The sequence below is a fragment of the Mangifera indica genome, chromosome 1, assembly GCF_011075055.1.
Source record: "Mangifera indica cultivar Alphonso chromosome 1, CATAS_Mindica_2.1, whole genome shotgun sequence".
NCBI classification, from domain to species: Eukaryota; Viridiplantae; Streptophyta; class Magnoliopsida; order Sapindales; family Anacardiaceae; genus Mangifera; species Mangifera indica.
Window position 1 is genome coordinate 5,393,801 of NC_058137.1, and position 70,919 is coordinate 5,464,719.

The following is a 70,919-nucleotide window of genomic DNA, read 5'->3' on the forward strand; positions in this document are numbered from 1 at the left end:
ATGAAATTCTAATTTATGTCTCATATAGAATAGTTAATAAGTTGTTGTTGTTAGCTACATATCGTTGAGATAGTATTCTACAAATTAGTAAGGATTTACCTAATTAAATTTTTTGGTAAATGTCTTAAGCATGTAAGATAATTTTTACAAAATGTTGTAATCCTCGTAGAAAGTGAATTAATCATTATAACCCAAAGATGAAAGCACATTTGTAATGTGCTCTTTATTTTAAATTTTACTCAATATTTCCGAATATTAATAAATGATTCCACTACAAAATAGTATAATTTTATATTATTCTCCTTTTTAGCACAACCAAGGCTACCTACAATCGTATAAATTATATAGGTACAACTTATTATAAACTCATTAAATTTTGCAAGATTGTTCACTATTGTTGGTGGAAAAATATATAATCTCAATCCCCACTAGGAAATAAAATGATGATTGAATGTATTGTTAGGAAATATCACATTTACACTTTGCATCACATATCCCATGCAATCATTTTTTTGTCGTAGTTTTGAACTAATTCTCAATCTTAAGAGAGTATTTGTCTGAGAGTAATCAAATATTGTTCTAATAATTTATTTTTTATTACTAATATTTTGTTAGTAATAAAATATTTTGATAATTTTTTACTATCAATAATGATGTGATAAATAATATAGAAAGTAATCTTATTACCATATTGGATATTAAAATATTAACGAAATAATTTTATAACTATATTTTTATTTATTAACTTTTTAGAAAAAAATAATCTCATTTTCAATTAATATAACAAGTAATATAAAAAATATTTTAAAATATTTATACCCAAACGTATTTGAGTAAAACAATATACTAGTATTATTTTATTACATCAAACTAAATACAATAATTATTTATATTTACCAATTCTTATTAAATTTTATCAAACATAGTAATAATTTACACTCAATAATTTTCTTGGTAATTTATCTTCAAGATAATCTTTTAATTTTAGTAATAAAACATTACTTAAACCAAACGTATCCTAAGTGGTACAGGAAATACTTTTTTTTTTCTATAATTTTTTGTGTCCTTTTACTCTATGGGATTAATATTCTTAATTTATATATATATATAAAAGAAAACGGTTCATGATTTATTAGGAACAAATAATTAGAAAGTGGAATCGGATCAAGAAGTTGTTGATGAGAGGATAATAAATTAGGAAGAGGATGAAGTGAATATGAACGTGAGTGCGGTTGGAAAGCAAGAAAGAAAATAAGAGATTGGACAAATGACATACTTTAAGTCTACTTGTTTGGTGTGGTCACATGCCCCAAATTTTTACTTTTCATCTTCCTTATTTATTTATTAATAACACAAGCACCTGCAACTGCAACACCTCTTATCCTGATAGTATAGCTCCAAAGCAGGCAACCGCCGGCTCTTCCTCTTGTGTAAAAACAAAATCCCAGTTCTTTTTTTTTTCCTCAATTCTTGACTTAAACTATTAACTGTCAGGATTCTTAAACGGCTAATTTCTCAGGTTGACCACCTAATTCAAACTCAAAGCCACCGCCATGTGAGTGGAATTTATTTTATTTAACCTGGAAATTTTCTTTTATTATTATAATCAAAGTTGCAACATTTTTCTTTCCTAGCCACATCCCTTTCAAAATCAATTTGTTTTGTAATGAATGGGAGCTCAATATCATAATACCCAGCAACAGTTTGAAGAATGCAATTGTCTTGTATAAGAAATCAGGAGGGTCCATGGAAACAGGGAAATGAAGCCAGATCCATACAAGTGCTTCTACATTTGGTGGGCAATATTGCTTGGTTGTCTTCGTCAATCTTCTGAACTTTCTATTTCATGTTCCCTCTCATGGCTTCGACGAGTCAAGCTTTTGTTTCTCTAACCACCGAATAGTCACCTCATCAATCTAATTCAATCAGATTTATGGTGTCGATTTTTTTATAAGTTCATTTTCACACTTAATTCGACCACCAGCATGCACTGACAGTGATACTATTCGACTTCAATTTGGGGACCCTATATAACATTAGAAATGCCAAAAAGCAAAAAGAAAAAAAATTCAAAAATTCTTTAATCTTATCTATATACTTCAACACATCACAAACTAAGCTTGAAAAGCAACCCATGTTCATTTTCTGGTTAGAAATTCATTATTCCTTTTTTTTTTTTTTTAGGGAAAGCAACCCATCATGTATTTACAATTGTATATTTATGTGAAAGAATATGACCTATAAAGCTGGCTGTAGTTGCGATGGTTTCATGGGTCTTAATGGAATTTGGTTGCATTAACTTATTGTCCATAGTGGAAATAAAAAAAATCTTGTACGCAATATATTTCCTCTTGCCCACGCATAAAATTATGGTGCCAAACAAGTAGGCTACATTGAAACTACAGGTAGTATACCATATTTTTTATTTTATTCAGGGAGAAATGAAAATAAGGAAAAAAAAAAGAAAAAAAGTATTTTTGTTCTAAAATATAATTATTATTTGTACTATACCATTTAACTGTTAAAACTAATAATTAATTTTAAGGGTAGGATGAAAAAATAACTTTTTAAATATAAAGGTGGGAATATGCTGTTTTATCATATATTGGGTGGGAAATAGTCATTTAACCTAGTTTTATATTGTTTTTTGAGTTTTAGGTTTGCTAAGCACATGCATAAATATATACAAGAATCTATTTATAATATGATTTTTTTTAACCAATTAATAAAGATAAATTTGCAGAACAAAAAGGAATATAATTTGAATTGGGTCAATGGCGATTATGATGATAATATAATATTTGAGTGATTAATTATAAGAGAGGAATGCAAATGCATGCTTAGAAGAATAAAATCATTTTGTAGGGCAAGGATATAACCTAGTATATATTATTATTTGAATATATTAATCAAAGAGAGATACACCAGCCCATGTGCTCCATCAATGTTTTAGCTAAGTCTTTACTGGATAAAGGTAATTGATCCAAGTGGGTATTCAAAGAAATGAATCGGATTCATTGCCTCATTGTTTACAAATTTTTTTTTTTAAAAAAGTTATTTTAAATGCTAAATAAAATACAGACGTAAAGATGGACTTTCATTTTTAATAAAGCAAAACCCTATTCAAATTGAATCATCTCTTTGAATAGATTTTAAATGTCTAATTTTAATATCAATCCAAATCCCTCCACTCAGGGATTTCACTTAAGTTATTATTGGAAACTTGTAAAGAGGGATCTCTATTGTAATTGATTGATGAGACTTTTTCTGTATAGGTTGATAATAGAAAATTGTAGTTTCTAAGTTAGAAAGTGATGAAAATACGTAGACAGCAAGCAATAGATGATTCTTTCACCCAATTACACAAATTGTGAAGAAAGCTTTTGGGTTGATATAAAAAGAGGATCAAAGTGAAAGAAAATTTAAAGTTGATGAATAGGGTGAAGGTGTGGTCATATGTGAGTTCATGGGGTGGTCTTTCTCTTTCTGTCGCTCTCAAATCCAAGCAACAGATATTCTGTGTAAAAGAAAAGTCAGATATGAGTGTAGATAATAGGTAGAGAGAGATGAATATGTATTTTATATGAAGAAAGAAATGAGAAGCGTGCGTGTGGTAAGGAAAGAATGGAATAAAGTAATTAGGGTTTAGAATTAGATGTATAGGTTTTGATTGCCTTTTTATTTCATTTTTCTGATGCATCAAACAGAAAAAGAAGATAAGTAGTTTGTACACGGGATGCAAAATTTAAAAAGACCCGGGTACAGAAAGTTGTTTCTAAAGCAATTGGATTCCACACAAAGTTGTTTCTTCAGGCAAAGAAAAAGAAAACCTGATGAGAATCTAGATGTGATATTTAATTGGTATCACCGCCCAAAACAGAAATATGAAGAAACATTTTGGAGTTTTATTTTTTTTTCAAGTTTTTTGCTTTTTTATAATAAGGGGCTTCGTTTGTATTTCTTAGATGAATAAATTTAAGGATTAATGATTGAGTTTAGATAATCGAAAACTCCACCCGTATTTGTTAGACAAATAAAGCTAGGCACAATGATTATATTTGGATAACTAAAGACTCTACCCTCCATTCGTATTTATTGGATAAATAAAGCCAGACACAATGATTAGATTTGGATAACCGAAGACTCCATTCATATTTGTTGGACAAGTAAAGTCAGAGCACAGTGATAATATATCAAATAAACCAAGATTTCACAAATATAATAAAAGTTCAACGATGGATTTTTATTTTTAAAAGGCCAAAGGATTATTTCCGACCCAAAGTATGTTGTTATCTCAAGTTTTCATCTGTTAATTTTGAAAAACTCGTTTACTCATCCATAGACTGTTAAAATTAACTGTTTAAAGGGTAAAATTGTTATTTTATCAATAATATTAAAAATAAATTAAAATTTTATCTTTTTTCTCCTCCTAACTCCTAAAAATTAACAATTCCCTCTAAGTCAAGTTTGAAGAAATAACATTCCCTCCTCTAGAGTTTAGTTTTCAATCTCCTGTGTCAAATCTAGCGCCATCACCGATGATGAAGCTTTCTAGAGGTATTACCATACTCCGACGGTATCTCTTCCCTCCTATGGAACGTTAGTCGACCAAGATCTGGGTTGAAAAATTGAAGAGTTTCATCGGAAGACAAAGCTCTTCGTCTTCCCAAACGAAGATGAGGCTCTCGTCTTCGTCTGGGAAGATGAAGAGCTTCATCTCTCGATGCAGATCTTCAACTTTTCAGTCTAGATTTCGATCGATCGACATTCCGAAAGAAGGAAGAGAGACCGTCAAAGCATGGTGATACATCAAGAAAGCTTCATCGTCGGCGATGGAATTGAATTTGATGCTAGGGATTAAAAACTAAACCCTAAAGGGGAATACTATTTTTTTTAAACTTGACCTAAGGAGAAATGGTTAGTTTTTAGGGGTTAGAGGAGAAAAACATATAAAATTTTAAGGGATTAGAGTTTCGTTAATTTTAACAATTCATAAGTGATAAATGAGATTTTTAAAATTAATAGAGAAAAACATAAAAAAAACAGTATATTTTGGGTGAGAAATAATCCTTTAGCCTCTTAAAGATTATAATAACTTATCCGTTTTACAAGCATTTGGACTTTTTTTTTTCTTTTTTTTTTCAAGTCTTTTTCTACAAACACTCTTATTGGGCGCGCTTTTCATCTCATCAATGATTTAAGCCGGGAATATTCTCACATCTTAGGTAGCTTTATTCCAAAACTGGCACAGTAACTTGATCATTTAACAGTTTTCATTTGGTCATTTTCCCCCTGACTGCTGTCAAATCGTGTTACCTATTTCAGTTGGGGACAAAATTAATCCTATCGACGCTGCAAATTGACATAAAGTATCCACAAATTCAATGTACAATCGATTTTTGTCAGACCCTCTCTACTCAGACTGGCCACTTCCTCTTTTTTGTGTGCTTTGAGAAACTCCTGGAAATTGCCTCATGCGAGTTAGGAGTGCCTGTGGAAACCATTATCTTCAATTTTACGCCTCTGCAGCTGGATAAGGAAAATAACAAGACGAAATTCTGTGATTAAAAAAGCTAGCCTAGAGAGTAGAGTAAATTGAAATCCCGCCCAATGTGTCATATCAGAATCAGACAAATTTGAGGGGAGCGTAGAGGAGGCGCAGTGGCAGACCTTTCATTCAAGGGGACTTTTCTTTGTCCCCCGCACCAGACGGACTCAAAACAAATTCCATTCTCTAACGCAACGCCTCTTCAGACAAATCAATTCGTGTTTCCTCCAACGTCCTCTTTATTTCAAATCAAACTTTCTACTTCTAACTCTTGCTCTCCATCACAACTCTACACCACACAAACTCTTCAAATTTGCACACATTTCAATTCCTACTAATTTACTATACCTTGTTAGTTTGGGTTCTAATTCCTGTTCAAGTTGATGAAACTAAACTCGAATTAAAATTTTAACCGAACAACTTGACTCAAATACAAAGATTCACTAACGATTCACCTCTTCAATATTATAATTTATTGCTACGTGTTATTGTTTATCATTCAAATGTTTCAATTTATTAACTCAAGTGGGATGTTTTGGATTCAAGTCAAGACTATTTGTGGAATTTAAGCACTACAACACTATTGAAGTTTCTTATTTTAGGCAAAAAGAATTGAAAATCCTCAAAAATCAATCAATCTGAGAAGTAGATTTGAAATTCTTATGTGATCACTATGGGCTTTTCTAAAGAAGCCAGCAAAAACATCTCAAGTTCAAGTAACTAAATGTTGCACTTTCAAAAATTTTAACAAAGACAAACAGAGACCGATGGACAAATATTAGAGAGAAAAAGAACAAAAAACTTGAGCCTGATTCCTGATCTGAACATTTCAAGCATTGGATTACATTGACTCCATAAGAATTTCAAATAAATCCCAAAAAAAGCAATTTCAATATATTACATTCAGCTACGTAAAGCAATCAACCCAATTACCAGTGACAAAGCTAAATGATGCTTTTTCCTACTGCTTGAACTTCTACCTTCTGGAAAAGAACACATAATGCCAAGACAAATGTACATTTTCACCAATGAATGCCACCTTCCATTGATTTATTTATAAAGAACAACTAAGAAAAACAAGTGCACATACAAATTGGCATACCTACACATGACTCAAGATCATTCTATAGACCAGAATCACCTTACCGATAAGTCTTAAAGAACATAAAAACAGAAAAAAGGGAGGTATAAAATTGACCCAAACATTGAAGGCATAAACTCACATTTCATGTCAATAACTTTAGGCAAACTATAGCCAGCTGTGCGATAAAAATGATGGGATGCCATCACTGCACCAAGGTTTCTCAAATTCATTTAAAACTTCGCAGCTTTCAACTTATTTCAACACTATAGACTGGGTAAGACTGGACTTAGCACAGGGTAGAGTTTAGAACTGGCAAAGAATGTGTGGTTAACCAGGCCTTGGTAGTAGGCCCATAGGCAGAAGGCAAAGATATCTATACAAATAAATAAATATATCTGTGTCAATCACCATATTTTTATAGCAAGCTTGCTGAAGGTTACTACGTAATTTTCTCAGCTACAAAAGGAGAAAAAGGCAAAAGCAGAGAGAAAAACAGCCCATATCATGGAGGGCCCAGTCAATTTTGGTTCCACAATCCTGAAGGCCTAATAGGTACAATTGTAACGGGCTGTCCAGGCCAGCCCAAACCCTTCACATCTCCATCCATACCTAGTCCAAGAACTAGTGATGACAATCTAACTCTTATATAGTCTCTGCCCCATACTGTATATAGGAAAAGGTAACGAAGAGGGGAGAGAAAGGGGAAGCGGAAGGGGAAGGGGAAGGGGAAGGAAAAAGGAAGGGGTTTAGAGAGAATTGTTACTCCTAGGTAAGGGACGAGAATTCCTTATAATCCTTATAATAGGGACAAGAAAAAGATAAAGATTGTTTCACCCTACAAGGATGGGGACGAAGATAGCCATCCCCGTCCCTCCTCTCTCTATTGTCATTAGGAACACTCACAGATGTCTAATAAGGTTATTTATGTCATTTCATATTAATTTTGGTTCATTGTTGCGTTTAGTAAATAAGAAAAATTGGTCACGTGTTTAAGTATATAATTTTAAATTGTTGAATAATTATGTATAAAGAGTGCACACCCGTTCTTATCATGTTAGGTGGAGTAAGAGGATAACATCTCATGTAGGATTATTTCACAAGAATGAGCAATCATTCACATTAGGTAATTGCCCGTTAGAGTAGTTACAATTTGAAAATTATAAAGTGGCATGTAAGGTACAATTTGGCTATTACTTTACACACAACATTGTAGAAGGAATTTAGGCATCAAACCCGCTAGCAAGATACTAAGTAGGAAACTTGTTCTTACGATTTTTTGTTTGAGTTGACGAAGTTCTACAATTGAATTTGCTATATTTGTGAGTTTTTATACTGACCATGATGTCTTTACATGTTTTGATGACTAAATGTGGAGACATATGTAGTTAGATTTCATGATGAATTTGTGATGGATGTATTGAACTCTATGATAACATAGGATCTGAGATCTGAAAAGAGATATCGCATGGTTTAACTGACTGTAATATGGTTTCCACATGTTTGGTGGTCTGTTGAACGAATTTATTGTGTGTACGTTATCAAGTGAAAAATATTTCAGCATGGCAAGCATCGTGGTTGACATTTGTTGTTTGAATGCTAGTTTTAAGATTATATGGCATTAACATGATGTTATCGACTATAAACAATTAATTAGTTTAGTTTTGAGTTGGTGAAGTATTCAGTAAAAAAAAGTTGTACTATTTTGTTCTAGATTAGGGGTGTACATAATTTGATTCAAACCGTAAAAATGGATCAAACCGTTTGAAAATTATGATTTGGTTTGATTTGGATTATAAAACGGTTTGGTTTGGGTTGAAAGATTTTTAAAAAACGGTTCACGATTTGAACGGTTTTTAAACCAAACCAAACCGTAAACCGTATATATATATATATATAAATAAGCAGCCAACAATAATATATAAATGTGTACAGTAGTCAACATTCAGTAGTCAACAGAAATATAACACGGTAATCTATAAATAAGTAGCCAACAGCAATATATAAATGTGTACAGTAGTAACAGTCAGTAGCCAACAGGAATATATATATATATGACACGGTAAGCAGCCAACAGCAAAATATATATATATTTGCACAACAATCGACACAGTAATTAGCAATTCATATATGCATACATACAAAGAACAGCCAACACTCATAAATACTATAAATTAAACATGCTATGTTTATGATAGTATTATTATAATTTTACTAAATCTCACATATGGAAGACATCGATGATGATTTTTCACTAATTATGTCTTTTAATCATGGTTATTATTCTTTTTTTTTTAAATTTGAAAAATTAAAAGTGAATATTTTTTATTCGGTTTAAACAGTAAACCAAACCGCATCAAACTGTATATTTCAGTTTGGTTTGGTTTGTAATTTAAAATGGTTTGGTTTGGTTTGAAATTTTTTTAAACCATTTTTTTCAATTTAGGTTGAAAAATATTGTAAATCGTACCAAACCGGACCATGCACACCCTTATTCTAGATGCATAAGAATGATCATTCAAAAAACAAGAACAATTGTTATATACCAAAAAATGATTATGTATAAGATTTACAAGAGGAAATATTGTTAGCGTCATGTAGTTAACTTGCGACCCATTTTCCAAACCACCAACTACGGCAAGATGACTTCCTATAAAAATATATGGGATCTTCTACGGCAAGCTCCAATCATTTTATGTTCTCTGTTGTTTATGTTGTAAGTGCTTCATTTCCCGGATTTCTGAAACTTGAAGTTGACAAAGATTTATTTAAAAGAAATACATGATGAAATAAATTAAAAAGAAAATTAACTTTAATTTAATAATTACTAATTATTATTAGGTCGTAGTGGTTGAAATCAATTCATATCTTATCTCTTAAATGCCAAAAAAAAAGCTTCATGATGAAACATTTTATGAAGAAGGGACCATCTTGCTTCATAGTACAATTGATAGTGTCTTACTAAGGTTACTAGAAAAGATGAGTATTAACGTATGTCTTGGTCACAAACATTAACGTCTACAGGATCTCAGCTCAATGTTGCTTGAAAAGATGAGTATTAATATGTGTCTAGAAAAGACGATCCGTTACGTAATGGATCTTTGATGATGATGTTTTCAATCGTCTCCTTTGTGGCTGCATCATCATCCTAAAGGTGGGAGTGAATGTCGACAGATGAAAAATTAGTCGGAGAATTATCACCGGAGAAAGAAAGGGAAAGAATAAAATATTAAAAAGAAAATTATCAACTTTTAAACTTTAGGTAAAAGAAAAATTGTTATATTTTTAAGTATGAGAAAAAAATATGATAAATTTTTAATTTTTTAAATATTTTTATCTTTAATCTTAATAACAAATTTTAACAGATTAATAGATATTTAGATTTTTTTAAATTAACAAAATGAAACTTTGTCATTTCAAAAAACCCTTGGGTGAGAATAAATCCTTTGGCCTTATTATTATTATTGCTAAATAAGCATTTTTCTCTCCTTCTTCAACATTGAGTTTCCTATTTTTCTCGTACATTTTGGACCAAAAATCCTGAGTTTGCCGTGTCTTACAAGTATATTTCGTGAATTTGTCTTTGGAGGCTTCCAATTCCAGGTCCAACGAAAGAAGAATTGGCTGCTCATTTGAATTTTTCGAACCATTTGACTCCGGTCAATGTGATTTTCTGTTTTCCGGTGTCCTGCACAATCTTTTATTTTATACTGCAAAATAAGAAAAATAAATAAATGACGTGTCAATGTCTATCCCTACTAATAAAATTCATTGAAGCCGTCAAAGAAATATTATTTTTCTCAATAGATGTTAATGGTGAATTACTATATACCACCTAAGGTTTATTGAAAGAACTCCCACCCCTTAAATTTAAAAAGTTTAATTTTTAGTAAAAGTTGTTAGCTTTAATTGTGAAGTTAATGAAAAAAGAAAAATACCGTTTTGCAGTTAGATTTTTTTATTTCTCTCTATTCATTTTTCTTATTTTCATTTCTCTCTTCTTTTTCTCCTTCTCGTTTTCTCGACCGGATCATCCTCCGTAACCTCATCGTAATTCTTCTTTATTCTTCTTCAATTCTATTTGATTGATGTCGCTATTGTTTAAAGGGAAAGATTCAAAGAATGGGAAAGATAGAATGCAATTCGATTGAAGAAGGCAATGTAAGGGAAAATTATAATTATTTGTCAAATACTTTGGCCAGGGAGTGAATGAAGAGCAATGTTTATATTGCTTCGTATCTAACTAAAATAGAGATTTGCTAGGGACATGTGGAAAGGTTGAAAAAAAAAGGGATTGGTGCATGAACTGTATTCGTTGTCTATCCACCACTATCATCCATTGTCGCCACCTAAAATGCACCATTGCATAATGCAACCTTTGTTCATTGTCATTTGGCCAACCATTGCCCACCCGCAACCATTACCACCAATAGTCAGCCACTCTTTTATAGCCACCCAATCAAATATTCCACTATTGTTACTATACTTTTTTCTAATTCAAGTCATATTACACACATTTGTATTTGTTGTAGTTTGGGTTATTGTAAAAGTTAGGGGTTATGATCTATTACGTTTGTATTTATTATAGCTTTGTTATGGAATTTTGAAATTATTTAAGATAGAAGAAGGAGTTTTAAGTTATATTGATTTAAGCTCGTCATCTCCAACACTAACTATCATTACTCCAAATTTATCAGCTCTCTTAGTTATTTTCTAGTGGCCAAAGAATGAAAATGGAGAAGAAAGAAAAAAAAATACAAGAGCATAAACATTATTAATCCTATTATGTATTATATAAAAATATAAAAATACCATTTAATTAAAATTAATATCTAATTTTAATAAATATCATAAGAAAATAAAATTTTTAAACTTAGCGTGTGAGGGAGGTGATTTCAAGAAACCTTGCGTGGGCCATGAAGATTTGGCCCATATCAATTTGCTGTCGACCAAGTGGCCAATGTTCTTAGATTTGTTTCTTTAAATACGCAAAAGTGTGCGCCGGCAGTCACGCAATAACCGTGTCTTAAAAATAATAAAATATTTCGCTTGACGGAAAGTCGCCGCCACCTCTATCATAAGCTCCGTTAATTTCAAACCTAAACTTTGATAACACGATTTGATTATTTTAATTATATGATAAGCAGGTGGCTCCGGTGGTAATTCGCCTTATGCTAATCTCCTTATTATTATTATAATTATAATTATTATAAACAGCATGTTACGTTGCTTGCAGCCAAAGTTAACGGCTATATTTTCATACGCAATTACTCGAATTACACGTCACTTGCTTTATCTTTAGATATAAATTAAATTTATGTTTCTTCTGCGTTTAATTAATTAAAATTAAGGCCAAAAGAATTATTCTCACCCAGCTTTTGGGTATTCTCAAATTTTTTTCTATAATATTTTAAAATTTTAAATATATATTAATCTATTAAATTTTATAATTATTATAAGAAATAAAAATATTACTTATTAATTTTATTTAAAAAATATTCTCTTTTTTTAATTAAGTTTTAAAAACTAACTATTTTTCTCGTAATTTAGTTTTGAAAACTAAACATATAAATAATTAAATGATGCATAGAGCTACGTGACATTGTATAAATCTGTACTACATTATTTGACCATTTTAACTAAATTTTGAGTAATTTTTATGCTGAAAAACCATTAAAGGGAGAGATAGTAAGGAGGTTGGTTGATGGGCAAAGCAGAAATGTTCACTAGAGCAAGAGAAAAAAATCTTGGGAAGAAAAAGTAATTTTTTAAACTTTGAGTAAGAGAAATTATTAATTTTTTAAATTAAAAATATATTAAATTTTTAATTTTTAAAATATTTTTAATTAAATAATGTTTTCACCTTTAATTTGAATAAAATAATAAAATTTTAAAATTTTATAAATAAAAATTTAGAAATAGATAAAACGTAGGGAGAACAAATCTTTTGGCCTAAAATTAATTATATGTCTATTCAGTATTGGTCCTACTGATAAATAATCCCCCACCATTACGATGTAACAATTTGTCTTGATTGTTTGACAAAGTTGAATGGTATGGAAAGGAAAGCTCAATAAATCAAAGTTTATTACAGTTCATTGAACTAGACTTTGCATGGAAATAAAGAAATTAGAGACGTCTCTTCAAGATGATTTACCAGGAAATCTCCTTATAATACTAATAATTTTGACTAACTGACAAACCCAATAATGTAGAATGTTGTATTATTTGTTTAAGCAATTAGAACTTTCATTTCATGTAATGTTCCTCCAATTAACTGGGTCTATTATTTTCTCCATATGTTGATGTCATTAGCACCATACAATATAATATAATATTAAAAATGAGACCCAACACAAATTGAAGACCTATAAGGAAATTAATTAATTAATTAATTAATTAATTAATTATTATTAAAGGGGGTGATTAATGACTTGTGATATGATTAATAATCTCATCAATTATATGAATAAACCACTACCTTACTTGTGTATTAAGGCTTTTAAAAACTCCAAAACATGATGAAATTTTGGTGTCCACCGTGCTATCATAGCGTTGGGTTCATGCCTCATTTGATTGCTACAAATATGAATACATGCAGGAATTTTAAAAAAGGTCTGCTGTATTTTAATTTTTTCTTATTCAAGTAATATAATAAATAAATTTGAAGAGTTAATAAAACTGGTAGAATATTAAAACTTTTAAAACGAAGATTTAAATTCAAATTTTTGTTATATTAATGTAATTGTATCCCGAATTTACCTGTCTAATAAATAATGACCGGTCTCCAATTACAACCAAAAAAAAAGATAAAGGGGTCGTTTGGTTTCAGTTTTTGAAGATTATCTTAGTAATCTATCTTTTATTCTTTTGTTTGATTTATCAGTAATAAAAAATTGCAGTAATCTTTTATTACCAATACTTACGTGGCAAGTAATATAAGTGGTAATCTGATTATCACATTCACATTAGGTATTTAAATATTACCAAGGTACTCTTGATTTTATTATAATTATATTATTATTTATTAATTTTTTGAAACAACAATAAATTTATTTTTAATTAATATGATAAATAATATAAAAATATTTAAAAATAATTATATTCAAGCGCATTTAAGTAAAATAATTTACTAGTAATCTTTTATTACCTTTAACCAAATACAATAATTATTTATACTTATAAAATTTTATCAAACATAGTAATAATTTATATCCAATAATTTTCTAAATAATTTATCTTTAAGGTAATCTTTCTATTTTGATAATAAAACATCATCCAAACTAAACACCCCCAAAAGGTCACCTTCACATTTCAATTCATTTATAAATTTAATTGGAGAATAAGTAAAACTAAAAGTTAAAAATTGTATTCTGGTCCTCTACCTCCATTTTCCTGTCTATTTTAGTGATCTTTATATGCTTCGTTTGAGAAATATGCACTATTCGGTTTAATACAATTTTAAAGTTTTTTTAAACTAAATTTAAAAAAGTAATATGACAAATTTTTAAACTAAACCAAACTAAAAAAAATATAGTTAGTTTATATTTAAATAAAATTAATTAAACTATAATTGTTTACAACCTAATATAAACATACGAAATATATATAATATATATATAAAAAATAAAAAAATAAATTAGACACCTAATTACTTTTAAAAAATTCTATCAAATATTGTTATATATATATATTTTTAAAAAATTTAATTTAATTTGAAAATTTCCCATATTATAATTTAAATTAAAACTCATTTTTTAAAATTTTATTAACCTAAACTAAATTATTTTATAAATTAAATTAAATCAACCCTGATTTTTAAATAATTCAAACTAATTTTATGAATTTGAATGGTAATCCTTGCTTTATTTTCTCAGTAATTAAGCACACAATAAAATTATTAATTTTATTCGCAACATTATTAAAATAAAAAAGCCAGATCATCATGACGCTGACCATTAAATGGCAAAAGCCAACTCTGCCCCACCACCACCTCACCACCTTATAAACCTCATTTCCTCTTTTAACCCCTCAATAACCCATAGAAAAAAAATCCTCCCAAAAAAACACCATAGCTTCCCCCACCCCTCCGGGTGAGGTCCTTGAAGGACCTCAGCGGATGTTCCACCGCTACGTGCCACCGCCGCCACCACCACCTATGGCAGAACGACCATCTTCCCTGGCTGCAGAGCCACCACGACATGGGACGTTGTTGCACAAACAACGCTCGTGGTCACCGGATATTTATCGGGATGAGGCCTGGCTTAGGCGTAAAGATAATATAAAAAATAAAAGAAGCAAGAGCGTGACGGACGAGGACCTTGATGAACTCAAAGCTTGTATTGAATTAGGGTTCGGATTTGACTCTCCTGAAGTGGATCAACGCTTATCCGATACGTTTCCCGCCCTGGAACTTTATTACGCCGTTAACAAGCATTACAATGATACGGTTTCAAAGTCAACGCCGTCTTTATCAACGGCGTCCGATTCTGAATCATCGCCCTCTTCAGTGGGCAGCCCTCATACATTATTCAGCTCTGGTAAATTTCTTTTCGTCTCTCTTAGTCATTTATTTATGAAGGTGAAAGTAAAAAATTCTTGCTTTTGTTGTTTGTTTATGAAGGTGATAATGATCCGAAGGCGGTGAAGACAAGATTGAGGCAGTGGGCGCAGGTGGTGGCTTGCTCGGTGCGGCAATGTTCGTGATGCGATGACGGTGTCCAATGTTCATCTATGCCTACATGTTGATGTTCATCGCAAGGACAGGGTTAAATGTGAACCAAACCAAAGTTATCAAAGTAACCAAACATCATGGTCAACAACTTGTTTGATTTGATTTGATTCGATTCTTTCTTCCACCTACCGATTGCATCTGTCTGTTTGGTTATAAATTATAATTAAAAAAACCCCACCTTGCATTTGTAAGCAGAAGCTTTTTTGCTGGATTGACTTTTTCTTTTTATTGCTTTATTTGCTTTGAAAAACCAAAGAAATAACTCGACAAATCGGGTAGATAAACTGCTGTTTGAACCATCATGTAAAAAATGTTTGTGTTGATTGTTTAGTTAAATTAAGGAAACAGAACGTAAAGCTCGCTCTTTTTTTTTTCCCCCCTCTCTTAATAGAGTTTCCTGAATAAGAGAATACATGAGCTGTTATTGAATTTTTTGTCGTAAAATTTGAGTATAAATGATAATATATTATTATATAATTAAGTGTTATTATTAAAAGACATGTAATTGTATGTATTTAAATTTATATTTATTGATTAAGTATATAGTTTTATCAGGAGAATTAAGGTTTAAGATTTAGAATATTTGGGGTTATTTGCAAGGTCAAAAGTAAATAGTGTATATGATGGAATTAAGATTAAGCTTTTGCAAAGTTCGTCTCCACTGTCCATCCTTGGTTCCTTCCTGGGATCATGCATCTATTTTCTTCACTCCATTTTCACAATCACTCAATCACTTATAATTCACAAACTAATATGCCTATGTCATCCCTGACAACTTCACCATTGTGGTCGTGTCTCGGTGTATCCATTTGGATAAGTAACAGCCTCGTTAATTTAAAAGGAAAAGGCAAATGGATTTGGGATGAAACTCTTTTTGATAAACAGTAAAGACGGCAACAAGGAGAGGCGGAGAGAGAATCTCAATCTCTATCCTCGTCTTTGTCCCTATCTCTGTAAGGGATATCAATTCTTATTTCTAGTCTGTCCCCGTTACAAAGATAAAAATGATTTTTCGTTTCTTTTCTGCACAAAGAAAAATCTCATTTCCATCCCCTTTTCGTCCTTGTTGGAAAAAATTTTCTTCTTATACCTACAAGTAAAAAATTTTCTCCTTATACCTTCTAAACACAATATAAATATATTAAATAAAATTAAAATCAATTCACTATTTCAAATGTCATAAATACAATATATTAACCACTTTAATATGTACAATAAAAACTTAAATAAATTTGAAAAAATAAATAATTTAAAACTATAAAGATATGTTAATATTTTAAGTAAATATATTAATATAAACAGATAAAGACAGAGATGGGGATGGGGACGGGGAGGGGACACATGTGTCGCCTTTCCCAATCCGTCCCCGATTACAGAGATTTTTTTCATCCTTGTCCCTTTCTTTATTTATATCAAAGAATCCCTTCACAGTTAGGGTCAGAGGAGATCAAAACCCTTAAAATCTGGTCAAAATTGCCATCTTTAATAGTCAGGTATTGGCTTGAATTCAATTGAAATTGTATATATGTATAATATTTCTCTTCCTGATCCTAAGGTCAAATAGGTTTCAAATGTTAATTTGCCCATTATTTTCTGCTGCAATTACGTTTAAGGACATCATGATCCTTTCAACCACCGCAAGTACACGCATGGTGAGTTAAATTAAAATACAAGATAAATATGGTAGAATTAAAACGATCACCAAATCAGATCTTTATGCAAGTAGCAAGTCTGCTTGCACTACACCATCAACAGCTAAGAAAGTTTCAACAATATTTGTGGAGATAATAAACAATAAAACTATGTATATACTTTTAGTAAATAATTTGAGCATATAGATGATGTATTATCATATGATTGAATGATTTTAAATTAAAGACAGAAAACACTCAGTCACATAATGACATATTATTTGTATACTCAAATTATGTATAAAAAATATATATATATAACATTACTTAATAATAAAACACCAACCATTTGAAAATATACGTACAAACTTTACTATCAATCTGAAACTGATTATTAAAGCATAAATCTAAACTAAATCTCAAAGCCATCAATCAAGAAACCAAACCAAATCCACATCATACAACAAAATAATCACACTAAAAATAGAATAAGAAGTTTGTGATTGTGAAAGAAATAGAACTCATGTAGTATAAGAATGACCAAGGATAGGATTTTCTTTACCGGGGCTCAAAAGATAGCATGCCGAAAAAACTGAAGTGAAGGTTTTGATTTGGGATATTAATAATTAATATTAGAAATGATAATAGGGTTTTGATTTGGGAAAGAAAAACGTTATGTGGGTTGGGTGACTCGTTATTTTAATTTTAAAACAAGAGTATTTTTTATAATCTTTTTATACGTAAAATGAATGTGATATTCAGATTACTTATTATATTATATCTTAAATTACATTAATAAAAAAAATTATTATATTAAGAATCAAACAAAATAATATAAACAATAAAAAGATAGTTTATCGGATAATATTTTATTGTCCAAAGAAAATACTCTATAAGATTACATGATCAAGATTTGCATCTCTATGTTCATATAGAGCATATGGAATCTGATGATTTGAAAAGCGGTTCCTGTGAATCGGCATGCATGCATTTGACACCTACAATGTGTTAAATGAAATTGGACTTTTCATTGAAACGCGACAAGCTCAATTTATTACCTTACAAAAAGCATTGATCATATGAGATGAGAATGCGAACTGGCTCCAGCAGTACCACTAAGCATTGTCTCCACCATTGAATGTTTTCCTGACCAAACAAACCACTACAAATGGACCCAATTCCCACTATGATTTATCCCTTTTCCAACCATAATGACTGAAATGCGAGCCTATGGTCCAGTCTGGTTGTTCAGCGAAATGAAATCCCCTGTAGTCACTGGGCTGTGTGGCCTTCAAGCCAGCCCCTAGAACCTGCCAAAGATAGCAACTTGGGCTTGAATTATTATTTTCAATACAGTTGTGCGATTACAAAGCCCCATATAGGATAAATGTATTGAATTTAACAATTATGAAGAAAGTGAATTGAAAAATTAAAGTTCCTATAGTAATTATTTCCTAAATCCTAACAGCAACCCAACATTCCTTAATCTGAAAAGTTAACAAAATTGGTACAATATTAAAACTTTTAAAAACAAAGTTTTGGATTGAGCCACTATTACGTCTGTAAAATTTTGATTTATTTGATACAATAATTGTAGATTTAGTTACTGTATATCATATTTACCTATATCAGGTTTATCCGTCTAACTAATATGACAATGTCTTCAATTATAAAAGAAAAAAAAAACTAACATCCCCTTTGTGAAAACATTATTGTTAGAAGAAGATAAAGGAAAATAGGGGCTCCTTCATATCACAGGGGGATATATCATATGGGATTTAATTGTTTGTTAGGAGATTCATTGTCAATGTTTTCTTCAAGAATAAAACATTGAAAATGCATAAAGTATTTGTTAGTTTTCTATATTCAAACAAATTGATTTCTTTTTTCTATAATTGAATAGATCTGACTATAAATTCCAAGCTACAAATTGACCAATTCAATCAGCCCCTTTTCATATTATCAACCATTTCTTATAGGATTGCATATTGAATTAATTATAAGTTGTTGTAAGAAAATACATTAGAAAAACAAGCAAAATTAGTGGATGGCCTTCCATCTTATATTCCTCATTTCCTCTCTTATTTATTTATTATTGAAAAGGGAAAACAATGAGAAAGCAAAGCAAAGCAGATTGGACGGTAGTCTAAATAAAACACTGTAATGTAAGAATGCTGTTCAATGTTCATGTGTCTTGATTATTACATACCTTTCATCACTTCTGTTCTCTAGAAAACGTGTCCAACTACAGTTTGAATTTTTCCTCCACAAGAGACACAAAGATTCATTCAACGAGGAGATATCAAAACCATCCAAACGAAAAATCAGTGTAAAAACTCTTACGTCTCCTTCCTTCCTTTCTTGACGCTATATGTGATTAGTTGAGACTGAAACTAAAACAATTAATCTTGTGAATTCTACAATGTAATGGTCAGCTTATGTTTGAAATTCTTCCACTGCCAATTTTGAACTCATCCCTCTTCCAAATTGGAAAAAGATAAGTAAGGACAAGTGAGATCGGCTATAAAAAAAAGTCATGAGATTCCTTGAGTCATTAAATTTTCGACCATGCTTAATTTATGATAATGCATTTTCGTCATTTGGATGAATCCAAAATTTCAAGCTGCAGGATTTCTAAGCAGCGGCATGTACACTAGTCAGACTTTGGCAGAGAAAAATGTGGATAAAGGAGGAAAAAGAGTGGAGCGAGGGGACAAAAAGTCAAGAAAATAGGTGATTAAATTCCAACATTGGTGCTTTCACGATACAGCCATCGTTCACATTACGTTATTCGTAATATAATTAAACTAACTAACTGTGGAAATGGAAAATGAAAGGCAATTTAACAAAATTTTACTGTAGAATCCAATAGAAATGAAGAGGGAAATAGAATCCAATTCCGGGCAACAGCTGTAGGGAACTGATAACAAGCAAGGAACTGTTTTACCTCCCTGGAAAAAAAGGACACACATAACACATCAGTATTGAAAAGTTACAACTTGCAACACACAAGTGATCTGGTGGTGGTAAGAGTAGATGCGAGTCGAGTTGAATTCGAATATTTGTTGGTTTGAATTTAATCCAAATAAAAAATAGTTTAGTTTAAGTTCAACTCAAATTCGTCAAGACAAGATTTAAGGTAGTTCGAGTTTAGTTTAAATGAAAATAGTTTGGTTTGAGTTTTATTCGAATTTATAACTCAAATTTGTAGTTTAAATTTATGACTCATTGATAAAACGATGTTGTTAAATAATTATTTAACATAATTCAAATTGAGCTACGAACCAAATTTAAACAAAATGAAGCTATATATTTAGTTCGCAAGCCAAATTCTCTATAACTGGAGTTTAGTTCAATTTTAAAATGAATTGAACCTCTTATTTTAAACTCGATTGATATTCAAAATAAATAAAATTAAACCAAACCGAATCAAACTGGGCCGATGTTTGAACCTGCCTTAATTTGATTCAGATCCGACTCAATTTAGGGGAGTGAAGCCATTGTAAAATTGCTTCAAACCTATCAAGCTTCGAGATGCTGACTATAATCTTCTATTAGTAAATTAAAAGGTAGGAATTATCACTATTTTTTTAAATTATTAATATATTATTTAGTTAAACTAATATATCATAAATTAACTATTAAAAATAACAAACACCCACACTTTCATTTACGGCTTATCAAATTAGGTGCATTTAAACCAAAAAAAAAGAAGAAAATCTTGAAAATATCATTAAAGTTGGGGAAATTAATTCATTTAAAATTTGTTTAATCAAGCTATACATTTTTTGCCAAGTTTTTATACAACTGAAGCAAAGAGAAAAACATTTTGCAGAAATTGTCCTTACAAATAAAATGGGTGTTTCACCACTTTTTTGTTACTTCACCTGTTTAACCCTTCTACCCCTCACATTCTTTGGCTTTTGGACAATTTTTACCCCAAAATAAATGTATGATTGAGATAGAAATAAATTGAACAAGAAGCTAGACTGAATAAATAGATGAAAATACAAAATAAAGATAATAATTTTAATCTAAATTTAAGGACTCTGACCTTAACAAGGAAAATGGACGAGAACGAGGATAGAAATAAAAAACATCTTCATAATCAAGGACAAAGATAGATATGTTTCATCCCCGTCACATAGGACCTTTGTCCCCATCTCTGTCCCCATCTTTGTTCCCACTCCTATCCTCATTCATTTATATTAATATATTTATTTAAAATATTAAAATATTAAAATATTTTTAAATTATTTATATTTTTATTATATATATTAATGTGATTAATAATGATATCTATGATATTTGAAATAATAAATTAATTTTAATTTTATTATTTAATATATTTATATTATGTTCAGAAAAAACTGAAAGAAAATTTTTTCTTACAAGTATGAAAAAAAAAAAAATTCATGGAGAAAAGTCGGTAAATTCTTACTATCCCTTTACCGAGGATAGCTCCTACAAAGATAGAGACGAAACGGGGAATTGAAATCTTTTCCTCACCTTGCCATGTTGCCATTCCCGATACAAGAGGTAGATTCATCATAATCATAAACAAAATGTTGTAATATTTGGTTGTTCAGACCACAAGCAACAACCTCATCACATGGATTATTTAACACTTTGAATTGGCACCATTCCAGAGATAGTACGAGAGAGAATGGTCCTCTTACATGTCTCCTCTTATATTATAATACATCTAATTAATTACCCACTTTTATATACGGCCAACCTTGTCAATGTCAACACCAGTACAATTAATCATAGTACGTATTTAATTACATTCACAATGTATGTATTTAATTGAAAGCCAAAGGATTTATTTCCACCCAAAATTTACTCTCTTCTTTCACTTTGATCTGTTAATTTTTAATCAGAATTATATCAAATTATAACTAAATCTAATTAAATAGTGGTAAATTTATCTATCGATAACTTTTGTGATGAAATTGGCCATTTATCCATTCATCATATTTTGATCTTTCTTTAGTCAAAGTTATCAACGATAGATAAAAGATGGATTAAAGAGGCTTTTGACCAATTTTGATTGCCAAAGAAGAAAGGAAGGAATTGAAAATCTTAACAAAGAGAAATATATTTTTTTAAACTTTTAAAAAAGAAAAAATTATTAGTTTTTAGAGTTTAAAAAAATAAAGTAAAATTTTAAAACTAATAAATTTTGTTTATTTTAATAACTGATAAATGAGTATTTAGATTTTTAAAAATTAATAAATATAAAATTATAAAAAAAGGTAATTTTTAAATGGGAATAAATCCTTTGAACTTAATAGGATTGAATGCAGGAGCGGATGAGTGGCCGTATATAATACAAAATTAACATAAATACCAAATACAGAAACAGTATTTAGTGTCAAGAGAAAATAACCTCTTTGGACAGCCCCAACAATTCAAATTTGGTAATATACACTGGAGACAAGAACAAAAATACAAAATTGGAGAAAAAATCAATAATTAATACTTTAATTGCAATTAAATGAAGCAATTAGAAATGGGAAAGTGTTAGGTGAGAAATAGAACGGAAAAGGATTAGCCTCCTCCCTCCTCACCAGCTTCGCTATATTTTTTATTGCCAAAAATAAAATAACGGTGAATCCCACGCGTCTAATATATATATATAAAAAAAAAATCTTTTGGAAATACAATAGAAGCTTCCTTGAAGAAACGACCAAGAAAAATTAAAGCAAATGAAATTCCTAATTCTCACCTCTCTTTATCCTTTTTCTTTTGTCTCCAACTTTACCTTTGAAACTTGAAATAAGACTTGTTTGTGTCTTCCTTTACCATTCATTATTTTTGTTGTGTTTCTTAAAATTTCTAGAACCAACATCGCTTTCTAACCAGAGTACTGGACCCTTTCCCCTCCTTTTATAATTGTCTCGTACAAGTATTAACAAAGGGAGTACCGCCTTCATCTTCATGAGAAGTTATGGTATTGGTCTTGTATAAAATCTCATCAGAAAAACTTTTTCCGGTGATTGCTCATGGAAGCAGATAGGAGCAAACGCTTTAGTAATCTTGTTCATTCAAGGGTTTTCCTTTCTGGGTTCTATTGCTGGGGCTGGGAATTCTTGACTGCTCTCTTGCTCTTTAGTTCTTCCATCTAAATCCCCCCGTAAACGATTGAGTAGGTTATTTTTCGTTTTTATTTTTTTTTAGTTGAAAACTATTTCTTTAGATTTTACTTTTAGCTTGATCTCGGGGGGTTGGTGAAGTGTGCATCGGGAATACAAAAATGGCGCAGAGGTCGGTTCCGGCGCCGTTTCTGATGAAAACGTATCAGTTGGTGGATGATCCAAAGACCGACGATGTGATTTCATGGAATGAAAGTGGCAACACCTTTGTTGTTTGGAAAACTGCTGATTTTGCAAAGGATTTGCTCCCTAATTACTTCAAGCACAACAATTTCTCAAGCTTCGTCCGCCAACTTAACACCTATGTAAGTTCATCCACCCGTGATTTCTTTTTACCAGTAAATTTTTGTTGTTGAAGATCAAAGAGAAATAATCCTCAAGATGTTTTTACCAGATTTGAGATTTTTCATTTTATTAAACACCAATTAAATCTGTAAATGGAAGGTTTGAATCAATGATGGGGCTGGGGTTGGTGAAGAAGGTGTGTAAATGAAAGATCGATTCTTCTGTTGCGTTTATAAATATTTTATTACTTTCGTGTCTAATTATATTACTTCTCTTGCACAGTTCGTGTTTTAGACAAGATATTCACATGGTCAAATTTTAGGTGAGGGGTAGAATAGTAACTTAAAATAAAAAAATGCCTCATGAATCAGGAACAAATTCTAGTCCCACTCTTCTTCTTCTTCATACTTTCTCCTGTAACGGTTTCATTGGACATACGCACGAGGCAAGAAACGTAAATTCTACCGATTAATAATAATGTAAACGTTAAATTATATAGGGATTCCGAAAGATTGTTGTGGACAAATGGGAATTCGCCAACGATAATTTCCGGCGAGGGAGGAAAGAGCTTTTAACCGAAATTCATCGGCGGAAAACGGTGCAAGCATCGACAACACAAGCGGCTGCAAAAGGAGCTGGCGCGAAAACAAACTCAGCCTCGAATTCTGGTGAGGATCTGGGGTCGACGTCGACGTCATCGCCGGATTCAAAGAGCCCGGGGTTGATTGCTACGGCGAAATTCGCGGATCTTACGGATGAGAACGCGAAGCTGAAAAAGGACAACGAAATGCTGAGCACGGAACTGGCGCAGGCGAAGAAGCAGTGCGAGGAGTTGGTAGCGTTTTTGACGAAATGTGTTAAGGTGGAGCCTGATCAGATCAATCGCATCATGCGGCAAGGAAGCTGTGGGTCCAACCGTGATGGATTAGTAAGTGATGAGGACGAAGAAAGTTGTGGAAAGTTGAAGCTATTTGGGGTTTGGTTGAAAGGTGATGGAAAGAAACGGGTTCGTGAAGAGAGCAGTATCGAGTGTGGTGCTGGTTCACGTGACATGAAGAACGTGGAGCTCCATGCGCCGTTGATGAAGACCAGCAAAGTTTGTAATTGACCAATCAAAATGATGATTATGCCCCCCTGTAGTATCTGTGTTACTATTATTATGGTTATTGTTTTTTTTTTTTTTTTAATTTTTGCATGATTGTGATTTAGGTAAAAGTAGAGATCAAACAAACGCAAATGAATCTCTACGAAGGGGAGTCCACCCTTTATCATGGATAATGTTAGAAATTATGGAATGTGTAGACTTTGCTTCTAATAATACAGTCAATATCATGTATGTGTATCTCCTTTCGGACAAAGGCTCAACTCTTAATAATATGTTACCACGTTAAAAATGTGCTATTGCCATGTTAAAGTAAAGGGATTATTATCAAATTTATCATCTACTAAAGCCCAAAATCACTCTAAATAGAGATGAATACGAATTGAATTGAATTCGAACATTTCTTAGTTTGAATTTGATTTTATTTCGTTAAGTCAAAATTAAAAGTGGTTTAAGTTCAATTTAAATAAAAATGATTTGATTCGAAATTAATTTGAGTTGATGGTTCGAATCTATAATGTAGATTTATAATTTAAATTTATGACTCATTGATTAAAAAAACTTATTATTGTCTAACAATGAGTAAAATGATATCATTTTAACAATTGTTTAACATAATTTGAATTAAGTTTGAATCGAATTTAACCATTCACTTAACTTGTGAGCTAAATTGAATCAAATTCTTTATAATTTGAGTTTGACTTGGTTTTAAAAACAAGCAAAACCTCAAGCTAAGTGAAGGCTACTAAATCAAATCAACTTTTCAGTTTAAACTAATTTGATTCGAGATTAACCCTAACTCCAAAGCTAAGTGAAGGCTATTACTACCCGCCCTCAAACAATTCATCAATATGACTCATTGGATGCTAGGCAAAGTTTTTCATTTGAAATTTCTTTGTTCTTTTTCAAAAGCTAATTTTTCCTTACAAATCTTGTGCTTATAAATTTCTTATACTTTTAGTCAAAATTCAATTTTGAATTTTCGTCCTTTTTATCTTATAATATGACTATAGAAAATTTAGTGCCCATTTACATTGGTTTGGTAACATAAATAATAATATGACACATTATTATAAAATTTTATTATAAAATAATATGACACGTGTGAAGATGACACAAATGTTTTTGTTCCAACCAAACTAGGGATGGCAACAAAACTAATAAATGTGGGCATGGGTTGGGCTCACCACAATCTATTGTAAATTGGGTCGGTCCTTTTTTTTTATGAAAATTTAATCGAGTTTTTCTTCTTTCTGAAATAAAGTATAGCAGTTTAAAAAAATTAATTTATCAAAATACATTTTGGAAAAAAAAGTTCTATTTCTTATATTTTTTTAATTATATATATGCAAATTTTGAGACCGAGATCAAGATCAAGACGTAGATCTTATAAACGAGTGGGTTAAATTGAATCGTGTATTAATTAAAAACAAATTAATTTAAATAGATAATAATTTATTAGACATATACCTAACTCTAATAGTGCAAGTAAACCTATGGGTAATTTATGAAATTTTTATAATTAATTTAAAATTAAGTTTTTGTTTTTTATACGATTAAAAAACAATCGCATATAAATAATAAAGATTGTTTTTCAATAAAAGTATATTATCGGTGAGTATAAGCTCAAATTAACAATAATGGCAACTTGAAAAGTTCTTCGAAACCTAATTGATATTCTTCGTGATATCAACACTTCCAAAATCCTTGTAACCCATCATTTATTTGGCTTTATAAATTTAATTTTTTTTTTACTTAATTATTATTCTTTCTTTAAAATTGTGATTACATACAGTTATTGATTATTATGGTGCATCATGATAAATTTCTGGTTTTACAAATTCTATGTTATGCACAGAGCAAATTTATTTTTAATTTATTCTTTCTTATAGTCAAAGCATAATTCTATCAAGAAATGTCCTTACTTTTTGGGTTGATTTCTTTTGTTATGTTACTTTTAAAATACAACAAAATTTTTGACTTTTTGATTGCTCCTAAAAAACAGAGAGAAGGTTGCTATTTTTATTTTTGAAAAAGTTTCCGGTAACCTGCAGGTAAACCTTGCTTGTTCATTCAAATCTTAATCCTATAATAAAACAATAAAATTAATTTTTATTTATGGATAATATTGTTTTTTTATCTAATATAAACAAAAGACATAAGTTAATAATATAAATAAAAACTTTAAAATTCTACACCACAAACACATTTGCCTTGGAGAAAACAGATCGTATCACAATTATTAGAAAGAATGCTATCATTCTACATTTAAGGTGATGTAAACTACTAAATTGTCATGTGGTTAATTTTTTCTTGATACATAATTTAGAGATAGCTCGCGCAATGGGGGACATATGATCTTAATCGAACAACCAAACCTTATTTCTCTTTGAGACAAATTTGCTCTATTTAATGTTTATCGGTCAAAATCTGCCCATTTATGTTATAGGGTAATATGTGCCTAAATGATGTGCCACATGACTAATTACTTAGCTAAATATTTGCTATTTGGTGTTAGACACTATTTATGATACCATTTTTTAATGGGTAAACTTATTTGTACAACATATGCCCCTAGTTTTCAGAATTCCAACATAATTTAAAAATTTATTCATTTCTATAGTGCAGATGAGTGATGCATGTTTTGACTAGGGTTGATATACATGACAATAATAGTTACAACATTTTTGTCTCACATTTATTAAGGTGTAGTTGTGAGGTCTACTTAATAATGATAATGTCATGAGATATGTTTATTAGCGATCTAGGTCTACTCTTTGGTTCACTAACATGTGACCTAACTTGATTTAGATTATGTGAATTTTTTTTCACTCAAAAGCCTATATCTATAATTTGCCTTTTGAATCTGACTTTTCACTTCTATCGCTTGAACTTGCAAAGATACCCTATAAATGCCTATAAATTTTGATCTACAAACTTCGTGTCTTCCATATGTCGACTTCTAGTGGCATTGGTTTTGAGAATCCTAACGAGTTTATAACCTATCCAATGAACTCCAAATTATCTTCTCTAGGTAACTTGAGTTCGGTGATGAAGATGGATGGAGTTGGGACCCTAATAGAGATTTGGATGGTCAAAGTAGCGATTAGGAATAAATCTAGTAGGACTGTATTAAGTTGAGAGGGTAAGACAAATACCCCCTCAGAGTATTTTAATCATATTCTCATATCATAGGCCAGACAGCCACATGCACTATTTTTGTCACAGAACTAAACAATTTAGCAGGGCGCTATGATTTGTGCGAAGTTGCGATGTGGGGAGCTAGAGACACAAGCCCAAGTCTTCCTTTTTTGGCTAGATGACGTTCACCAAAGCTATTATACGGTGCAGGTGATCCTCCCTTTTCACCATTTTATCTATGTAGTGTTGAATCATTTCGACCTGGTGCTTTTTAATTTTTTTGCAGGTCGTGTCCTTGACTCATCCAACCTTTGAACCCTTACACGACCTGTAAAATTGTAGACAGTGGCAAGGTGGGCGGTGCTATGTTCTGAGGAGCCGGGGCGTCCCGCCTCTACCTGTGACCCAAGACACAGCAATGCAGGCCTCAGCTCATCCAAATTTTAATTCTAGTTTTGCACCTTGTTTTACCGAGCATGTTAACACATTACCTACTTTGATGATAAAAAAACGGCTGCGTTTCGAGCTGTACGTCGTGAATCTTACATATAATTTGAACACCGATGAGTAAGACGAGGAAATCATGGCTGTAAACAGCCACCATTTTTTACCCTCTCAACTTTCTTCTTTCATCCCCACTTGTACACTTTTAGCTCCAAAGTCCTCAAAGGCTCTTATCACTTGCTCAGCCAAACCACTATCGTCTCACATGGATTCACGCAGAAAGTTTCTGGAGTTCCCTCACGTTTCTTCCCCGATCAGGACTCTCATGATTGATCTCGTATCGACGGTCGAATGTCGCCTCGACTCGCAGCTGCTTCCTTGCACTCTACCACCTGATGTACAGTATTACGAGAACCAGAGTGGCAACGCTCAAGCCTCTCTGCAAATCAGATCAGGCCACAACTCCTCCTCAGTAATTCTGTTTCTTCTGTTTCGTTTTTGGTCCTTTTAGTTCATAATTTCCCTGGCTACATATTACATTGTTAATTTCTCACTTGGCCTAATTTTTATCTCATATTTTGTTAATTGTCACAATTAATTGTTTTGTACTCAAGTTAGAAGGCTTTTCTAAGTTTAAAGCTGAGATTTTTGAACAAAAAGTGCATGCAACATTTAATTGGTGGACAATTTATAGTATCCTTTAAGTTTTAATATCTTATAACTATAATTTAGTGCTTGTAATCAGTACAGGAAACATGAACTGTTTTTTTTTTGTGGATAGAATTCATAGACTGTGTATTGTTTCTAACATGGAAGGGACAAAGTAAGAAAAGTTTTCTATTTGATCGATATCTATAGCCTATAGGGCTAAAAAATGGAGATTAAACTTCAATGAATGATATTTTGGTTTGTTGCTGGGTTCTGTTAATTGTATAACAACATTTTATGCTTTCATAATACTTTCTATAACTTCCAACTTTTGTGTTGAGCCACTAGCGGCTGGATTCCACCTTCCATTGTGCTTCAAATGATTCAAGGTTAAACAGTCAATTCTACTGCTGTAAGCTTGATTTACTTTGAGTTTGAGTTTTGTGTTTCATCCTTCCGCTTCTCCCATTTCCCCTTATTGATTTTGCATTTGGGCTTGGTTTTGAATATGTTTGGAGGATAATATATGATCTTGCTAGCCCAACTCTGTTCAAACCAATTATTTTATTGGTTTTACGCTGGCTTTGGAGCTTCGATTGAACTGCCACTCTACCTTCTTGTGATTGCTTTGGACTTTGGTGGTACTTTCTTTGAGTAGTTATTATGCAGATAATAAATAGAGGTTATATAGTTGTTTCCTCCCCTGTGGCATTTTTAGTAGCCTGGGGTATAATGTATATCATAATCGAAGGGAAGGATTCCTCCCGCGATTGGTTTCCAATAAGAAAGGAAAAAATTGAGATCAATTGGTTGGACTAATTAGCTGCCTGTGGAGAATATGAACTGATACCTGGATATCTGTCATATTATTACCAAAAATATTAGGGCCACACTTGTTTTTGGATCCTGATAGTTGAGACTTACATGATGCTAGTTCATCTTGGTCTAAATTTTTAACTTAATTTGCTTCCATGTCAGATTGATTTCATTCTGGGAAGTTGGATACACTGTGAGTTACCAACAGGAGCATTGAATATAACAAGCCTTTCAGCCTATCTGAACTCTTCTACAGATGCACCAAATTTCTTAATTGAGCTTATACAGAGTAGCTCTACATCTTTAATCCTCATCCTTGATTTGCCTCCTCGAAAGGATCTTGTCCTAGATCCAGACTACCTTCACACTTTCTATGAAAGCACAAAACTGGACACTTACAGACAAATGCTTGAGAAAGTCCCTGAGGTTACACCATACTTCTCGCCAACCCTCTACATACGTTGCACTGTCTCTCCGACAGCAATTATGGTACGAATAGAAACAGTGTAACACCCCAGGTCCAATAACCCGGCCCACTGTTAAGATATTGTCCACTTTGGACACACAGTCCATCATGGGTTTGCTAATGGGCTTTGCAACCCAAAACGCGTCTTAACAGTTAAGGAGCTCACAGACTATTTAACCAATACAATTCTCCCACCACTAACCAATGTGGGATCCAAAGACAGAGCACACACAGACCCAGCATCTCTCCCGTGCTTTGTCGATGTGGGATTCGCCTAAGGGTATCACATACACCCCCCCTTACGGGACTCAGCGTCCTCGCTGAGGTTTGCCCCACCATAGTTCAACAGGACACGCGGAGTTGCTCTGATACCATTTGTAACACCCCAGGTCCAATAACCCGGCCCACTGTTAAGATATTGTCCACTTTGGACACACAGTCCATCATGGGTTTGCTAATGGGCTTTGCAACCCAAAACGCGTCTTAACAGTTAAGGAGCTCACAGACTATTTAACCAATACAATTCTCCCACCACTAACCAATGTGGGATCCAAAGACAGAGCACACACAGACCCAGCATCTCTCCCGTGCTTTGTCGATGTGATACCCTTAGGCGAATCCCACATCGACAAAGCACGGGAGAGATGCTGAGTCTGTGTGTGCTCTGTCTATGGATCCCACATTGGTTAGTGGTGGGAGAATTGGATTGGTTAAATAGTCTGTGAGCTCCTTAACTGTTAAGACGCGTTTTGGGTTGCAAAGCCCAGAAGCAAACCCATGATGGACTGTGTGTCCAAAGTGGACAATATCTTAACAGTGGGCCGGGTTATTGGACCTGGGGTGTTACAAACAGAGTCAGGAGAGTCAGCACGAATTGAGGAGATTGTAACAAGTTATGTAGATCCTATTGCAAAGGAACTGCTAGGAATATGGTTGAATCGGTGTGCTTTTGCTGAAAGAAAAGTTGGGGTGACAGAAAGAGCTTATTTGGAAAAGAGGGATAGTGTAAATGGGAGCAAGACCATTGAGATTGATCTAGCTTCAAGTTTCCCTAGATTATTTGGGCAAGAAGTAGCAGATCGGGTAATCCAAGAAATTCGGAAGGTTTATACAACCACATGAGGTGCTGAGGTATGGATAGTCAGGGGAAAATATTTGGTTACTGTAAATTATTTACCTTAACTTTGGAGTAATATATATTATTATTCTCCCCTTTTTACATTTAAGTGTTTTTGTCACTGCTAAATTGATTGTTTTTTTTTTTTAAATCTCAGACCTATGATCCTTTACTAATAGTACTTCATCAATTACATATGGGTTGTCAAGATTACTTACATATGAGTGATTGATCCTCTGCTCTTAAAACCTTCTCGAAGGTTAATAGATATTATCAAAAGTCTAATAAAACCTAAGATTGATTATCTTGATAGATTATAACTTTTAAATATATTGAGATTATCTTTATTGATCATTTAAATCTATTTGTAAACTGTCATTGAATTATTTAATTATTTAATTATTCGACTTTATTAAACTAAAATCATAAGTAATTTAGCCATGTCAAAACCTTTTCTAGCAAAATAAATCTTTCTTTTGATATTGTTTTTTATGAAGGCTTTTTATCTGGATCTTCTCTGTTAGAGAATAGTTTCTTAAATTATACATGGAGTAAAGATTTAAGTCGCATTCATGAATGGTAATAAAATTTCTACGATCATAAACAATATAAAAAGAAATTGTTGGAAAATTTGTTTTAAATCTCAAGAAGTTTTTTCATCTATTTAATCAAAATACTGATAAAAAAACCATTTTAAAATGTTTTCCACAATTTCAAAATGTTCCCAGATGCACTGTTGTCTTAGCCTTCGGTGAGTTTGAATATGAAATAATATATTTCTTTACTTTTTTGATATTCTATTCATTTTTCCTTGAGTAAATGAATATAAATTTATGTAAAAATAATAATATATAATTAAATTAAATTTTATTTTAATTTAAAATTATTTAATTATATAAAAATATGTCATTATCGGTGTTGTATTGTTTTTCATTACCATTAAAATTATATATTCATTTATGTTATCGTAAATTCAGCTTTGGGCCTCCACGGTCTCTATCCAAGTAGACTTAGCAAAGCCCATGTACCACTACCCATTTTAAATTTGCTTTCCACTTTTGCCCCCTTGTTACCCATCAGCTGAGATAAGGAAAAGTTGTTAAATTTGACCCTACCATCGGATTCTCTTTCTTTTCTGGGAGGATACCTGTAATACGCGTTGCGATCTCGTCGACCCAAACCAAACAATGGTGCGTTTTTATTCAAGCTAAACTTGAAAATTCTGATTTCATGTCTTAATGATGATCTTGGGTTGACGTTTTGATTCTCTGAATCTTCATTCTTACTGTTGCAATTTATTATGTATTTTCTTACAATAGAGTTTGTAATGTTATTGAATTGGGCTTCTGTTTTCTTCTTTTGATTATCGATTCTATTGAAGAAAACTAATTAGATCTTGTGTAAATTATGATCTGAGGGTGTGAATTACTGCAATTGAATGACTCACTAGAGCTCAATTGATTGTAAAGGCACAAAACGACTTAGTTGAGTTATGAATTACGACCCTTTATAATGGACTCCTTAGAATTGTGCTTTTACTGGCCGGGAAGTTGTTTCTTAGGTAGGTGTTTTTTTTATGCTTGAACAGACCAACTTGCTTATTTTTGCCATTTTAGGAAGCCTTATGTTCTATGATAGAATGCGGCTTCTGGCGAGTTTAGAATGTCTCAACTTTATGTGTCTCTAATTTGTATTTATTGGTCATATGAAATCTTTCATATATCAAATTGATGGCTTTCTTTAGCCTTGTTGCTAGATGCCAGTGAAGTAGGATTTTTTAATTTAACTTTTAGGTTGCGTATGGTTTGAGTAATTTTTTATTACCAAAAATGAAAGATTATTATAAAGATAAATTAACTGAAATATTTCTAAATATAAATTATTAATATGTTTGGTAAAATTTAATATATATAAACAATTATTGTGTTTAGTTTACAGTAATAAAGTATGTTAATGTTATTTAAATGACCTCTAACGATTATTAGATATAAATTAGTACTGTATTTGGTTAAACTAACATGTCTTATGTTATATATTTGCTTTGTATATTTTCTAAAATGTTTTACATTTTAATAAGGTATGAAATTAATTATTGTTCGTGTTGTTAAATTATGAAATCATCAATTAAATTATTTTTTCAAGTTATTATCTTATTGTCATTATATTTTTTTAAAAATATTTTTCATATTAATTATTATTTTAATTTAAAATGAGAGTATTTTGGTTTTAAAAAATTAATAAATAAGGATAAAATTGAAACAAATTTAAGGCTCCCTTAAGAATCTTTAAAAATCTAAAGTAGAAGTAGTAATCAAATTATCCTTATATTACCTACTACATCATCTTTGGTAATAAAATATTATCGAAATCTTTGATAATTTGACGAATTAAACAAGATAATATCAATAATAAAAGATAAATTATCAGGGTAATTAAAGATTATCTTGAACCAAATGGCTCCTAAATATTGTTTTATTTTTCATAAATTTCCTATTTACCATTTTAGGCAAGTCTTTATAGAGGACCATCTAGAAGAGAGAAACAAAGAACTCGTCATCATGGATTAACTAATCCAAAGAAGCAAGAGATTAAGGAAGCATTTGAGCTATTTGACACGGATGGCTCAGGTATGAATAATTTATTAGTTTGTGTTTTTCTTAAATATGTGTGCAACTTTTTAAGCTTTTAATATGATTGTTCTGTCCAGGAACTATTGATGCAAAAGAGCTAAATGTTGCCATGAGGTATGTATATATTATATAACATATGCTTAGAGTTTTTTAAGCTGACTGTTCATAATATATTAAAACTAAAATTTTCTCATGGCAGGGCTCTTGGTTTTGAGATGAATGAAGAGGTAATTTCTACACCATAAATTATCTTTCTATTTTAAGTGTTCAGCCACCCAATTACACCTTGGGTCTTCCTGGCATGGCTGTAATGGTGGAGACTCTCCTTGCGTTTCGAATTCTAGTGCACAGACTTCTTGCTTGACTAACATATTAATCTTCTGTGTCATTACAGCAAATTAAGCAAATGATTGCAGATGTTGATAAGGATGGAAGTGGTGCGATTGATTTTGATGAATTTGTGCATATGATGACCACTAAGATTGGAGAAAGAGACTCTAAGGAAGAGCTCATGAAGGCATTCCACATCATTGACCAAGATAACAATGTAAAGTTCTGCTTGTTTGGGCCTTGAGTTTTGCACATGGTATATAATTACTGATTCTTCTATTTGGCATGCAGGGAAAGATATCAGTAGCAGACATTAAGAAAATTGCAAAGGAACTTGATTTGAACTTCACTGAGCAAGAGATAAATGAGATGGTCGAGGAAGCTGACAAAGACCGTAAGTTAGCCTCCCTTTTTTAACCACTACTCCTGTGATTTTTGCAGAGAAGTTTATTTTAAATGATCTGGCACATTAAGAATTATTACATCTTAATTTTTTAGCCAAATATACATGTAAGGTTTCTTTTTTATCTACTCAATTGTGCTTTTAAGAGTCACGGATAACTTTGTGCAGTCTGATGATATAAGAAGAGTTGCCTTGTGTCAGATGAAAGGAACATGAAATGATAGTCCTTTTCTTCTATTTTCTTTTTTATTTTTGCTACTGATTTTGATAATTTAATTCCTTATTTACAAATTTTTAGTGGCCATTCTGTTTCCGAAAGTTTCACTTGTCAGCTGATGCAGCTAGATAAACTGTTGGTGAAGTTCTGTTAATGTGATGCAATTTTGAAAAGACCATTGGCTGTGATAGTTAAATATATCAGCCCTTTTAATTTGTAATAATAAATTGAGTCATGCTAGGGTCATAAGTTCATAACATGAAGATTAATGTGATAGTTATTCTAATATTATTTCTTTTTTTTTTTTTTTGTCCAAAAGCATTTAGATTTTGATTTTTTTGCTGAAGTATGTTGGGACCTAGATTGATTTTTTTTTCTTTTTGGTTTTTGCCCTCTAACATTATTTCTCTGTGATAATAGAATAAAATGGAGAACAGATAAAAAATTGAGAATGTTTAATTTCACACTATTTCCAGTTTTCTCTTATGTTTTCCCCTTGTTTTGCCCTCTCAGTTTCTCTCGCTTCTATCTTCTGGTTTAATATTGCATTTTTAGATCTACAAGTGTTGCAATTCTCATTGCCATTGAGATCCATCTGATTGCTGATTTCTGTTACAACTGTATTTTCCTGCAATTGAACACCAGCAGATAATGTACTTGTTGAACTACAGTTTGGTTTAGCCTGATTAATTAATGGTTTGATTGTCTAAAGGTGCAATTGTAGTGTTTTTGGCAGTGTGTGAAGTGCTTCTAGATGTCAAAAGCATTTTTATGCTTTTTTCCTGGTTTTTGGCTGGAAGAGGCAAACACTTTTTTGAAACAATAATACTATTTGGCAATATCTTTTTGATTCTAGGATGAAGAGATAACTCAAATAACTTGCCAAATCTACTATCACACTTGTTGGGATACAAAGCTGTGCTCCCAACTTTGTATGCAGAGCATTATCCTGTTTGAAACTAGGGAGGATTGAGAAAAACTTGGGTGTCTTAAGAAATGTGTCTTTTTGTAAACTATTTTTGTAGTTTTTATGAGTATAGTAGGCACTACAGAACAAAAACAGTTCCCATAAAGGTCTGAGGTCTGTCAAATGCACTCTTAGAGAGTCTCTAGTTAGGAATCCTTGATTTGGGGTCCAGTCAAAGCCAGAGGCCTTACTAGTGTCGTGACTTATTCACTTGGATAATATCTGAATGTGATGCTGGTTCATAGTTTGGAAATTGCTAGCCAAAACCTTCTCAACCATTTGTTACTGGAAATTATTTTATGTCCTGAAGGCTATCTGGTTATCTCACTTGGTGGTAGAAGTCTGGACTGGCTGTACAAACATTTATTATTATTATTATTTTTCATTTTCATCACAAAGCAAAATCTGGTGTTGGGAAGATGGCGATTTTTTTATCATTATTATTTCATTTTATACTAAATCTTATCAATTTTGAAATACTTATATGTTGTGCTTAGTTGTAGTAGTATATCGCTTACAATGGATGCGATTTTCTTGAAATATGTAGATGATGGAGAAGTGGGTATCGATGACTTCATAAGGATGATGAAGAAAACCACATACGGGCACTAGAGCCTCTGCAGAGTGTTGGAGAAAGGATCATGCTGTAGCTGTAATCTTTTTGTATAAATTTAAAAAAAAAAAAAAAGAAAACTTTGCTCTAGACAAATTATGGTTATTATGGTTTAAACTTTTTATTCTGTAGCAAATTATTTATTTTTATCTAGAACGATGTTTGGAGTTGGAAATTATTAAGGGATATTTACTTTACAAAAATTTTGATAATTTATCTTTTATTATTAAAATCATTTTATTTAATTATTTTTAATAAAAGTTTTGATAATTTTTTATTATTAAATTGATGTAATAAATAATATAAAAATAAGTTAATTATTATTTTTATTTTAAATATTAAAAATGATTGAGATAATAATCTCAATTTTGTAATATTTTTGCTTTTACTTAATTAACACAAAAATGTAATATTTTTTTATTAAAATAATGGTAAAACTTAAACATTTACCAGGCTATTATTGTGATTAACTCTTTTTTCTAATATACCATATTTTTTATTAAAAATTATCAGCCACTCAAACCCGCCACCATTGATTACCACCTGTTGACACCCGCACAACCACTGTCCTTTTACTTGGTTTTTGCATTGAATTTTTTTGTCGGCGTTGATTGCACAGAAGCATCCTGTCATTGGTGACTGCATAGAGTTGTCTCGTTGTCATCGGGGTGAAATTGAGAGGAGAGAAATTCTTTGTAGTAAGATAGAGAGGAAATACAAGCCAGCAGAGTGACAACCGATTGGAGATGGAAGTCCGATTTTGTGAGACTGAAAAAGGATGAAAGTCAACTAAGTAAGACTAAAGGAGACGGAAGTTGAAGGGGTTTTACTTGTTGGATTCTCTTGATGCAGTTTCATCATTCAAATTTATTGTACCTTTTTACTGTCTTATCCCATCCCACCCCCTTCCATTTACGGGGCAGATTTGAACCAACCCAATTTAGCGTAATTTGGTATTTGTTTTGATTCAAATTAAATTTAAAACAAAAATTTAATTCGATAATTCAGTTTGAATATGATTCGAATATATTTTTGACAATATTATTAATCTTGTAATAAAATTATATATTTTATCAATAATCTTTGATAACATCTCTAGTATGTTCAAATGAGCTCGAATTTGAATTTGAACTCTTATTCTAACTAATCATTTAAGACTTAAGTTTGGTTTGGTTTGACTCTAACCTTAATCCACTTTTTTGTTGTAGTTTTATCTATATAAGTTTACTTTTGGTTTAGTTTAATTTATTTTAAATAAAATTATATCTCACTAATTTTTTTATTATTATCAATCAAATATAATCTCTAATTATTTATATATTAAATATAAAATCTAATCAAAGATAATAATAATTTATATATATATATATATATAGTTTTTGCTCTAAGCATGAATAGATAAAAAGATTGTTGGATGGAAAAATAATGCTGGAGATGGAGAGATAACGTCAAAGCTTAAAAATTTGAAATTCTAAAAGGAGGATATAATTTTTTAAAATTTAATTCTAATAAAAAATTATTAATTTTTAGAATATCCACAAATTTCTAAGGCATTCTATGGCCAGTAAAATTGTAAATTACTTTCTGCTTTTGAATCCAAAAATGCGACATCAAAATATTTGATTTGATTAAGACTGAATCACGTTTTCCCACCCAAGGTTTGGCCTTAAAACCTTTTCTCATCCCTAATTAGCATAAATAACATTATTCTACCTAAAATCAAAATAAGTAACACCTTTTTATCTAAATTTAACTCAATAATGAAACAATAAAATTATGAAGAGATATTATTATTTTATTTTTACTATTTTATTTTTCAAAATTATCCTATAATTCTAAGTTAATAAAAATTAAAAATAAAATTTTATATATTTAAATCAATAAGAAGTCTTTTATTTCTATTTCTTTTTACCTTCACCGGTTCCTTTATTCATATAGATAAATATGTATTTGTCATATAATAGTTTATTTGAGGATAAATTGTAATTTTTAAAAATATTGAGATCTTTTAAAAATTTTAAGGGTTATTAAAAATTTTAAAAAAGTTAAAGCGTCCTTTAAAAATTTTTAAAATATAAATCTACCTCTTAATTATTTTAAAAATGACAATTGTAACACAAAAATATTGAACAAATTTAACAAATAATGAGTATAAATAACATATTACAATTATTAGAGTCGTATATACTTTCAAAATTATAAGTGGTTTGAAAAGATTTTATAAATTGATTTGTAAATTTTTAAACCTTTTTAAAATTAAATCGTTATATTAAAAATGTTTGTTTGATATATTGTTGTTATTTTTTAATATAATTTTAAAATTAATAAATAATAAAATTATTATTTTATTTGTTCGTTATTAGTTTTTGGCCAAAGGACTATTTCCCACCCAAGGTGTACTGCATTCTCAAGTTTCTTCTCTTTAACTTTGATAATATCAAATACCCACCTATTAGCAATTAAAATTAACGGAACCCTAACCCCTTAAAATTTTATCTCTTTTTGCCCCCCTAATCTCCGACTCCATTGTCCATGGTCTCTCCCTCCTTAAGCATCCTTTCCCATGCTCGATCAACATCAGAGAAGCGGTGGAAGACGAAGAACTTTATCGGGGAAGATGAAGAGCTTCGTCTTCTCCGACGAAGCTCTTTGTCTTCCACCACTTCTCTGACACCAATCAGACATCCAAATGAGAGGAGAGAGACCGTCGAAGGGAGAAGATGCTTCGGGAGGGAGAGACCATCTGCAATGGAGTTGGAGATTACGTCGAAGATTTCAAAACGAAATCCTAGGATAAAACTGTCATTTTTTAAAACTTAGGCTGAAGAAAACTTTTAGTTTTGAAAGTTTAGGGGGGCAAAAAAAATTATATTTTAGTTTATTTTTAATATTATAAAGAAAATAACAATTTTACCCTTATTACCGTTAATTTTAACTGCTCATGGGGGGTATTTGATATTATCAAAGTTAAAAGAGGGAAACTTGAGAATGCAGCATACTTTGGGTGGGAAATAGTCATTTGGCCTTAGTTTTTCGAAATAGAGTTTTTAAACCAAACTTTGGGTGGAAAATGTTTTCTCTTTGATAAAAACAAATATAGTTTATATGTGATGAAATTTCGATGGTGGGTAAGTTTATACGTGGACAAATACCAGAAGTTCTTCATGAAGAAACTGTACAACATGGCACAAGGGAGATTCAACCCACCCGACACTGCAATGCCGGGAACCACCGTGACTCTTGTAAAAACTAGCAAAAGCAATGAGTAAGAAAGCTTCAAATCCTCCAGTTCAATGGCCTCAAGTCTCTCCTTATTCTTTTCTACCTCGTTTCTCTGCAAATCTTTTACCTCTATTTTTTTCATCCAACCACTCAAAGCCATCAACATATAACTCCTCACTGAATCTTATTTCTCTGTTGAAACACTGCCGCAGTATTCAACACTTGAAGCCTTTGAAATCTCTTCTCATCGTCCACGGTCTTACAAAAAACAATCCTTTCCTAGGAGAATTTTTCAAGTCCTGTTTTCATCTGGGTGCTCCAGGTCTAGCTCTCTCTGCATTCCAAACCATTAAAAACCCATGCATGTTCTTGCAGAATTTAATGGTCAGAAATCTTTGCAATTATGGGCTATATGAAGATTTGTTATGTCTCTATATGAAATGCCGAGTTTCGGGTTGTTCGTCTGACGAGTTCACCTTTCCTTTTGTGATTAAAGCATGCTCGTCTTTGAGGGCGCTTGGGATTGGAAGAGAAATTCATTGTATTGTCTTGAAAACGGGGTATGACAAAAATCTTGTCATACAAACAGCTCTAGTTGATTTCTATGCAAAAAATGGCGATATGGAGACTGCGCGTGTATTGGTTGATGGAATTTCACAACCAGATTCGGTGTCTTGGAATGCTTTAATTGCTGGCTATTCTTCAAATGGGCTTCATCAACAAGCGTTTGAGACTTACAGGCGGGCTCTGGAAACGGGGTTAAAACCTAATGTGAGCACTTTGGCAAGTGTAATTCCTGTGTGCACCCGTTTGGGTTTGTTTCATTTTGGTAAATCTCTTCATGGCTTTATCGTCAAATCTGGATATATGGGTGATTTGTTTTTGGTGCCTGCTTTGATTTCAATGTATACTGGTGATTTTGATTTATCTATGGCAAGAAAGTTATTTGATTCTGTGGTGGAAAAAAATGTTACTGTTTGGAATGCCATTATATCTGCTTATACACAAAGCAAAAAGTTTTTTAAAGCTTTTGAGATGTTCAGGGGAATGGTCCGAGGTAAACTGAAGCTTGATTTGGTCACTTTTGTGTCCATTATTCCATCATGTGAAGATTATAGTTGCATTGATCATGGTGAATCCCTTCATGCTTGTGCAGTAAAGCATGGATTAGAAAATCAGCTTTCTGTTTCAACAGCATTCTTATCAATGTATGCGAAGTTTGGAAATTTTGATTTGGCCAAGTACTTATTTGATCAAACCCCAACTAGAAACCTATTGTCATGGAATGTAATGATTTCTGGATGCTCAAGTAATGGGCTATGTGATGCAAGTTTAGCTGTATTTCGAGAAATGCAGATTGAAGGGTTCAACCCTGATGCAGTATCCCTTATTAGTGTCATTTCAGCTTGTTCCAAACTAGAGGTCATTTTGCTTGGTAAATCTGCCCATGCATTTAGTCTCAGAAAAGGTTTAGATGCAAACATTGATGTAACAAATGCACTCCTGATGCTTTACTCCAATTGTGGTAAACTATCCTATTCTTTTAAGCTTTTTTACAGGATACCCATAAGAAATTCTGTGTCATGGAATACTTTAATATCTGGATGCATACACAGTGGAAAAGTGAAAGAAGCAATGATTCTTCTTGAGCAAATGCAGAAAGAAGGAACAGAGTTGGACATGGTTACCCTGATAAGCATTATCCCTTCTTTCAGTGAGAATGAAAATTTGAAGGAAGGAATGGCTATTCATGGTTATGCTGTAAAAACTGGGTATACTTCTGATGTTTCTTTAACAAATGCACTAATTACCATGTATTGTAACTGTGGAAATCTTAATGATGGGAGGCTACTCTTTGAAGTCATGCATGAGAGGGATCTGGTCTCATGGAATTCTATAATAAGTGCATGTCGATATCACAACTTACAGAATGAGGTTTTGGTCTTGTTCAGAGAGATGAGAAGAGAAGGTCAGAGGCCAAATCATGTAAGCTTGCTGAATTTGTTGCCTGCATGTTGTACTGAGGTGCAGGGTAAATCTGCACATGCTTTTGCAATTCGAACAGGATTTGTTCAAGAAACTCCGCTTCTTACGTCTCTCATATTCATGTATAATAGATTTGAAAACACAAAACTAAGTCTATTAATTTTTCAAATGGCAGACAAGAGGGATATTTCTTTGTGGAATGCTGTTATGTCTGTGCATATCCAAATAAAAAATGCCAAACAAGTCATTGCTTTCTTCAGTGAAATGTCATTAATGGACTTGGAGCCCGATAAAGTAACAGTTATGAGTTTAATATCAGCATGTGTTCAATTAAATAGCCTGAACCTTGCGCACTCTGTGATGGCTTGGTTGATACAGAAGGGCTTTGATAAGGATGTGACTGTCAGCAATGCCCTCATAGATTTATATGTAAGATGTGGAAACCTTTCTTTTGCGGTAAAGCTATTTGAGAGCTTGCTTGAAAAGGATCCTGTTTCTTGGGGTATAATGATCAATGGGTATGGATTACATGGAGATATTGCAGCTGCCCTTGATCTTTTTGTGAAAATGCAATTGTCAGGGTTGAGACCAAACGAAATTATCTATTCAAGTATCCTGTCAGCTTGCAGCCATGCAGGATTAATTGGACAAAGCCAGTTAGTTTTTAACTCTATGGTAGAACATGGCATATCACCAAAAATGGAGCACTATGCATGTATGGTAGACCTGCTTGGAAGAGCCGGTTACTTGAACGAGGCTTTTAACATAGTTAAGCAACTTCCCTTTAAACCCTCGGTAAGCCTGCTTGAATCTTTGTTGGGTGCTTGTAGAATCCATAGCAACGCTAACCTTGGAGAAAAAATTAGTGAAATGCTGTTTGAAATTAACCCAGAAAATTCAGGATCATATGTTATGCTTCACAATATCTATGCATCAGCAGGAAGGTGGGAAGATGCCAACAGAGTGAGGTCTGAAATGGAGAAAAAAGGATTGAAAAAAATGCGTGGTTTCAGTTTTGTGTGAGATGAGCAGTTGTGATAAAGTATCATAGGGATAAAGGAGTAACAACAGTTTCAGTAGTGGCAATCCTGTGAACAATTAATAGGAACATTTCTCCCTACATTAGCATCAAGTGATGTTGAACGTTCTCAGGAGAAGCCCGCCTGAACCCCAGCAAGAACATGTATTCCATTGCTAGGAAGGGGTTTTACAGTATTGGAGATTTTATGATCTAAGCTAAGGGCTAATTCATTGGATTGTCAATTAAGACTACATATTTAGAACACCTGGGTAGGCGTGAGGGGCTTATATGATGTTTACTTAAACGTTTACAGCACTTAATAAAGTGTTGTCTGACAGTTAGGGAGATTTTGTTGTAGGAATTTTGTTTTGCAAAATGGGGTTGTTAGTCATAGTACTTCACATGGAGTCTAACTCTGGCCGGACACTTTATAGGAGGTTATTTAGCAATTTGCTGCAAAAGAACCAAGAGACATTGACATTCCCATACTGAGAATACTCCAGGATCTACTGAAAGGAATGTTAAGTTTTTATAGATTGATTGATTAATTGGTGGAAGGTAGACCTTGATTTAAGGAAATTCATTCTTATAAATTGATTGTAAAGTTTGGTTATAAAAGATCATTAAATGAATAACACATTATATATTTTTTTATTTCAAGTGGGTATTAGAGTCTCTCTTTGAATCTTTTGAAATGTGTCCTTTGAGACAAAATTAGCTTATGTTATTTTTTCAATTCGAAGGTGTTTTTATTTTATGAAATTATCTTTTCAGAACTAAATTATGACATTGGGTCACAAAATTAAATTAGTGTTATAAAATTAATTTAACAAATATGAAATAAAAAGACAGCAAGGGAAAATTGTGGTAAAGCAGATGAGGGATAATTGAAGAGAGAAAGGATTGAGAGAGTGTTTTTATATATGAACCGGATTAGGGCTGGATTCGAGCCGAGCAGCCAGCTCGGGCTCGGCTCGGCTTTTTAATGGCAGGCTCGAGTTCGGCTCGTTTTCAACGCAGTTCGGTAACGGCTCGGCTCGGCTCGTTTTTTATATCAAAACGACACCGTTTTATATATTTATATGGATCAAAACGACGCCGTTTTGTATAAAAATTTTTTTAAAAAAATATACCAAGCCAACCCGAGCCAGCTCGGGCTCGGCTCAAGCTCGATCGAGCCGAGCTAAGCCCGGCTCGTTTCGGGCTCGAACCGAGCCTAGCCGAGCTCGAGCTCGAGCTGGCTCGGCTCGAATCCAGCCCTAAACCGGATAGTTCTCAATGTATCTACCAGTGATAGAAAAAGGGGTGGTGGGTAGAGATGGCAATTTGCACCCGATTTTAGGGGCCCCAACCCTTCCCGACCCTAACGGGGAGGGGATTCTCCGATAAAAAAGGGGAAAGGGGAGGGAATGGGGATGAGGATGAAAAAAATCCCCGTAGTCGGGGATGGGTCGGGGACGGGGATACATATTTCCCCGCCCCTCCCCTCCCCTCCCCGGCCCGACCCATCCCCTCCCCACCCCACCCCTTAAATCTAATATATTAATATAATAATTTCTAAACTATTAAGTTCTAGAAATTTTTACATTATGATTTATTAAAACTATAACTTTAATTTTACTAATTTTTGAATTATCAATTATCAACTTTTACTAATTTCTGAACTATTAATCTAATATATTAAAAAGACCCCAGAATCTCATTATCATAAAATACAAATGCACCAAATTAATTTTATTTCAACTTTAAAACTTAGTTAGTTAATCCACCAAGTTTTACACACAAAAAAAAAACAAATTATAAACTTGATAAAATCAATTGAAGTGAATGAAAAATGTTAAATTTAATGTTATTATAAAATTACCCTAAATCACATACATGAAGAGCTACTAATGAAGAGATTGATTATTGCATATTGTTAGATTTTATGAAAAATTTGTATTTGAACTAAAATAATAATGAATATTTTGTAGCTCTTGTAACAAGTGATATTTTGGGAGAATATGATTTATTTTATTTATTGAAATACATAAAAGAATTAAAATTTATATTTACGGGTATTGGGAGGAGATTTTTTCCCGCGGGGACTGGGCGGAGATGGGGAGGGGATTTTCCTTCGCGGGGAGGGGACGGAGATTATTTTTTATCCCCGTAATGGGGACGCGGCGGGAACGGGGATTGATATCCCCTACGGGGATAGGGACGGGGACGGGGACTGGGACGGGGACGGGGGTTGATATCCCCTCCCCACCCCTCCCCATTGCCATCCCAAGTGGTGGGGTGGGGTTTGTTTATATAGCAGTTTGCCGCCACCCTTTTTACCTAATGCATTGACTAATACCCTCTTGTTTTTCTTCTCCTGCATCAGCCTCACCAATTTCTTCCTCCATGTGCTTGTAATAATCTCACCACTTTTCTTGACTTGATTTGGTGGAAAGCCACCGGGCTCTGTAACAATTAGGACATTTGGAGTGCTCTGTCGACGGTCTTTAAAGATGAGAGTTGACTGAGATTTTTTTTTTAATGTGAATTGGACCGCCGCGATAAGGTAGTCATGAAGGATCTTATTGCCTGTGCTTTCAAAAATGTTTTTTTTTCATTGCCAATGGAAACCCAAGCTCGATATCGGGGAAGGATCTGTAACCCTTGATGACATCTTGAATTTAGACTCTATTTTAGTTGTGTTATAATTTTTTGGCATAAATTTTGTGAGTTTAAAGATATCCAAGCAAGATAAATAATTGAGGTCTGGTATTAAGGGAAGAAAGCGATAGCCGCTGCAACCACATAGACATCATTATAGGTTTGAAAAATAAAAGATTTATCATTTTTTTTTTAAATTTAAAAATTTCACAATTTTCTTCTCACCCAAATACTTGTTATCTTTGTCATCTTTATCTGAAGATATTATATATTTGGCTAAGAGAGATTAGGAGAGAGAGAAAACGTCGATTGCCAAAGAGGGATTGTCTTTAGAAAATAGTAAAAACCCTTAAGTGAAAACAGTTACTTTTTAAATCTTGAGTAAAAGAAAATCGTGAGATTTTTAAATCTAGAGAGTAAAATATAATAAAACTTTTATTCTTAAAATTTTCTTTAATAAATAACAGTTTTATCTTTAATCATAATTAAAAGTTTTAAAAAAAATTAGTTCATAGATGAATGTTGGTATTTTTTAAAATTGCCTAGAACTTTCCTGACCTTGCCTGGAGCTGAGAGTTTAAAGACTTAGAAAATTACTATATTATTATTACTATTATATTTCCTTTTTGTTGCATCTAACTATAATCATGTTACATAGATACTGCAAACTTCAAAGTTCAAACTTCATTGTAAATAAAATTTGTAGACTAATCTTTAGAAGCGCAAACCAAATAAGAGAACACTGAGGAGCCAAAAAAAGTCGGATAAAAGGACAAATTTAAGGTTTGCAAAGAGTAGAAGAAAGGGGCATCGTTTATTTCGTGACCAAAAAAATCTTGTGTCACTTTCTGTGGGTAGTGTGAAAAGACTCGATAGCGGTAGCCGCGGCAAACACATGCGCAGCAATTTTTTAGGTGATTCGTACTACCCCGGTCTCCCGTCCCTCCCTATAATTACATGCTAAAATAAACAGAAATTAAAGCATGGAAAATCCCTCGAAAATACTCAAACTGAAAGGTTTTCCTTAATCGGAAAAGGTGGACAATATCATGAACTCCGCACCGAAGCGCGTAATCTCAGGCGATACTATTGAAGATGATGAAGGGGCTACGTCCTTGTTTACTTCGACCAGTACTACACAGAATGAGCCATTAGATCACACAACGTTATTTCTGCCTGCAGTTGCCGAAACATGTCAGATATGCAAAATCGAGGGCTGTCTTGGCTGCAACTTTTTCCCCGAACAAACAGATGAACCGGATGACCAAAAGAAGATCAAGTACAGGGGAGTTAGGCGGAGACCATCAGATAAATGGGCAGCCGAGATTTGGAACCCGGTCGGGGCAGAACGTGTGTGGCTTGGCACTTTCGAGACTGCGCAGGCTGCTGCCAGAGCTTATGATGAGGCCGCCATCAAGTTCCGCCACTTACAGGGACTTAAAGCTAAGCTTAATTTTCCATTGTCAGACTATGATATAAATCAAATTGCACAACGCACATATGATGACATCTCTTTATAGAAAATTAAAATGAGACGTGAGAGTTGATCTACGAATTGTTTCTCCATTATTGTCATCGTTTAGCCGGATTAACACTTTTGCATTTGGATTCTCCATTGTCAATTTCTTATTACGTTGCATTGGATGAAGAGTTTCATATATATATATATATATATATATATTTTTGGCCGGGAAAGACATCTTTGACTTGATATTCAAAGTTTGCACGATAACGAGCCCTCCCAGTGTTTCAACAAAATTTCCTTAAGTTTCATAAATAACAAAAGTCCCCTTGAATGGTATTAAATTTTAATAATATTTACCTAAATGTATTTATAATAAAATTATATGTACATATTTTTAATATACAATTGAGTATATAGATTATGTGTATTAATGTGATTTGATGAATTTTAAATTAAAGATAAAATAATAACAAATTATATGATAATTTATCTCATATGTATATATTATAAGAGTCGCTATTACCCCATAGGAATAGTCTTGAAACAATAGTTGAAAAAGGGCATTTGAGTAACGTGGAGTTCTTTTTCATTCTATATTTGGTTTATTATTATTTTTTTAGAAATTTGTAATCTCTATTCTCATCTAAATATAACATAAGAGTTTGATGATTGTGTCCATGGCCAAAATGACAAATTAGCACCATTTAGGTTTGAAAAGTCCAATTTCCTACCACTATGCACTTCCATAAATGGACTTAGTTTGGATTCAATGTAAATTATTGTTTTATCTTTTGTTAAACAAATTTCAATTATGTCTTTAATTTGATTGAACTTACAAAAATATCTCTATCAAAAATGAAATTTAGTTGATGAATTTATCCTCTAATAATATTTAACTTGTTAATTTATTCTTCAATAAATATAATTATAATTTATTATTTTTATTTTTTAAAAAATACTTTTCCTTTATATATATATATTTTTTACTCATGTTCCTCCTATTATCTTCAATTCTTCACCGCCGACTACCAACCATTATCTTCCTATTTTCTTTGTCTTCGCTAGTAACACCATTATCAATCATTCTCTTTCTCTTCTCGTCATTTTTATTATCAATCATTAGTCATTTTCTTTCTCTTACTATCATCTTCACCAACAATATAATCATAGACCGTTTTTCTCTTCTAGTCATCTTTACCATTAACCATCTTTTCCCTCTTATTATCTTCACTAACACTCTTTCATTTCTTTTTAATTTATTAAGAAAACATCCTAATAATCATAGTTGTACATTTACTTGAATTGAAAAGAATTAAGTGGGAGGAAGAAGAGTTGACAATTATTGAAAATAAATGAGAAGGAGAAAGGAAAAGAAAGAGATGGATTGACATTTATTTTTAAAAAAATTGAGTGAAAGAATAAAAAAGACGAAATAGGTTGATATTTATTGAAAACAAATAATTGGAAGAAAAAAGGAAAAGAGAGAAAAATTAGTGGAAGGAAAGAGAGGAAGAGAGAGATTGACCTTTATTATTACAAAAATTATAGAAGAATAATAGGATTAGATAATAATGAAAAAAAAATGAGAAAATGAAGGATAAATATATAAATATTATGGAGAAGTGAAAATTATACATTTTAAATGTTTTTTTGATTTGTTTTTTAGTTTATGTTAAAATAAACTTTTTACTCTTCTACACAATATAATTCACTAAGAAAAATGGATGATGGGTGTAAAAGTAGACTTTTTAAACTTAAGTGATAAAATTTGTTGTTTCTCTAAACCATGGGTGGGAAATAAGATTTGGCCAAAGTTTTTGGACGTGAAGTTGTGTAGTTTGGTAATAAGTCTATGTTGCCTACTCTCAAATTAAAACGTATTGACATGTATTAGGCCTCTTTACATGTGAATAGAAACATTAGATTTAAAAATATATAAATTTAATTTAATTATCTTAAATACCCTAATCATAATAAAAATTTAAATAAATACAATAGAAGATGTGACTTATTTTATTTAAAATATTTATTACAATTCCTCATTCTCTTATTTTATTTATTTTTTGTTCTCTTTCCCTTCAAATTTTATTGTCAATGTCTTGTTTTTTTTTTCTCACTCTGCCAACACTCCTCTCCTCTCCTCTCCCACACTACCTATCAAAATTAGCAGGTTTTATTGAACAAATATCTCTAAACCTCTTTCATATGTGTTATTGTTCCTTTACCCTTTTTGCTTTTTAATTCTTAATTACAAGTTTGCATCTATTTATTGATGAACATGTCTTATTTTCAGTTCAAGTTTGTAAGACTCGAAGGAGGCTAGTGCAGATTGCATCTTTCTAAGAGTTGACATTTGTGTTAAATATACCCAAGCAATTAACATTATTATTTGTTTGAATTAGTAAATAATTACAACCAGTTAATATCATGCAACAAAGAAAACATAATATTCTCATAGTTCGTTGGCTAATTGTTGTAAGTAATATCCTTCGACATATTTCTTTTGTTCAGGTTTGATGATTGATTTACTAATAATGGTGCCGTGGAGACCTCCTCAACGAAAATCTTGGGTCCGCCACCCATGGAGAGTAATCTGAACCTTGTTCAAAGTCTTTCTATAGTTTATTAAATCCAAAATAAAAGTGATGAGAGAAGAGAGTGGGGGAAGAGTACTCGCAGAAGCTTACATTTACCATCACTGAAATGAATTAAGTAGGATCATAAATAATTTTAATACATCAATACAATGAGATAAACAATCAGGTTTGCAGCTTACAAAGGACAAATAAAGGAACCGAAACGCCAGAACCGACCATTAAACATTGCTTAAATACTTGGCGGTATGGCTACCACGCTAGAATCCACTCCTACCTCACTTGATGCTTCGTCAAAACACTCAAAACTGCTATTATCCACAACTTTAGCAAACTTACATTACAAAAACCAGTATAGCCTTAACTATATTGCCGCAGGAACTCACACTTGACATTCCATGGTTATTGAATGAATGATGCCAAATATAAAGCAAAGACTCATCCCAAAAAATCGCCCATCTCAAGGGCACTCTTTTCTCAATCCAAGAAATTCATCCTCCATCATGCTCATGATCGTGCTGATGTCCCACTTGTGGTCTGTTTAGCCACATATATCTGCTTCATCTTTGAAGGGGCAAAACCCTTTTCTGCACTGAAAGACTGGTTTCGCCCATGGAACCCCATTCTTCGATGGGACCATTTACTCCCAGAATTCTTCTGTGAAATCCCACCTCCTCTTTGATAACTGTACCCTGAAGAACTACTGTACTGCTGGGAAGACATATTCTTTTGCTGCAAAGACTGAGGCTTAAAAGTAGCATTGTTTTGGTCAACACTCTCACTGCTGCTGTTATTCTGAACTAATTCAGTCTTGCCAGCATCTGTAATGGTGATTAGAGCCAAGCTCTTAGCCACAACATTCTGTGTTGAAGTCCCAGGTCCGGTAGAGCTTGATGAATCAAGTAACCCCAGCTCATCAGGTAACTGGTTGACAGTTGCATCACTAGCTGCATGAAAATTCCGACTGCTATTAGAGGGTGTTGATGTTCGGGATGCAGAAAACCTATTGGCATTAGATGACTGGTCGACAGGAGGTCCAGGGTTATTTTGTGGAGGAAGTACACCATCTGGTGGTTGTTGCAATGGCATTGATATGGAAATGGGCTGATGAGAAGCTGTAGTAACATTCGACCAATGAGCTTGAACTGAAATATCCGAAGAGGACTGGACACAAAAAATTCAAGTTAAGTGGCAAAAGAGAAATGTTGTAGCAAATTACTGTACTCAAAAGCAAGACATGCCTATTCTTTAGTCCCAAGGCTTCAAAATGATTCAGAACAAAAAACATTCCCTAGCAATTTGGCATAAAACCAAAGGTGTTTTTGCAAAAAAAATTCAGAAACAGAAAAACCTATAGAAATAAGAGGGGAAGGAGAGAAACTATCATTTTAGAAGTCAAACTGCTTTCAGTTTTAGAAAATGCAAAATCTTGACCTGAAATGGAGAAACATCAAACATGGCCAAAGTAGAAGCCACAGGCATAAGAGGTGATCTAGGGGCAAGATGCTGGATCGGAGCAGTTAAATTGGTAGGCTTGCGTTGGCCAGCAACCATGTTCACATTGTTCATCTCTCCTTCACCAACACCCATAGCAGAAGAAACAGGATGGCACTTCCAATCAGGTTGCTTAGCCGATGGAATATAGGTGGCACCCATAAAACTCAAACCAACCTGTCCAAACTGCCCCACTGGTGCAAAATGGTTGTAGACAACCATGTGTGGCGGGCCTTGTACCCCAGGAATACCCCCAGTCGGGCTGATGAATGGACCAGCATATCCTGTGGGAGCACCATAGAATGAATCTATGCCAGAATGGCATTGTTGCCAAGTCCCAAGGGGAGTTGAAGTTGGAGTACTAATCTTCTGGGTTTGTGAGTGAGCAGTGGCAGATTCATCATGAGGCCCCAAAGCGAATATTGGACCCCCCAACATTGGATTCATCTCATAGAAAGGAAAATGAGATGGTGGACCTCCAGGGAAATGTGAGATCATCTGGCTGGAAGAATTTGGTGGGCTTGGTAAAGGTGGCCACAAGGAAATTGGCGAGGTCTCAACAGACAAATCTGCTGGCAAAGCTACAGAGAGAGACTCTTCAGCCTTAGATTGACTCACTGATTGCTGATCACCTTCTAAAAAAGATTAGACAAGTGTCAGGTGAATAGATTGGAAAAAAATAAAAACACCTACAAATTTATGGCGCAAGGCTAACCACTGTGGTAGAAAAATTATATTACTACCTGCTATTATACCATCAATTTCTGTACCTCCAAAATTTGTAGTCTTTGATACAGAGGCAGAGCATGTTCCCAGTTCATTCCCAACAATCTCATCACTACTTATAGCGGCAACTGCAATGGCCGAGGCAGCTGCTTCAGCTTCAGAATCTTCTAGATTGACACAAGTTTCATTAGAACATTTCTCTTTGTCAAAAAAGAGAGAGCAATCATTATTAGCTGCAGAAATATTGTGGGAGATTTGGATTTCTGAGCGGCATGGACCAGGGGGGCCTATTCCATGAGAAATGGTGCGAGTGCTTGGCCGGAGAACTGTAGGAGATGTCACAGCACCTGGATGCAAGAGGAAGAGTGAACTTTCCAAAAGGGAAAAAAAAAAAAAAGCAGTTCTAGAAAGGTACAAGACTCAACAAAAGAAGACATGCCCACCAAATTGAATTTTCTCCCCAGCAAGCAAAGAGTTTATTGGGCTTGCAGTGGAAGAGAATGCCTTGTCTTTTGTCAAGATAGTTGATGATGGCATGCTGGGCTCACCAACTGAGCTAGTATGATCCTTACTGGAAACACAAGAATCAAATTGCCCAGGATTCATGGCCTCATCAAGCTGCTTCCGGGTGAGGGCCATTACCTACCAGAAACTTTAATCAGATTTTCAAACATTTGCTCAGCATATACTTGGAACATATGAAACCACCCATAAGTTAAATTACAGGCCAGAAAAAAAAAATTGCCCAATTAGTGGGAGAATATGTCATAGTTCAACTAATTTACATAATCATATAGATAAAAAAGTATTCAATCTGTTATCCACTTAAAGTATTATATTGGCCTTCACCAAAACATTAAGAATTTTTTCATGTTGTCAAATTATGAAATTAATTAATTAAATTATTTTTTTCAAATTATTATCTAACTGCCAATATATCTTCTTTTCTAATATATTTTTTATGTTGCTTGTTATTTAATTGAAAATGAAGACATTTTTGTTATAAAAATTTAATAAGGATAAAATTTTAATAAAATTATGACTACCTTAACACTTTTTGATACCTAAAGTAAAATGGTAATCTGATTACCCTCTCTATTATTTGTTACATCACCCTTAATAATACAAGATTACTAAAAGTATTTATCATTTGATGAACCTAATAAGGTAATACCAGTAATAAAAGATAAATTACCGAGGTAATTTTTTATTATCTCTAACCAATCGCCCCTTACAAGCACTAGATATCCCTGGAGATGCTCAACACTCATCTCAAGTTGTCCAACATAAACATATAGAAAAGGCCATAACACAACATAAAGAAAAAAGCACCAAAAATGAAAAGCCGCCGGTCAAAACTGAGCAAGAGGACATCCAGGTAACACAAGGCTTTGAAAAAGAAAAATAACAAAAAACACTTCCTACATGCTGACATGTCTCATACCAACATATGTTCAACTTTAGCAGTTCTTAATCCTAAATAAAATAAATTGAACCATCTAAACTAACATTTTCTGTTACAAAAAGAGACTGCTGAGCACAAACACACCTTCATATTAAACACATGATACGACTTCAATGAATAAAAAAAACAATGAAAGGTTGAGATTCAGAGGTAAAAGAAAGGGGCCAAAAAAATGGGCAGCATTTTTTAAGGAATACATCCCGATGTGTCCACAATCAACAGCTATAGTAGTCAAGAAATATGTATCAACAGTTTCCAAACCTGATGATTAAGCCGAGAATTGTCCCACGAGCCCATAGGTGTTTGAAGATTATCCAGAACCTTATTCTTGCTGTCAAATATGATGCCCGGTGAGAGATTCTTTTCACCACCAGATAAGACAGGTACAGGGCTCTCTTGGACAGACCTGTGGAGAAAATACATGAGATTGACATAACTGAACATCTTCATTATTTGGTAATATAAAATTCTTTGAGAGCATACATACTTGATTGTCTGGGGTCTTTTATCAGCCTGGGTATCAGTTTTCAGAGCTGGAGTGCCAATTGGGGCCAAGGGTTGAGACACTTTGGTGGCACCAAATCCTGTAGACACCTCCGTGTTTGCCAAATTCCGCCCATCAGTAGCAACGAAATTGGAGTGAACATCATTCGCTGCTTCACTCATAGATGCAGAAATTTTATTTGAACTTGCAGAGACGAGAGAAGTTTTTGAAGTTGAATGGGATTTGCTTGGCATCTAGCATTCACAATAAAACACATTCAAAACCTTATTGCTTAGTTTCTTATTATAAAAATAGTCTTCATTTTACGGCAGGACATAAAAACAAATCGAAACACAGCATCAAAACCTTGGTGACCCGAGACTTTGCCTTGATCTCCTTTTCTCTCTGTTCACGCCGGTCATTCAGCATTTGCCTCTTCGACCTCACCTCAATAAAGTCATCTTCGTCACTAGGAGCTTCTATGCCAGGTTGCCCAAAAACACGCACAACACCACTTTGTAAAGGAGTATCAACATCCTCTTCGGAGCGAATAGTCCTTTTAAGGTTTCCCTCTTCATGATGTGGAATGTTCTGACTCTTAGTCAAAGATTCACTTCCTACTCCCTTTCCAGCCTTGCCTCCAGAATCTATTTCCTGTGAATATATTCCACCTGAATCAAAAGATTCTAATTCAGTCATCTGTTTAAATGATTTTTTTGACACAAAGTCTCTTCTAAACCCACTTCGGGTAGAAAATCCAGTACTCCTTCCATTCATATTTGGTTTATCATCCAGAACTACTTGGTTAGCTGAAACAACACCACTAGACAGCCGCTTATCAGTGTTTTCCCGAACTCGAAACTCAGTTCGCTGGCGCCGAGGCCTCCTTTGAAATCCACCAGATTCTGATCGAGAAGTTTCAGGGGCCGCAAAAGATGACTTTGAGCCAGAATTATTTCTAACTGAAACAACATATTTTTTATTTCTGCCACCAGATATTAGACCTTGAGCTTTTGACACAGTCAATGTTTTTTCTTTTGAACCTGGCACAGAAGATCCTGCTCTAATCTGAAGCAGGTTTTTTGATTCTTTAGACAGGGATTTGAAGTTTTTCATGTGGCGACCCTGGTCCTCCACTTGAAGACCTGAACTTGTTTTCTTATCACCAAGATGGGAAACCTCAGCATGACCCTGCTGTGCCGTAAAAGTAGTTTCTGAACTTTTACTTGCTGACATGGAATTTTCATTTAATGCATTCCTTTCAGAGAGATCCAAATGCCTTTGAGCAAGGCCTAGTCGGTTATCCATCGAAAGAGACAATGCATCAGTTTTTATCAAATTATAAGAAGTTTCTGGACTGGATTGAATAGGCTCCGCAACTGCTGCATTCTGATTCAATGAAAAGTTGGTTGTCATATTAGATTTAACAAAAGGCACAGATCGAGGTGCCAAAGGAGGTACTCCCTGGGAAATAGGTGAAGAATATCTCAACTGTCCAAATTGGAAGAGAGGAGATTGTGAGGGGTGCATATGGGCAAGGGATGGACCCAGTTGGGCATGCAGAAGAGGCATCTGTATAGAACCAATCTGTATGGCTGGAATAGGAGAAGGTATCAAAGAAGGCCCTGAAAACAGCCCAAACTGCAGCTTAACAGGTGCCTCCACCTGACTTGGACCAGCAGATATAGCAGATGTCACGGTTTGATCAGATGATGAATTTGGGGTCATATCAACAGATGACGGTATTGGCTGCTGATTAGACAAAACAGAACCACTGTTAGCATCAACATGCACCACTAACTCAGAAGCTGCTGATAATTGGGTACTGCTGGGCTTAATAACCAAATCCTGCATTGCATTCTCAGCCTCCAGGAAGATTCTTGATGAACCATCAGCACTTGCTTGGGAAGGACCATCACCAGATTGAAGTGTTCCACACACACCATCCAAAGATCCCTGGTCTTCAATAACAGTACCAACAGAAACCTGTGGTACTGGAAATGAAGATTCTTCATTTTGGGGACTTGTTACAAACTCATCATTGGGCATTGCTACCTCAACTCCCTCATTGAAGCCTAAGACCAAGTTGTTCACCATGTTGGGCGAGCTTTTTTCCACCAGATGCATATCTTCAAACTCCCGAGTCAGGTTGATATTCCCATCGTCTCCTTCATGAATTTCATCTTCTTCCACATATCCATCTTCATCCTCATCATATTCTTCTTGCTCCTGCAGTCGTTCATCATTCTCAACTGTCCATTCATCATCATCACCAAAAAAGACAGAATCAGAGTGAGTCATCATATTATCTTTCCCGGATTCGATGGGCAACACAACAGAATTGCTGTCTTGTCCTAATGAGACATCCTTATCCTCATCGGCAGATAATGCCGGAGAATCTTCAGATTCATCCAAGTCATCATGAGATAGATGAACGGGAGAATCAGGAGGGCTAGAGACAGAGAGTGAAGATTGTGAATCACATCTAAGTGTGGTGTTCGTATCCAGATTCTGCTCCAGATTTGCAGTATTCCCCTGCTGGACATCAATTATTTCAGGTTGTACAAGATTATGTTGATTGCAGCTGTCAAAACCTGATTTCCTTGTAGTTTCACTTCTCGCTGCATGATTGTACTCTATCTCATTTTCTTGAAAGGTTGAAGGCCCAGGGCGCTCGTTCTCACATCTATGGAAAGTTTTTTGCACCACAGTCAGAGATGGAGGGGGGAGTACACGAGGGTGCCTCATGGAATACCTTGACCTCCCAAAGGAAGAAAGCCCATCTGTATCAGGATTTTGATATAGTCGTTCAGGGTATGAAGGATAAGGATTTCCACGATACCGATTATGGCCCCAACCAACATCACTGTATCTCTCAGTGTGATTCTCCTGAAAGTCAGATTCAACCTCAGCATTTCTGACATAGTGATCACCATCCCCAGATATACTCCACCTCTGACTTCTTGGTTGATTAATTTCATCTATATGTGACTCTTGAATTCCTGTTTTATAATAAGCCCTTGAAGACATATAACCAGGTCCTCCAAAAAACTCTTTCCGAGGAAATGTTTTCCCTCCAACAGTTGCATCTCGCCTGGGGCTATAACGACCATTATCTGAGTCCTGTGGAAAGATGGTTGGGCGGTTTCCATTCTCAAATGCATCCCTTCTCCATGAGTTATTAGGCTTACCTCTTTCCATAAGGGCAGCAGAATTATCTCTAGCAAAGTGAGGCCTACAGCTCATGTCAAAGGCTCTATTCAGACCAGAGGAATCAGAAGATGCCGAAGTTGTATTCCTCTCCATCATCCTTTCACTATCTTCCCCGTCAGCCAAATCTACCACTTTGGAAATAACCCTTTCTTTAGACATTCCTGAAAGTTTATCTTCCGCAACAATGGAAGAATTACTACCACCCTTAGTTGCTTCAACCTGCCTCTTGGCCATTCTTTCTTCCAATTCTAAGAGTTTCTGCTTAGCAGCCTGTTTCCTCCTCTCCTCCTCCATAATAGTCCTCTGTTTCTCCTCCTCTCTAGCTATCCTCTGTTCTTCAGCCTTGCACATGGCATTCAGTCGCTCTTGTTCAGCTCTCCATGCAGCTTCTCTCACTTCTTCTTCTAACCTTCTCCGTTGTTCTTCGTGTTCCCTAGCTACTTGTAGCCTCTCTTCTTCTTCTCTGCGTGCTAGCTCCAAAGCTCTTTCTTGTTCCTCAATAGCCCGCTGCCGCTCCTGCTCCTGCATCTTTTGGACTCTCTCAAGCTCAGCCTCAAAAGATTCTCGGACAGGATCATGAAAATCAGTCTGCTTAACATCTTTCTTCTTTTTTACAACCCCAACAAGACCCCCAGAAAATGGATCCTGAACATCGAAACCAGTAGCTCCAAAGTCCTTCATGAAAGGGTCCTCCAGGTAAGGTTTTTCACTCGTCAATACTTGATGTTTGTCCCTACCAAAATTGAGAATGGGATCATTAACTGGAAGCCCTTTGCCACCTGAGGAAAATGATGATTTTGACACTGAATTATTCTGGAAAACATCCCCCCTGAATCTATTGTATTGTTCATTGCCAAATCGCTCCCATTGATTCTTTTCAGCCCTCTGACTGTAAGATGAGTGCCCTGTGTTGGTCCATGGCTGCCTCCCAGCCTGTCCATACCCCAAATCCCTTTTTTCAAAATCATCAAGTGGCATGTCTCGAAATGACGAAGATACTGACTTATTCTCCTTGTTTGCTTCTCTTTTCTGACCATACAGCCCTGCACCAAAACTATTTTTGTCATTTCCAATCTCTTTTACACCAAATCCATCTTTTTGAAGTGGAGGAGAAGCTCTCCACAAGTGCCCTTCCTGTCCTGCTCTGCTAGGTGTTCTTGCATCTCTACCAAAAGGGTCCACTTTAGTGACTTCACTGGTAGAAATCTTTCCAGTTTCATTGTCATTCTGTGCCCACCTGTCAAAAACATTATGAGCTGGTTTGTGTGGTAAAACAGTAGGCCTTGGAATATCAAAATCTCTATCCCAGTAGGCTTCACTCTTTGAGAACCCATCATCTCTGTCCCGGACCGCAAAAACATGACCTGTATCACGCTCATCATCAGCCCAATCAAATCTTGGGTTCAACCTAACCAATGGCAATGGACCTGCAAAGTATTCATCCTGTTTTCTTACTTGCTCTGATCCATGAGAACCGCCCAAATCACTATTTCTACCACCATTCTCACTCAATCCATTACCAAAACTACCTGACTGCAAACGAGGATGCACATCTACAAGGGAGTTGAATCTAGAACCATCACTTTGGTCACTATTACAATGTCCTTCACCCATGGCATGCTTTTGTTTCTGATTCAATCCATCTCTATGCTTCCTTTCAAAACCAGATTGAGATGGCACTGCAGCCCGCAAAGATGGGAAATCTTCACCCCTTAATACATTCATCTTCTCTACATGGGGAAATGTGGAAGATGGAAGTCCAACAGGACCAGACCGCACGGAAGGTGGCAAATAGGCACCACCACTCCCCTTACCATCTCCAATGCCATGCAAACCCTGATCAACATCATTATCTGTCATATGATCACAACTAACAACACCTCCCTTCTCTTGCAAAGCAACTGCTCTACCTGGCTTAGTCCAACCAACACCAGAGGAACCAGGTCTCTGTCCACCACCTGAAAACCCTCCCCCAGCAGAACCACCACTGGATCCTAATGAATCAAATTTCTCATGCTCTTTCCGTAGGGAGGGTAGATTCAAGGGGGGTGGAATGGAAAGCTTAGGCCCAGCCGCTTTATGAGAACTTCGGGGCCTTGACAGGACCACCATTCCTCCTCCTCCACCAGCAACACCACCAGGTCGGGACCTATTAGACCCATGATAGCCTGAATGAGATAAGTTTTGATTATGATTCCGATGCTGATGGTGTGATTGCCCGTAAGATTTGTTCAGATTCACAGACAAAAACTTTGTCCCGACCCCGGGATTGGCCATCTCACGTTTTGAGCCAAATATGTATCCCGTTTGGCGGATTCCAATTCCCGCCAACACATCAAATAACTAGAACAAATACCAAAATATAACCCCAGAAATTGATTTCTCGTCTTTTTACAGATCAAATCAAACACCCAAACTTAAGTTCTCCCCTTACCTGATCAAGTAAAACAAAACAAAAGAAATTACCTATGATCAATTTCAGATTCTCCTTTTATTGAAAACAATGAAATTATATTAGATTTTTATTTTAAAACTGAATTAGGGTTTCGATATGCCTAGTTTACAGCAAAAACGGAGGAAATTCCATCACATAAGTTAAGGGGCGTACCTCCGGAGGAATATGATAGAGTGCGGCCAGTTAAAGTGCGCCGCGAGTATTAGAGGAATGATACAGAATACTGTAACCGGAGAGGAGAAAAAAAAAATCGAAGCCGATCGCAGAAGAGAAAGCACGAGAAAAATGAGAAATTGTTCTGATGCTTTCTGTTTTACCCCTTTAGTTTTGTATATTCTATTGTATCACCAATTTAGTTTTTTTAATCAAATGAAACCCCACTTACTTAAGCGAAGTTACTTAATGCAATACTTGTAATGTTCATTACAATTAGGGTTAGATTCAAATTAAACTAAATTTGAACTCATTTGAGTCAAATTTAGCTCGATTTAGAGTAATTGAACTCGAATTCAATTCGTTCTGAGCTTAAACTTGGCTAAAGCTTGATTCGATTTGAGTTTTAATAACTCGTTATTAAAACGATGTTATTTTAATATATATTAACTAAAACGATATTTTTTTATATCAAAATTTTTAGTTTGTGAACTTGACGAATAGCTCAAGCTCAAAGTTGTAGTCTTGAACTCATTTAAAGCTGACTTATTTCAGACTCATTCAAATTAAATTTAAATTTAAATTCGAATAAACTTTATTCAAATTTACTCTTAATTACAACAGTTTTAACGAAGCACTAAAAACAAGTATATATGAGTTTGAGGTACATAGGGCTGGACTCGAGCTGAGCCAGCTCGAGCTTGAACTCGGCTCTGCTCGGTTCGAGCCCGAAACTAGCCGGGCTCTGCTCGGCTCGATCGAGCTCGAGCCGAGCTTGAGCTGGCTCAGTATATATTTTTTTTAAATTTTTTATACAAAACGATGTCGTTTTGATCCATATATATATACAAAACGGTACCGTTTTGATATAAAAAACTAGTTGAGTCGAGCCATAATCGAGTCGAGCTCGAGCCAAACTCGAGTCGGCCATTAAAAAACAGAGCCGAGTCCGAGCTGGCTGTGAGCCGAGCTCAGTTCGACTCGAATCTAGCCCTAGAGGTACATCAAATCCAATCATTTGTTCAGGCCAATCACCACGATAACAAACCATTTCATAAATTTTTTCCCGCTCCCTCAAGATTTGATATGAATAAATTGAGCCCATATGTTTGGGGAGTTAAAGTAAACCCCAATAATTTTTACCGACGTTTGGCAAAAGTTTTTATATCAAAAAACCCTAATGCATGAATTTTTTTTTCTTGCAAGGATGATTTCTTGATTGTAAAAAAAAAAAAAAAAAGGTTATTGATTAAAAATAACTACTTTTTTTTTTTAGTATGCAATTAGCCAAAAACTTTAAGTACTAAACAATATAATAAACAAATTGCAAACTTATAAAAATGTCCCCATTTATGAACCAAAATTTCAATTAATTATCCTCAAAGGATAGTTTGAATGACAAAAAAGAGGACTTCGTATATAAAAAAATATAAGTTCAAGTATTCTCTAACGACATATCAAGATCAAATTTTTAACGTACTTGATTTAGTAGTTATGAGATCAATAACTAAATTTGAGGTTAGGGTTGAATTCGAGCTCGGTTCGGTTCATATATGGGCGGTTCGAGTTCGGTTTGAGCTCAACTAAGGCGGCTCGTTTCGGGTTTGAGTTCGATTCGACTCGTTTTTCGTTATTAAAATGATATCGTTTTGACCAAAACGACGTCGTTTTGTATAAAAAAATTTTTTAAAAAATCTATCGAGCTAGCTCGAGCTCGATCAAGCCCAACTCGTTTTGGGCTCGATCGAGCCGAGCTCGAGCTGACTCGGCTCGAGTCTAATCCTATTTGAGATTTATCATACTCGGTATGATCCCCAAAGAGAACAATCCAATTTGGGTAGGATTCCTTGTTAAAAAAATCAGTTCATTGTCTACCATTTTCAAAATTTCAATCCAATTATCGTCAACTTCCTTGCCAACAAACCGACTACAAACCTACCACATTCACTGTCCAAACCTTACTAGACTAATTTTCTATCAATCTCCTTCATCTTCTCAATCATGTTCTTCTATCATTGAACTTCATCATTGTTTTCTTTTATCATGGCTATTGAGTTTGTTTTCAAAGATTAAAATCACATTTTCAACATAAAATGGGGAAAAGATTAGTTGTGGCGTTTTATTTCATTCATTTTACATATTTATGATAAATTTTTATGCTAATGTTAATTATTTTGGATCCATGGTTAAAAGTTAGTATTTTAAGTTTTAAGATTAAAGTTAAAGTTTTTATGGTTGTTTAAGTGATTAAATTGTGAATTATCCAAAATTAAAAAAATTACATTTTCATTTAATTTAGATTATAGTTTGACATATAATAAAATTTTCATTGTAATTATTAAAGTAAAAAATTATTAACAAAAGCGACAACAACCCTATTGTTAAAAAAGTAGAGTTAAAAACATACAAATAATATACAAGTGTATGTGTAAGATAGGGGGAGCAACATGCCCAATCCAGGCAATTGATTGCAATTCTAAAAGTACTGATTTTAAAAGCTCGTTAAAAACTGCTGGCAAAGAAGCCCTCAAAAAGTGCTTGTTAATTTGATATTTTCATTAAATTTGAGTTGTTTTTGAAATGTTGAGAAAAAAAATGATTTAAGTTTGAAAAATTGTAAGAAAAGACAAATGAATAGTCATGCATGAGGGTGAATGTATGTTCATAATATGTTGAGTGAATGAATCAAATAATATGTCGATTGAATTTAAGTGACAAACAACTATTTACTAAAGCAAACACCCATTGTAATAGTTATTGGATTCAAATTTTATAAAAAGATAACATTTCTTGCACAATCATTTTTTATTCAATCAAACCACACGTTATACAACAATTTTTATGTTTTAATAATTTCGACAATCAAAAGCTATTTCTAGTGAAGAAGTGTGACAAAGTGAGGAAATCTAACATCAAATTATTTAACAAAAGAAGACAAGTAAATAAGAGATTATTTTAGATTGATATTATACGTCATTTGGTTATTAATTCATTAATTTGATTTAGTATGAGAGGAAGATGATACAAATATGATGTTTTGTGGGATTGTTTGTTAGATTAATTAAATAGTAAATAATATTTTCCCTCCCATGGTTTGGCCTAAAACTACTTTTACACTTTTAGTTGGCATAAAAAAGGGTATCCCACTTAAGATCAAACTCTATTTTATAATTAAAAAAAAAAAAAACTAGTAGTATAAGGGTAAAATAGTAATTTTACTATCAATAAATTTTGAAAAAAAATTATCTTACGATTAGACCTAAACATTTTAAACATGATAATTTAATTTTTAAAAAATTTTAAAACTCACAAATCAATTTTTAAAATCTTTTCAAACCTCTTTATATTTTAGAAATACTATTATAAACAAAATAATTTGTAATATGATATTTATGCCTCTTATTTGTTATATTCAGCTTAATTCTTTGGGGTGTAAATAATTTTTTTAAACTATTGAAGGGCAAAGCAAAATTTTAAAAACACCCCAAACTTTTTTCAAAATTTTGAAATCCTCATGAAAATTTCATTAACATCCCTTATATTTTCAAAAAGGAAAATTGAAATTTTTATCCTAATTTGAGTCTATGTATACATTTATACAATATTTTTTATATTTTAAATATTTTTACCACTTTATATATTAAAATACCTAAATTACCCTTATCTTCAACCTTGGGAAACCAAGATAAATGTAGCAGTATTATTTCTTTTTTTTTATATATTGTAGAGAGAGAACATGTGTAAATATTTAATATCAATATTTGAAACAAAATTTATATATATGTGTTAGATAAGATCAAGTGAATTTAAAATTTTTGAGTTTAAATTTTTAGATTAAATCTTCAAAAATTATAAACTCACTTAATTTTATCTTTTTAAATTTTGGTTGACGTCAATCTCATATTGAAGCAACACATGAAAAGATAATCTAAGAATCCACTCATGAAGAGCATGCATTGAAGGACTTGACATTGAATATGCAAAATATATATATAATATCTCAAGAAGCAAAACAAATATGGCAGGGAATATTTGTGTAGGGAATATTGCAGAGAAGCTTGCAGGGAATACTTTCAAATGTTTGTTTTCTTCATTCACGTGAATGTACAACAAGTTTGCCCAAACAGAAGAAAGGAATTGAGTAAAATGAAAGAAAATTGAAAAAAAATAAATTTGAGGGGTTGGCGTCGCCAACCACTAACGCCAAGTGGTTGGCGTCGTCAACCTGTTCTTTGTCTAAAAATTTTTCAAACTTGAATTTTCGTATTTTATAACCATCAATACAATATTATAATAGTTTTAAATAATAAAAACAACATGAAATAACAATATTAAACAACATGAAATTGAGTGGAATGTAAGAAAATAGGAAAAAAATAAATTCGGGGGTTGGTGTCCCCAACTTGTTCTTCATTTGAAAATTTTTCATACCTAAATTTTTGTATTTTATAACTATCAATATAATATTATAACAACTTTAAACAATAAAAATAATATGAAATAACAACATTAAACAATTTACTAACATGAAATAATAACAAAATTAAATTTCACATGAAGTCACGAACATGAATCTACCATACATTATTTGATTTTCAATTGTTCATAAAAAAAACACATAATATACGGGCTTAAATCAAAACTGACCTGAATATGAATTATTTTGTTGTGAAATCTTTGCAACAAATGTTAATTTTCTAAATAAATTTAGCAATTTTCATCTTTCTCTCCCTTGTGTCCAATTTGAATCCTTTATAATAGTTTTCTCACGAGTTTTATTATTTAATCACATGTCTTCTCTGTTGAAGAAGTGTTTTTTTCATGTTGTAAAGATTTATTCCTCATTGAAAGGCCAAGGAAAAAGAGAGAGATGATATTCTCTCTTTCTGCATGCATGAGTTACATCAATGGGGGTATTTTGAAAAAATGAAATCTTGTTATAGTATTTTTATTTAGACTTTGAGATGAGTAGTATATATGTATACATGGTTTAAAAAAGGGATAAAAATTTCAATTTTCTTTTCAAAAATTACAATTCTCTTAAACATATAATCATACATAATTAACACCTCTATCTATAAGAAGAGAGGAAGAAAAGGGTGAAGATGAAGGAAATGTAAATGTGCACAATCTGATTTAATGCGGTTTAATAACTTTTTCAAACTATACTAAAAAAATTGTCTGGTAAAATTTCAAACCAAACCAAACCAACTTAAAAAAAATACAATTTGGTCCTATTTAAATTATACTTTAAACTTTTTAAAAATCATTTATTTTCAAATATTTTACACTTAATAAAATAATAATTAAATTATAGTTATATAAGATATAAAATAAATATATAAAATGAATTTGAAATACATATACAATAAATATGTAAATAAAATAACAAAATATATAAAAAAAAAGTGATATACCTAATTGCTTATTATAAATTTTTTTTTAAATATAATTTATGATTGGATTTAGTTAGAAAATTGTTTAAACCACAACTTAAACCATAAATTATTTTTCAAAAAAATTATAAACTCAAATCGAACTGTTTTATAAATCAAAATATCATTTTTGAATAGTTTGATTCAACTTTCTAGTTTGATCCAAATTACATATACGTTTAAGAAAATGAAAATAAGTGATTTTTTATAATTTTGATGTTTAAAATGTTTTCTTTTAATTTTTATTAATTTGAAATTATATTATAATTTTGAAAAATAATAAAAAATATAAATGATAATTCGATTTTTTAATATGATATTTCATCAACATAGGTTGATTTTAGATATAAAAATATTATTAAAATTGATTAAGGATGAAAAAGTGTCTTAAAGTTACCTTGGATGTATAGATGCAATTCACTCAGGCAAGACCTGAGGATTGACCTGACACCACCAGCCAAAAAAAAAGTCAAAACTTAAAAATTTAATTTAAAAAATTAAAAAATATATAATATAACATATTGGTCGCAAAACATTCATACCGACTCCCTAAAAGTCCACGAACCCTATGGCTTGTCATTCCAACGAGCTCATTCGCCCGTCCTTTGACAGGCATTGGCCTGACAGGGCCGATGAGTGTAGCGAGTCACACTGACTTCGGCCCAACATATTGTGGAAGTGTCTATTTCATATATGAAAATTAACCGAACCAATCAAACGAACCGCTCATTATCAAACCGAGTACCTTGAAAGCAGAGGGACCAACTCGAGTCTCCGGCGTCATGGCGACAGATGGCATCGAAGCTGCCTCTCCTCCTTCTCAACATTTCAGGTGATATTATCACAAATATTTTCTTATTTATTTTTTAAAAATTTCTCTATAATAAAATCAATAATTCGTTGTCGTTTCAGTCAACCTCGTCACTTCTATGTTGCCGTGGACAGGCTCCAGTTCAAGATGGTCCTCCAATTTCTTTGCTCAAAACTTCTATTTTTCCAGAAAATAATGCATATTAAATTATTTGATGTTAAAATTACATTCGTCCAGGAGACGCTGGTGGATCTGTTAGGCTTGGCTGGGACGCGCACGTGCTTGCCGATTGTAGTTTGTTGCAGCTCACGTGACGAGCTTGACGCGGTTTGCTACGCCGTTTCCAATCTCCCTTACATTTCATCCTCCTCTCTGGTAAATTATTTGGTTATTATCATTGATTCGAACTTAAAACATTTTATTTCTTTAAAAGTTCAATGAGTTAATCTCTTCAATTACGGTTCAATGGTATTGGAATCAACTCAGGGACAAGAGAAAAGTTGAGGAGCCATTTGATTTAATAATTCAGTAGTATCTCTTCGTTTTCAAGTGATTACAAAAAGCTTTAGGGTACCAATGTTAGGCTTTTACCTGTTGTCTTTGAAAGCAGTTTCTGAATAAAGTCTTGATGATTCAAAAACTTAAACTTATACTTTATTTTTATTGGATTAGAATTTATTTAACTTTCATACCAGTTATTAAACACGGTTTTGGATGTAAATGTTGAAATTGAACAGCTTATAATTCGTAACTGTAATCAGTCCATGTCAGGATGTTGATTGGTTGAAAATTAGGATGACTTGGATTTTCATGTAGATAGTTTTTGTGGTTCTCTTCATTGATTGTTTGTGCCTATGGCAATATTATTCTAATCTGATGATTTTTCTTTTTCAGAGTGGAGTTCATATTGTCTATTGATGCAGCAATCTCCATTAATTTGCATGATTCATCTCCCAAAGTATTAACTCATGTTTGTGCCCTAAAGAACAAATGCTAATATAATTTTCTTGAATATTAGGTTTAATTCTTGAGTGAATGACCTTTTCTGTTGGTGGGTTGTGAGGAGTCACTTAATTGTAAATTCTTTTTGGACTAGATTGTTACAGCGTGAGTCAAATTTTTTTATTTATTTTTTTAATTTTCTATATCTCCTGTTGAAGGTTTTTGGTTTTGACATATGTTGTAGTTCATTTCCAAAAGTAGCTACTTTTGATATACTGTAAACTTGTTAGTTCCTGCCCGAATTTTTAGAGATGTGAAATTTGTAAGTTTTATTATTGTTTATTACTAAGAACAGTTGCTAAAATATTAAGCATACTGTTGCTCCTATGCCAGTACAGTGACCAAGCTGAAGCAGAGCGAGCTGTAATCTTGGAAAAATTTCGGCAAGCTACAACAGTTTGGAGCCAAAAAGTAACTGAGCCATCAGGAGGTGACACTGACATTGAAAAAGATGAGTACAAGTTGCATATGATAGTTGTAACAGATGCTTGCCTTCCACTTGTTGCTTCTGGAGAATCTCCTATATCTGCTCGTCTTCTGATAAATTATGCTTTACCAACGAAGAAGGTATAATGCTACACTTCCTCCGAACCCTAATGTGTGATACAATTGCCTGCAGTCTTCAGTACTACAGTTTATACTTCTCTCAGCACCTTTTAAATTGTCCCTATATGTAAGCATTTAATGTGGTGGTTTTAGAGCTGAAATGACAGAGCTGCTTCAGGGCCATTGAAGATTGCTCTATTATGTAACACGAGAGTCAATTTGGTGATTATTCGTGTATTAAATGACCAGCTAAAAATGTTTTACTTCCATAATTATTTGTTCATTCCAATGGATCCCATATGAGTTTCTCATTTTGATTCCTACTTTCTTTTAGGAAATATACATGAGGCGCTTATCAACTTGTTTGGCAGCAGGTTCTTTCTTTGATGATGTTGTGTTTGTTTGATTTCTAATATCACTTTTGATTCCAGAATGACTTCATTTGACCAAATGCAGATGGTATTGTGATCAATATGGTTGTTGGAGGTGAAGTGGTAACTCTAAAAGCAATTGAAGAAAGCAGCAACCTTATCATAGCTGAGATGCCCATACATGTAATTTTGTTATTTGCTTTACTCTTGCTTTAGGTTCGAAAATAATTGGGTGGGATGGCCTTTAACAACTTATATCTTGACCCAACATATTACTTTTGAATAAAGCAAGGAGAAAACCCTTAGTTTTTTGTTTCCATTTATTTAAATGAATATGGCTCTCAATACCCAAAATTCATTTTAGCAACACTCCTTTCTTTATTTTAAGTCATTATCTGGTTGATGTCCTGAATTAATATGTTGTTGTTATATTGCCTCTTTTGGATATAAGATTGACTTGAAATGGTGATATGCTGCAGATTTCTGAGATGCTGTGATGCTGTTAGTCTTCAGCATGATTCTACTTTCAGTCTGATGGCACACACTGCTACTTCAGCAAGACATATTTTTATTGCAGCTCTAGCTCCGACAGTTGGTTCGATGATATATGTTGATAGGCCTGCTGGCAATTAAGCGATAATATGTAAGACATATTTTTATGAATTACCTAAGATAAAATTCAAAGCAAAATAGTTTAGTCCTTGAATTTTAAGTCAAATTAATGTCAAATCATGAAGTTGAAAAATCCTTATTAACGTTGTCTAAAATCACTTGATGCTTTCATCTTCTATGCATGACACGTTGTGAAAATTACAACTTCCAGCTCTAAATGCATTGAAATGAAATGGTATTTCTGAATAATAGGGAATATTTCCAATTCAACTCAATTTTCCCTCAACTCAAGTACGTGTACGTACCTTCCTTCTGACATTCTTTTTCTCGAAGATGAAGGCATCTTTTACTTTTTAAACTATGCCGGAAGGAAAGGTTGGATTGGATGTGATAAATCAAAGAAGATGCTTATCAATTTGTTACGGAAAGGATCATATATACATATATATATATATTATTGCTTGTCTACTTGTTACCATGTAGTCCATTGCTTTTTTCCTTTCATCCATCTACCCGAATTAAATTACCGCGAAACTTCCCTCAAGTTTCATGAAAGTTATTTGCCGAATAAGAATCTTCATGATTATTTTCATAAAGGAAAAATTAAGGCCAAGAGGAACCCGCAACTTATATGTATATATATGAAGTTCGGGAGTAAGTAGCAGTCAAGCTCGATCATTTGTAAGTTTGCTTGCTCTTCATTAATATAGAGTCATAGTCAGCATGTCTAAAACAAGTTTTCTGAATTTTTACTTTGGCCTTTCAAATAGAAAGTCTACTAAAAAATCACCCCAGTTGAGCACCTCTATGGAAAGGAAAAATTCTAGGGCTTCACAGATGATGCAACTAAATGTACAGGAGATGAGATCCGTCTTCGACAAATTTGACACTAACAAAGATGGGAAGATCTCTCGGCAGGAGTACAAAGCGGCTTTACACCTGCTTGGTAAAGGAGTAGCAGAAACTGAAGCTGCTAAATCCTTTCAGTTGGTTGACACTGATGGAGATGGATTCATTGACTTCAAAGAGTTCATGGAAATGATGCGGGGCACGGGAGAGGGGGCAAGCTGGAAAAGTGACATTCAAGGAGCGTTTCAAGTGTTTGATTTGAATGGAGATAAAAAGATAAGTGCTGAAGAGTTAATGGAGGTTTTGACGAGAATGGGAGAAAGATGCAGCCTTGATGCTTGTAGAAAAATGATTCGAGGAGTGGATGCTGATGGGGATGGCTTTGTTGACATGGATGAGTTTATGGCCATGATGACTCGCACCATGAAAGTCCCTTAGTGATTAATTTTGCCATGCAACTTTAATCCTAATAAAATCCAATCTTTGACATTTCTTAGCCACGGTATGTGGGTATCATGATGTTGAAATAATCAAGCTTGAGGAGTATATTGCTTGTACTACATCTCTTCTAATGTCTCTCCTGTGTCAGTTTAAAATTTCCGAGTGTGTAAAAGCTATACGTATTCACTTTTAAAAAATAAATAGATATTTATTTGATAGATGTCATCATAAAATTAATAATAGCAATAAATTTAAATTTACTTATGGCACCCTTGTTAACCATCTCAGCAATCTGCCGAAACATAACACCAGGACAAAAGCGAGTGATCAAGCAGTTTGCCGGGTCACTGCAAGAGTCACGGAGACCCATCCACCACCGCGTTGCTGCGGTGCCAAGATTGGATTGTTGTCTAGGAGGGATGTCCATACCATCTTCTAGATATTGCTGTCACCGTCATAAGATGGATGAACATTAATTTTTTTCTTTTTTTATTGTCTTGAAGACAATTGATGGAAACTTGAATTTGAAAAAGAACCTAGTTTAAGGTAACATTCATATAAGCTCTCATCTCCTAGATATTGCTGTCAATGTTTGACCAAGAATTCAAGGCATTCAATCCAATTAAATTATAGTTGCTTCTATGTCTTGGTGTTAAAGGTACCAAGAATAGAGTGTTATTAGTAATACTTCCATATTATTATTTATCAGAATTATTTTATAAGAATAATATTATGTGTATATATTTTTAGTATATAATTTTAACATATAAATAATGTATTATCATGTGATTAAATGTTACTTTATTTTTAATTTAAAATTATCCGATCATATAATGACACATCATTTGTATACTCAATTGTATATTAAAAATATGTATGCATAGATTTATTGAGTTTATAGTATGAAAATTTGTATATATTCCAACGAGACCAAGTTGGCAGTTGGTTATGAGTGGGAAAGAATGGCTTGGCACAGGGCTGGACTCGAGCCGAGCCAGCTTGAGCTCGAGCTCGGCTCGGTCGAGCCCGAAATGAGTCGGACTTAGTCGAGCTCGAACTACTCGTTTGATTTTCTAATTAAAATTTTTGATATAAAACAAAGTCGTTTTGACCAATATATATTAAAAACGATGTCGTTCCGATAACGAAAAATGAACAGAACCGAGTCGAGCTGAATTCCAGCCCGAAACCAGCTGGCCTTAGCCGAGCTAGGTCGAGTTCTAGCTCAAACTCGAGCCACCCATTTATGAACCGAGTCGAACTCGAGTTCAAGCAAACTCGAGCTGTACTTGATTCGGCTCGAATCCAACCCTAGCTTGATACTTCCACTTTAATCCAGTTTATAGATCTTTTAGATGAACTAAGATTAAAATTTGAATGGAGTTCTGTTAATTAAAAAGATAATATGAAACATGTTAAAGCATCATAGTTGTTGGGTGTTAAGGGTTCCATTCCATTTGATTACAAGTGCAGGAATGGGCATCAAATTCTATACCTTGGTGTCCATGTGAACTGAAACCACTCATGCAAGTTGAGAATCTCACCATTACCTTGAAATTGCTGATTGAAAATGTAAAAATATTTAACTCCAAAATAAAAA

At 33.2% G+C, this 70,919-nt stretch overlaps 9 protein-coding genes across 12 annotated transcripts; 8 read left to right on the forward strand and 1 right to left on the reverse strand.

Annotated features, from left to right (window-relative positions):
* The first annotated feature begins 14,653 nt into the window (after positions 1-14,653).
* Positions 14,654-15,557, forward strand: LOC123212175. Its single transcript, XM_044631241.1, has 2 exons — positions 14,654-15,169; positions 15,253-15,557. The coding sequence occupies exons 1-2, from the start codon at positions 14,749-14,751 to the stop codon at positions 15,333-15,335; spliced, it is 504 nt and encodes a 167-aa protein (XP_044487176.1). The 5' UTR covers positions 14,654-14,748; the 3' UTR covers positions 15,336-15,557.
* Positions 15,558-22,784: 7,227 nt separating this feature from the next.
* LOC123193482 (heat shock factor protein HSF24-like) lies at positions 22,785-24,779 on the forward strand. Its single transcript, XM_044606500.1, has 2 exons — positions 22,785-23,457; positions 23,937-24,779. The coding sequence occupies exons 1-2, from the start codon at positions 23,254-23,256 to the stop codon at positions 24,543-24,545; spliced, it is 813 nt and encodes a 270-aa protein (XP_044462435.1). The 5' UTR covers positions 22,785-23,253; the 3' UTR covers positions 24,546-24,779.
* A 2,982-nt stretch (positions 24,780-27,761) lies between these two features.
* Positions 27,762-31,276, forward strand: LOC123193402 (red chlorophyll catabolite reductase, chloroplastic-like). The gene is made up of 3 exons (XM_044606380.1): positions 27,762-28,596; positions 29,751-30,087; positions 30,902-31,276. The coding sequence occupies exons 1-3, from the start codon at positions 28,264-28,266 to the stop codon at positions 31,174-31,176; spliced, it is 945 nt and encodes a 314-aa protein (XP_044462315.1). The 5' UTR covers positions 27,762-28,263; the 3' UTR covers positions 31,177-31,276.
* A 932-nt stretch (positions 31,277-32,208) lies between these two features.
* Positions 32,209-36,390, forward strand: LOC123193408 (probable calcium-binding protein CML20). Its single transcript, XM_044606392.1, has 7 exons — positions 32,209-32,361; positions 33,678-33,798; positions 33,879-33,915; positions 34,001-34,028; positions 34,196-34,348; positions 34,423-34,525; positions 36,266-36,390. Exons 1-7 carry the CDS (start codon positions 32,359-32,361, stop codon positions 36,328-36,330), a joined length of 510 nt encoding a protein of 169 aa, XP_044462327.1. The 5' UTR covers positions 32,209-32,358; the 3' UTR covers positions 36,331-36,390.
* A 3,051-nt stretch (positions 36,391-39,441) lies between these two features.
* On the forward strand, positions 39,442-43,214 carry LOC123214832 (putative pentatricopeptide repeat-containing protein At1g69350, mitochondrial). Its single transcript, XM_044634835.1, has one exon. The coding sequence runs from the start codon at positions 39,593-39,595 to the stop codon at positions 42,560-42,562; it is 2,970 nt and encodes a 989-aa protein (XP_044490770.1). The 5' UTR covers positions 39,442-39,592; the 3' UTR covers positions 42,563-43,214.
* A 3,038-nt stretch (positions 43,215-46,252) lies between these two features.
* Positions 46,253-46,723, forward strand: LOC123227167 (ethylene-responsive transcription factor ERF109-like). Its single transcript, XM_044651857.1, has one exon. The coding sequence runs from the start codon at positions 46,253-46,255 to the stop codon at positions 46,721-46,723; it is 471 nt and encodes a 156-aa protein (XP_044507792.1).
* Positions 46,724-49,351: 2,628 nt separating this feature from the next.
* Positions 49,352-59,404, reverse strand: LOC123229065. Of its 4 annotated transcripts, none has more exons than XM_044654662.1 (8): positions 59,253-59,404; positions 53,798-59,078; positions 53,435-53,685; positions 53,209-53,353; positions 51,926-52,124; positions 51,527-51,829; positions 50,697-51,388; positions 49,352-50,426 (listed from the first exon to the last, which is right to left on the reverse strand). In XM_044654662.1, exons 2-8 carry the CDS (start codon positions 58,919-58,921, stop codon positions 49,770-49,772), a joined length of 7,371 nt encoding a protein of 2,456 aa, XP_044510597.1. In that variant the 5' UTR covers positions 58,922-59,078; positions 59,253-59,404; the 3' UTR covers positions 49,352-49,769. The 4 variants fall into 4 exon arrangements, with proteins under 4 accessions (XP_044510597.1, XP_044510590.1, XP_044510583.1 ...); XM_044654655.1 differs by having other exon boundaries at positions 50,697-51,391; XM_044654648.1 differs by having other exon boundaries at positions 51,500-51,829.
* A 5,916-nt stretch (positions 59,405-65,320) lies between these two features.
* On the forward strand, positions 65,321-68,107 carry LOC123226965 (eukaryotic initiation factor 4A). Its single transcript, XM_044651554.1, has 7 exons — positions 65,321-65,519; positions 65,600-65,648; positions 65,736-65,873; positions 66,834-67,067; positions 67,381-67,420; positions 67,503-67,600; positions 67,897-68,107. The coding sequence occupies exons 1-7, from the start codon at positions 65,470-65,472 to the stop codon at positions 67,912-67,914; spliced, it is 627 nt and encodes a 208-aa protein (XP_044507489.1). The 5' UTR covers positions 65,321-65,469; the 3' UTR covers positions 67,915-68,107.
* A 131-nt stretch (positions 68,108-68,238) lies between these two features.
* Positions 68,239-69,539, forward strand: LOC123226972 (calmodulin-like protein 30). Its single transcript, XM_044651568.1, has 2 exons — positions 68,239-68,710; positions 68,800-69,539. The coding sequence occupies exon 2, from the start codon at positions 68,837-68,839 to the stop codon at positions 69,314-69,316; it is 480 nt and encodes a 159-aa protein (XP_044507503.1). The 5' UTR covers positions 68,239-68,710; positions 68,800-68,836; the 3' UTR covers positions 69,317-69,539.
* Positions 69,540-70,919: the final 1,380 nt, after the last annotated feature.

Coding starts and splice junctions, on each gene's coding strand:
- LOC123212175 (XM_044631241.1), top strand. CDS start 14,749: ATGTTCCACCGCTACGTGCCACCGCCGCCACCACCACCTATGGCAGAA. Junction 15,170..15,252: donor TCATACATTATTCAGCTCTG/GTAAATTTCTTT, acceptor TTGTTTATGAAG/GTGATAATGATCCGAAGGCG.
- LOC123193482 (XM_044606500.1), top strand. CDS start 23,254: ATGGCGCAGAGGTCGGTTCCGGCGCCGTTTCTGATGAAAACGTATCAG. Junction 23,458..23,936: donor TCCGCCAACTTAACACCTAT/GTAAGTTCATCC, acceptor TAAATTATATAG/GGATTCCGAAAGATTGTTGT.
- LOC123193402 (XM_044606380.1), top strand. CDS start 28,264: ATGGCTGTAAACAGCCACCATTTTTTACCCTCTCAACTTTCTTCTTTC. Junction 28,597..29,750: donor CAGGCCACAACTCCTCCTCA/GTAATTCTGTTT, acceptor CTTCCATGTCAG/ATTGATTTCATTCTGGGAAG. Junction 30,088..30,901: donor AGCAATTATGGTACGAATAG/AAACAGTGTAAC, acceptor CTGGGGTGTTAC/AAACAGAGTCAGGAGAGTCA.
- LOC123193408 (XM_044606392.1), top strand. Junction 33,799..33,878: donor ATTTGACACGGATGGCTCAG/GTATGAATAATT, acceptor TGTTCTGTCCAG/GAACTATTGATGCAAAAGAG. Junction 34,029..34,195: donor GTTTTGAGATGAATGAAGAG/GTAATTTCTACA, acceptor GTGTCATTACAG/CAAATTAAGCAAATGATTGC.
- LOC123214832 (XM_044634835.1), top strand. CDS start 39,593: ATGAGTAAGAAAGCTTCAAATCCTCCAGTTCAATGGCCTCAAGTCTCT.
- LOC123227167 (XM_044651857.1), top strand. CDS start 46,253: ATGAACTCCGCACCGAAGCGCGTAATCTCAGGCGATACTATTGAAGAT.
- LOC123229065 (XM_044654640.1), bottom strand. CDS start 58,921: ATGGCCAATCCCGGGGTCGGGACAAAGTTTTTGTCTGTGAATCTGAAC. Junction 53,354..53,434: donor AAAAGACCCCAGACAATCAA/GTATGTATGCTC, acceptor TTTTCTCCACAG/GTCTGTCCAAGAGAGCCCTG. Junction 50,427..50,696: donor TTGATGTTTCTCCATTTCAG/GTCAAGATTTTG, acceptor TTTTGTGTCCAG/TCCTCTTCGGATATTTCAGT.
- LOC123226965 (XM_044651554.1), top strand. CDS start 65,470: ATGGCGACAGATGGCATCGAAGCTGCCTCTCCTCCTTCTCAACATTTC. Junction 65,649..65,735: donor ACAGGCTCCAGTTCAAGATG/GTCCTCCAATTT, acceptor ACATTCGTCCAG/GAGACGCTGGTGGATCTGTT. Junction 65,874..66,833: donor ACATTTCATCCTCCTCTCTG/GTAAATTATTTG, acceptor CTCCTATGCCAG/TACAGTGACCAAGCTGAAGC.
- LOC123226972 (XM_044651568.1), top strand. CDS start 68,837: ATGGAAAGGAAAAATTCTAGGGCTTCACAGATGATGCAACTAAATGTA.